General features: G+C 43.4%; 1 protein-coding gene across 4 annotated transcripts; it reads right to left on the reverse strand.

The window, feature by feature from the left end:
* Positions 1-22,207: 22,207 nt before the first annotated feature.
* On the reverse strand, positions 22,208-60,284 carry LOC309718647 (formin-binding protein 1-like). Of its 4 annotated transcripts, none has more exons than XM_082554093.1 (18): positions 60,018-60,281; positions 56,608-56,723; positions 56,240-56,290; positions 55,462-55,609; positions 45,845-45,907; positions 45,628-45,723; positions 45,416-45,430; positions 45,204-45,332; positions 44,980-45,126; positions 40,870-41,046; positions 40,574-40,780; positions 39,763-39,777; positions 39,570-39,679; positions 29,702-29,834; positions 27,219-27,364; positions 26,975-27,111; positions 26,281-26,439; positions 22,208-23,186 (listed from the first exon to the last, which is right to left on the reverse strand). In XM_082554093.1, the coding sequence occupies exons 1-18, from the start codon at positions 60,045-60,047 to the stop codon at positions 23,158-23,160; spliced, it is 1,908 nt and encodes a 635-aa protein (XP_082410219.1). In that variant the 5' UTR covers positions 60,048-60,281; the 3' UTR covers positions 22,208-23,157. The 4 variants fall into 4 exon arrangements, with proteins under 4 accessions (XP_082410219.1, XP_082410220.1, XP_082410221.1 ...); XM_082554094.1 differs by having other exon boundaries at positions 40,583-40,780; positions 60,018-60,280; XM_082554095.1 differs by lacking the exon at positions 39,763-39,777 and having other exon boundaries at positions 40,583-40,780; positions 60,018-60,280.
* Positions 60,285-60,948: the final 664 nt, after the last annotated feature.

The raw sequence follows: 60,948 nt of genomic DNA on the forward strand, positions 1-60,948 counted from the left end.
AGAGACTCATCCTGAGACATCTGCGTCTGCTGGTGGAGCCTTGGCTGGACCCCCTGCAGTTTGCTTATCAACCTCGTATCGGTGTGGAGGATGCCATAATCTACCTGCTGGACCAGGCTTATTCTCACCTGGACATTGTTGGGAGCACTGTGAGGGTCATGTTCTTTGACTTCTCCAGTGCTTTTAACACAATCAGACCATCACCGCTGGGGAATAAGCTCACGGAAATGCAAGTGGATGCCCCACTGGTTGGTTGGATTACGGACTATTTAACAAGTTGACCACAGCATGTCCGACTGAAGAGCTGCTGCTCAGATAACATCCTGAGCAGCACGGGGGCACCACAGGGGACGGTCCTATCACCCTTCCTCTTCACTCTCTACACATCTGACTTCAGGTACAAGTCTCAGTCATGTCATCTGCAGAAATTCTTGGATGACTCTGCCATTGTGGGCTGTATCAGGGATGGACAGGAGGAGGAGTACAGGAGTGCGGTGGTGTGAGCTAAACCACCTACAACTTAACATCACAAAGACAAAGGAACTGATTATGGGCTTTAGGAACCAGGCTCCTCCTCCTACCCCTGTCACCATCAGAGGGGCTGATGTGGAGATAATTGAGGACTACCGGTACCTGGGGGTACACTTGGACTGTAAACTGGACTGGACCAAGAACACCAATGCTATCTTCAAAAAAGGGTCAGCTTTTCCTACTGAGGCGACTCAGGTCCTTCAATGTTGGTAGGAAAATGCTGACCATGTTCTATCACTCGGTGTTGGAGAGCGTCGTGTTCTTTGCAGCTGTGTGCTGGGGAAGTGGGGTGAAGACAGCTGATGCCAACAGGCTGAACAAACTGATTAGAAAGGCTGGTTCTGTCCTGGGTGTCAGACTTGAGAACCTGGAGGAGGTGTCTGAAAGGAGAATGCTAAAAAAGCTTGTTTCTATCATGGACAACCCCTCCCACCCCATGCACGCCCCCATGATGGACCATCGGAGCAAACGCAGCAAAAGACTCATTGCCCCAAAATGCAGAACTGACCGCCACAGTAAATCCTTTGTGCCGGTGGCAATAAGACTGTATAACTCTTCCTCACTCTGTAGGTGATTTTCCTGAGACGATTACCAATGTTATTCTGTTCCCTTCCAGAGCGTGCAATATTACCCAACAGTACCTTATTGAATATTTGTTTCATCCCCCCATCATACGCTGCTACTCCCTTTATTCTATTGCACAATATTATGTCACTTTCTAGAATCGCCTGCACTGATAGTTAAGTTATTTATTCACCAGGATATAGTTATATATATATTACTTCATTAGAGTTATCCGATACTATCTCTTGCACTATCCTACTGTATATTACTGTACACTACTATTCTTATTGTATACATTTTATATCTTATATCTTATTCATCTGTTCCTCTGTCTCTCCTCCTGCTTTGAGCATGTACATGACAAAAAAATTTCCCTCGGGATAAATAAAGTTATTCTTATTCTTATATTACATTTGTAAACAATAAACAAAAATATTCTGCCATTGCTCACAAACAGTTTACAATCGTCCACAAGCAGTATACATCAGACTAAATTCAAATTCAAATTCAAATTTTATTTGTCACACACACACAACCATACACAGTATGACATGGGGGTGAAATGCTTGTAGCTGTACAATGCCCGACCATTAAATGACAGAAGAAAAGTTTTACAATATTTACAATTTACTACAAAAATTTACAAATTAACTTAGGAATTTACAGTAAAGAATGTGCAAATAGCAGAAGAGATTATAAAGATAAGGATTATAAATTACAGGAATTATAGGATTATAGGAAATGTGTGGTGGTGCATGTGGTGACGTGTGTGAGAGTCCAGTCTTATAGTGACGTGTTTGGGAGAGTCTAGTCCTACACCTGGTTCAGGGCCCGAATAGCCTGGGGGAAGAAGCTCCTCCTCATTCTCTCTGTTTTGGCCTTAAGGGAGCGGAAGCGCTTCCCAGACCTCAACAGTGAGAAGAGTCCATTGTTGGGATGGGAGAGGTCCATCATAATCTTCCTAGCTTTGGACTTGCACCGCTTGGTGTAGATGGACAGCAGGTCAGGGAGCTCTGATTGAATGATGCGTTCTGCCGAGCGCACCACCCTTTGCAGATCTCGTCTGTCCTGCTTGGTGCTGTTCCCAAACCAGGTGCAGATGTTTGACGTCAGGACGCTCTCGATGGTGCAGGAGTAGAAGTTCTTGAGCACCTTCAGTGGCAGATGGAAGTCTCTAAGTCTTCTGAGGAAGAAGAGACGCTGACGGGCTTTCTTAACCAGGGTGTTGATGTGACAGGACCATGACAGGTCCTGAGTGATGTGGACACCCAGATATCGGAAACTGTCCACTCTCTCCACTGGCGTGCCACTGATGATGAGGGGTTTGTAATTCCTCGCCTGCTTTGTAGTGAAGTCCACGATCAGCTCCTTAGTCTTGCTGATGTTTAGGAGGAAGTTATTCTCCTGGCACCAGGTCTCCAGGTTCCTAATCTCCTCCAGGTAGGCCGTCTCGATGTTGTCGGAGATCAGGCCCACAACAGCAGTGTCGTCAGCAAACTTGACAATGGAGGTGGTGTCGGATGTGGCTACACAGTCATAAGTGTACAGTGAGTACAGCAGGGGGCTTAAAACACAGCCCTGAGGCACTCCAGTGCTGAGTGAGATGGAGGGGGAGACTTGTTTTCCCACCCTCACTGATTGGGGTCTGTCTGTGAGGAAGTTGAGGATCCACTGACACAGTGATGAGCTGAGTCCTAGATCCGTCAACTTGGTGAAAAGCTTAGAGGGAATTATTGTGTTGAATGCTGAACTGTAGTCCACGAACAGCATCCTAACATAATTCCCTCTGCCAGTGTCCAGGTGACTCAGGGATGTGTGGAGCAGGTGAGATATGGCATCGTCTGTGGAACGATTAGTCCGGTAAGCAAACTGAAGTGAGTCGATGGTGGCAGGAAGTGAAGAAGTGATGTGATCTCTCATCAGTCTTTCAAAACACTTCATCACAATTGAAGTCAGTGCTACTGGACAGTAGTCATTGTGGCAAGCGGGCTGTTGTTTCTTTGGAACAGGGACAGTAATGGACTGTTTGAAGCATGTGGGAACCACAGCTTGGGCCAGGGAGAGGTTGAAGATCTCCATGAACACCGGTGCTAGTTGATCAGCGCAGGCTCTAAGGACCCGGCCAGGGATTGCATCTGGTCCTGCTGCCTTCCTGGTGTTCACCCTCCTGAAGGTGTTCCTCACGGCATGCTCTGTGATGACGAATGCATTTTCTTCACTGGTGCACTCCGAGCGCGCGCAGCCGTTTGTTGTTTTAATTGCTGCGGCGTCGAAGCGAGCATAAAACGTGTTCAGCTCATCAGCCAGTGAAGCTTCTGCATTCATCATTGAAGAAGCTGGTCGTTTATAGTCCGTTATAGTCCGCAGTCCTTTCCACAGGCTCCTAGAGTCGCACTGTCGTAGCTGTGACTCTAGTTTTTCCCCGTAGCTCCGCTTTGCCTTTCGGACCGCGCTGCGCACGTTGTAGGACGCAGCCTTGTATAGGTCCATATTACCGGAGACAAGCCCTTCATTGTAGGCAGCGGTGCGTGATCTCAGAGCGTCGCGGATGTTTTTATCCACCCACGGCTACTATTTACATTTGACACACAAGAACTGGGTAGGTCCTCATCAACTGTAACTTTCAATAATGTCAGAATAAAAGAAGTGTCTAAGAGCTGCATTTGTCACAAAATAAAACAGGTAATAAGACCAGCTACCTATTTAAGCTAACAGTGGAATCGCGGCTTCCATTACAAATGGCGGTATAGTTAGCTTTCTCTCAATCTGTGAAAACACACTCTCTCACAACATTCGTGATCTTTAAACTAAGACAGAAAAAGGTTTCTTGCCTTTATATGTGCATTGCAGTTAGCAACTTGAACTACTAACCTAACACAATCAGTTGTGTTGGGTCTGCAGGCTCTTCCTCGTCTGAGGCAGAGAAACGTTGCACGGCCTATCACACTCACCACTATCTCCCCCTTGTGACAATGCCACGCAATTACATTCTCCATAACTCTAAATGACAGTGCAATACAACCATAAAATCAGGTCTTTTACATCAATATACGTTTTTTTTTTTTTTAATTACAATTGTGGGTGTCACATCAACGTAAATGACATTTCTTGGGAAAGAGTGATTTTAACAGAAACATGTTTTATTTCAACATCTATTGGTGAACTAAGTAAGAGCAATCCAGGTGTTTTTTTACATACACAAGTACTGTATTCCTCCTCCTCTTGTTCCAATTCTATCCCTTCTGAATACTGTGTACTCTGGAAAGACAACCACAGACTCAGGAGAAGAACTTCTGAGCCAAGATTCAGAGATATCCAAAATAGAAATATTGGAATTGCTTAGAATATGTTCCAGTTGCTCATGCTTTGGTAACATACTGCGAATGTTAATGTGTCCACATAGAAGCCCCTTTGGTTTATTTTTAGTGTCCCTGATTACTTTAGCCTGATTAAATGTCTTGCAGATCTTTGTTCCTCTGTAACTTTTAATAGCAGGATATCTTGTCCTTTTGTTGACAATGCTATGAGCATTTAATGATGAGAAACCTTTTACCGGAGACTGTAGTTGGGGTACAGCAGGTGGGGGCCCAGGCAGCTGAGATGGAGGCCCAGGCAGCCAAGGTGGAGACCCAGGCAGCCGAGGTGGAAGCCCAAGCAGCTGAGGTGGTAAGCCAAACAGCAGAAGCGGAGGCCCGGACAACAGGGGCGTAAACACTATTAGTTGCATATGTAGCCTTACTAACTGGGACGGTGGTTGGAGCACAGTTAGTTGAGGTGGAAAGCAATGCAGAGATAGCTGTGCCCATAGGCTAACTAGGCTAATTAGTTGTAGCCAGTCCAAATCACTGATGTTTGAATTAGGTCCAGGATTTAGTTCTATATCACCAGCCAAAAGTAGCATCAGTATAAGTTTCAGAATCTCCAGGGACAATTGTAGTGTATTTAATTGTTCATGTTTACCTGGGGGTGGTCTAGCATGACCAAAATCCAAGAATCTTGTGAACAAAAGATGTTGACTCCATTTGGCTGGAAAAATGGTATAATTATCCAGCTTTCTTGGACATGTCGAACTCCACAGAAGATAAAAATGTATAAAAACAAAAAGACAAGTTGATGTCAAGATCCAGGGGTTTTTAGATGTTTTTTTAGGTGTGTTTTTTGGCAAAAGTACAGGACCTGCCAAGCTGTGTGTCTGCACCCTAGCAGCCATCTTGAATCATTTTTGCCCTCCGATTGGAATTGAAATCTGCTCGATATTGATTTCTCTTGTTCTGTTTTGCTATATCCATTATTGGGTCTTGTTAAGCACTTTGTGATTTTACAGCTTGAAAGGTGCCATATAAATAAAGTTTTAACTTACTTACTTACAAACAGGGTGAATATCTGGTCCAGTGGTCCACAGCCAGGACATGAGTCCACGTGAATCGAGAGTGCATTAAGGAGTGACTGTGTCTGTTTTTTGTTCCTGCGTTTGTACCGAGGAGTGTTTGGACTGTGACATTCAAGAGCTGGTGTTCTCTCTTGGTGAGGTGAACAACATCTTCAGATTAAATTATAAACTACATCCAAAAGGAAACATTTTCAACCTACCATAGCAGAGTTAGAATTAACCTGTGTTTAGTGTTTGGTTAAACTGTATTGGGGTTTGTTAAGGCTTTGGTTGACATTTGGTAAAAGTGAAAAAGCTAAGTGAGACCGTTCCTTTAAAATAAACACGATGTGTGAAACGCATAAGCTGCTTCACAGGACACATTCACACTTACAGTTACATAAAAATGTTTAATTCAGCTGCAGAAAAATGTTTCTTATCAGATTTTAATCCTTAAAATATGTATGAGAACTGCACGAGTTACAGACGGACGGGTTAAGGCACAAACACTATTTCATGATCTTCAGACTGAGGGAAAACCATCAGCAGGAGAAGAACAGATGGAGGAGGAGGAGGAGGAGGAGGAAATGTATTTAAATTAATAATCATCTTCCTCATTGGGTTGTCATGGAAACAACATATCTATCTGCGGGCTCCTGTGTGTTGAAACCTGCTGAGTACCATCTGACACACACGCACGTTGGACAAAGACCAACATTTCTGTGAGAGGGGAGGAAACGAGGCGTTTTTGTGAAACCAGAATCAGAATTTTCATCATATCATTATATCAGCAGTCTTAAGCAGCAGTAATTAATTTGGGAATACCTTGAGATTAAAATCTCTTTTTCAATCTGACCATTAGAGCACACGGTTACAAAATGAAAATTCAATTTGAATTCAATCGAGGATGAAAATTTCTACTGTGAACAGACAAAAAAATAAAACCAATCATAACGAGCAAAGAATCCAAAAATATTTCACTTTTTCTTTTTCAGAACTTACTGAATGATCTTGGAGGAAAGGAGAAAAACATAGCAGATATTTCCCCGACAGGGATGACACAGGTCGACCACCATCACACTGCCCGCTGCATCGGCGTGTCTGAACTGGCTGACTGTCACTTGCTGTTTGATCGAGGTGATGACCTTTGGTTCATTTTCAGAGCAGACGGTTTTCACCCAGCAGTCTCGACTCTCTTAGAGATATTTTCACTCACTGTTTGAAGGCATTAGGATTCTTTCTTGGAGAAGACTGGCGGTGAGTCGTTTAGTTTACTAAAGAAATATCACACATTGGAAGTCATCTGTGGAGAAAATTTCCCCTTCGTTATCCTGTTTTTTGTTTTTTGTTTTTTCACCAGGAAAGCACAAACATCACTCCACTTCCTTCACTTTTCCCTGAATTAAAACCAAACACTCCATAGCCTGTGACATGTAAACTCTGGGCTAGAAATACAGATGGCACCTCTGAAAGCCTGCCAGTTTACAGCACTGACCCATAATGCACTGCACACATCATGATGGCACTCTGCTAGTGGACTTTCGCAGGCATAAACATCCTCCACCTACACCTGAACATGGTGGTTTCTTAGCAGCTGTCTGACCGTAAAGGCCTGATTCACACAGTCTCCTCTGAACATGTAGAGATGTGTCTGCTACTGGAGCTCTGTGTGGCATCTATCTGGGCTCTGATCTGAGCTGCTGTTAACTTGTGATTTCTGAGGCTGGTGATGAATGTATCCTCAGCAGCAGAGGGGACTCTTGGTCTTCCTTTCCTGGGGCATCCGCATGTGAGACAGTTTCATTGTAGAGCTTGATGGTTTCTGCGACTGCACTTCGGGACACATTCGGAGTTTTAGCAGTTTTCCAGACTGACTGACCTTCAGTTCTTAAAGTAATGATGGGCTGTTGTTTCTCTTTACTTAGCTGATTGGTTCTTGCCATAATATGAATTCTAACAGTTGTCAAATAGGGCTGTCAGCTGTGCACCAACCTGACTTCTGCACAACACAACAGATGGACCCATTAAGAAGGCAAGAAACTCCACCAATGGACCCCGACAGGCACACCTGTGAGGTGAAACCATCTCAGGTGACTATCATGAAGCTCACTGAGAGAAGGCCGAGGATTTGCAGCACTGTCAACAAAGAAAAAGGTGTAATCTAAAATGTAAGACATGTTTAGAGTTATCAATGCTTTCTTTGCTACATAGTTCCATATATCTTGCTTCATATATTTGATGTCTTCAATTTGTATCTACAATGTAGAAAGTAGCAAAAATAAAGAAAAGAAATCAAATGAGAAGGTGTGTCCAAAACTTTGACTTGTAGTGTATACATATACATACTCACATATATTTATATCTAAGCTATCTAAATAATATTTCTTCTACCTTGTGTATGTTTTGTGTATGTGTATGTTAATCACAACAACAGTTGCTCCAAGGTGCTTTATATTGTAAGGTAGACCCTACCTTGGCTGTAGCTCAGGTGGCAGAGCAGATCAGCTACTAATCAGAAGGTCGGTGGTTCGATCCCAGGCTGTCTCCTGGCTGCATGCCAAATAACCTTGGGCAAGATACTAACCCCGTGTTTGCCTACTGGTGGTGGTCAGAGGGCCCGGTGGCGCCAGTGTCTGGCAGCCTCGCCTCTGTCAGTGCGCCCCAGGGCAGCTGTGGCTACAATGTAGCTTGCCATTGCCAGTGTGTGAATGTGAATGGGTGAATGACTGAATGTAGTGTGAAGTGCTTTGGGGTCCTTAGGGACTGAGTAAAGTGCTATACAAATACAGGCCATTTACAATAATACATACAGAGAAAAACCCAACAACACTGATGTAAGAGCCAATTAAAGGTTAATTTTATTGGTACTGGTAAAATGATTAGAGGACAAATATATATGTTTGATGTTAAGAGTATAATTCTAGTTGATTTTAAAATACTGTTTGTTAAATGTATAGAATAGAGAAGTGCAACATTCTAAAGCGCTTTTTAGTATTTTGGGCTTCCGGCGCACTGTAGTTACGTAGTTGAGGAGTTGGATAAGCTGGAAGCGACACAGTTTTTTGACTGAGTCTTGCCATGTAAACTAAAAGTGTCAATAAACATATTGTTTGCAAGAAGGATACTTGGACTTGCTCGCGTTTCAATGCATGTTGCCGGACTGACTCCTAACGGCGGTACAGAAGAGTGAAATAGAGACGGAGTGCCGCCGCTACATAAGTCAAAAAACTAGCTTCACCGACATGTGGAGGATCGGCTGCACGGCGCTCGGACGGAAGGGAGCAGCCTAACGGAAAGTAAGAGGCACTGCTTAAGGATGCTGGCACCAAACCGGATAATTCTTTGGATTATTCTGTAGAAGAAGGTAACAAACTCTCTTATTACTTCGTGCAGTAAGAAGAAAAATACGTTTTTCGGAGGCTTGTTAAGTCTGGTGGAAAACGAAAGTGAAACTTAACTGCGTGCTATCGTCAAACCCGATCTCTTTTTTCTTTCTTTGTCTGTGGGACTGCATGTTGTAAAACAAGATTTGATGCGGTCTATGCGGAGTTTTTGGCATGTTATGAAGATGGTTTACACTATGTCTATTAAAGATTCTAAGCAGAAGACAAATAGTGCATGCTACTTGAGCCAATAAACCCCTGCAACTTATAAGATGGCGGAGGAAAGAGCGGTGGGAAGAACATGCAAGTTAACAGAGAAAGCTTTGGAAGAAAAAGTACACAGATGGATTGCCTTAAGAAGACGAACATTAGGAACAATCACAGGCAAAATAAAGGAGATAAAGATAATGATGAGTGATGCTCAGAACCTTCAAAATGTGAATGAAGTAATGGAAAGTGACTTTGCATTGGCTCTGAATGAGTTTCACGGTCACAATAACCAGGTTAAGAGCCTTTTGTCTGAAGAAGAAAAAATATTTGACCAGGACAATTGGTTTGAGCCCAAAATGACATCTATAAGAGAGTTTATGCAAACAACAAAGAAATGGATCGCAGAGGATCATAAGCATATGATTCCAAATGAAGCTGAGCAGCAGGAGCACATTACAGATGACTTGGAAGAAGCTGTTAACCCAGATGACAGCGCATCACAGGTTGGAGCTAGAAAGGATGCACTTCACAGCTCGCGTGGGTCTCAAGTCAGCCGAGCATCTACAACATCTAGAGTTTCCTCCACTCGTGCTAAACAGGAGGCAGAACACGCAGCCTTGCTGGAACGAGCCGCAGCATTGAAGAAAAGGCAAGAACTTGAGTTGGAGTTGGCCAGGATTAGGCAACATCTTGAGCTGGAAACAGCAAGAGTCAAAGCGGAAAAGGAAGAGTTAGAGTTGGAGACTGCATTAGCGGAAAGTCAAGCAAAATTAAAGGTGCTCAAAGAATATGAAAGATCTGAAGATGGTCTGAGCAGTTATGTGTCAATACAAAGATCGCAAGGTCGAGGAGTTAAAAAGGAAAGAGTTGGCATAATGCTCCCACAACAAGCTGATGTGAGTAGTCACGCTAATTCACAAGTGCAAAACTCACAGGTACCACTACTGTCTCATTCAGTCTCCACTCATGGGCTTAATGCTCACGTTGACAGAAGTGATGATCTATTGTCAGTCATGCAGAAACAGAATGTAATCACTGAGTTACTTGTGAAACAGCAGCAGTTGGCTCAGTTGCCATCAAAGGACATTCCTGTTTTTAAAGGTGATGCACTACAGTATAAGGCCTTCATAAGAGCCTTCGAACATGCAATAGAGCAAAAGACTGATAACGATCAAGATAAGCTGTATTTTTTGGAACAGTTCACTGCTGGCGAACCACAGGAGCTAATTCGCAGTTGTGTACACATGACTCCTAGCAAAGGTTACCGTGAGGCCAGACGGTTGCTACATAAGCACTATGGAGATGAGCTAAGGATCGCAAGCGCATTCATTGAGAAAGCACTCAAATGGCCGCAAGTGAAAAATGACGATGCAAAGGCATTAAATGCCTATGCTATGTTCCTGACTGGCTGTCGCAACACCATGGAGGATGTTGAATTTTTGGAAGAGATGGATAATCCAACCAATCTACGCACAGTGATATCCAAGCTGCCCTACAAAACCAGAGAACGTTGGCGCGTAGAAGCATTTGAACTCCAAGAAAAGAGGGGCAAAAGAGCAAGATTTGCAGATTTGGTGAACTTTATAGACCGCCAGGCTAAAATAGCTATGGATCCACTCTTTGGTAATATCCCAGACAACCGTGCAGCGACAAGTGGAAAGACTGACCAAAAGGAAAAATATCCAGCAAAGAAGGAGTTTCGAGGAAGCAGTTTTGCCACCAACATTTCCGCTGAGAACAAAAGACTGCAAAAAACAAACGTTAAAACTGAAAATTCAATCAAGACAGTGAGTGCCTTTGAGAAGCCATGTTTGTATTGTCAGCAGCCTCACACTCTTGCTTCTTGTGGCAAGATTAAGAATCAACCAATCCAATCCAATCCAATTTTATTTATAAAGCACTTTAAAATACCCAGCACAGGAACAAAGTGCTGTACAGAAAATAAGTTAAAACAATAGAATAACAAAAAACAGCAAATTAAATAAATAAAACACATAAGACATAAAATTAAAACAGCCCTATGTTAAAGCAAAAACAAGATAAAACAGCATCGAATCACCTAAAAACAACTAAAATAAAAATAAAAAACCAACATCTCACGTGGTGTCAAAGGCCAAGGTAAAGAGGTGGGTTTTCAAGAGTGACTTAAAAACAGATAAAGAAGTGGCCTGTCTAATCTCTAAAGGAAGCTCGTTCCACCGTTTGGGAGCTGCTACAGCAAAAGCACGATCTCCTCTAAGTTTACGCCCAGTCCTGGGTATCTTCAGGAGCAGCTGATCAGCTGACCTGAGAGAGCGGGTGGGTGTATAAGGCTGTAGCAGCTCAGAGAGATAAGATGGAGCTAGGCCATGGAGAGCTTTAAAAGTAAATAAAAGAATTTTAAAATGAATCCTAAAAGAAATGGGCAGCCAGTGAAGTGAAGCTAAAACAGGGGAAATGTGCTCAAACTTTCGAGTGCCAGTTAAAAGACGAGCTGCGGCATTTTGCACCCTCTGTAGATGACTAATATATAATGCACTGACCCCTATATAAAGTGCATTACAGTAATCCAGCCGAGTGCTAACAAAGGCGTGGATCACTGTCTCAAAGTGCTGCCGTGAAAGAATTGGCTTTATTTTTGCCAGCTGCCTGAGGTGAAAGAAGCTAGATTTTACCACGGCCTTAATTTGATTATCAAACTTTAGATCACAGTCCACTTTGACCCCCAGGTTTGTGACAGTTGGCTTAACATACTGTGCCAGGGAATCTACATACACATTGGGGGTCTCAGTGGGGCTGCCAAAAACCATCACCTCTGTCTTTTTATCATTGAATTTTAAAAAGTTAACAGACATCCAAGCCTTAATGTCATCGAGACACTGAAGTAATGGCTGTGTAAGGTATCTGCCTTTTTTCTTTAGAGGGACATAGATCTGACAGTCATCAGCATAAAAGTGGAAAGCAATGCCGTGCTTTCTCAGTACAGAACCAAGAGGAAGCAGATATAAAGAGAAGAGGAGGGGGCCTAGAACTGAGCCCTGTGGGACACCACACAAGAGGGGAGCGGAGGACGACGCATAGTCACCAAGGCTGACACAAAAAGTTCGCCCCGTCAAGTAGGACCTGAACCACTCCAGTGCTGTGCCCCTAATGCCCACCCAGTGCTCCAAACGAGAGAATAAAATGGCATGATCCACGGTATCAAACGCAGCTGTCAAATCTAAAAGCACAAGAACAACACAGTCCCCAGCATCAGTCGCTAAAAATATGTCATTAAAAACTTTTAAAAGGGCTGATTCAGTGCTATGAAAGGGTTTAAAACCAGATTGGAAAACCTCTAAAACATTTTGCTTTTCCAGGAAGGCCATTATTTGGCTGTAAACTACCTTTTCAAGAATTTTGGAAAGAAAAGGTAGTTTGGAGATAGGCCTGTAATTTGCAAGAACCATAGGATCAAGAGCAGGTTTTTTAATCAGGGGTTTGACTACTGCATGTTTAAAATCTTTAGGGACAACACCTGACATCAGACTATGGTTTACCAGCTCAAGCACCAAAGGACCAACTGTAGGTAACACCTCTTTTAAAAGTCGAGGAGGGACAGCATCATTTGGAGACCCTGCAGGCTTAAGATGACCAACAGTCTCCACACAAAGAACGTGTGGATTTCTTAAAGTCAAAGGGACTCTGTTTTGGATGTTTGGTTTATGGGCATCTCAGCAAGTTCTGCAAGCGCAGAATGGAATGTAAAGAGTGTTCACTAAAGCACCCAGACATTCTGCACATGGGGAAAAAAGAAAGTTCTGTGGAAGCAGAAAGGAAGGATGTTACTGATGGTAATGAGGCACCTTGTGCTCAAGTTCCTGTCAGTCAAGAGACTTGTGGGCTTACAGGGGCCGGAGAAGAGGAGTGTGTGCTCTCTATAGTACCAGTCAAGATTAAATCTAAAATGAGTGATAAATATATAGAGACATATGCCTTTTTGGACCCGGGAAGCACGGCAACATTCTGCACGGAAGATCTACAAAGGAAACTGAATGTTAAAGGAAAGCCTACACGGATACTTCTAAGTACCATGAGTCAAGAAAAACCAGGAGAACAGAAACTCATGAGCAGTTTTGTTATATCAGACCTGGAAGTGTGTGGGTTGGAAGATTCCAAGTTCGTTGACTTACCCAAGGTGTTCACTCACACTAGTATACCTGTGAGTAGTGGAAACATACCCAAGCAGTCAGACATCCAGAAGTGGCCTTATCTACATGAAGTGAGGCTACCAGAGATAGAGGCTAATGTAGACCTGCTTATAGGAGCCAACTGTGCAAAAGCAATGGAGCCATGGCGTGTCATTAATGGACAAAATGGAGGTCCTTATGCAGTGAAGACCACCATTGGTTGGGTTGTGAATGGACCCATAAGAAAAGAACTAAATGACTCAGAAAACAAAGAACCACATTTCTCAGTGAGCCGAATCTCCTTAGTAGAAGTTGAGAAGCTACTGGTCCAACAGTATAACATCGATTTTTCAGAACGTAATTATGATGACAAAGAGGAAATGTCACAAGAAGACAAACAGTTTCTACGAGCAGTAGAAAAGACAACGACCTTCGAAAATGGACACTATAACATTGGATTGCCACTTAAGAATGAGAATCTTCAAATGCCAAACAACCATTGTGTTGCGGAGCAGCGGATAGCATGTTTGTTCAGGAAGTTTAAGAAGAATCCTCAGTTTTTTGAAGATTATAAGTGCTTCATGGAAAACATCATCACCAGGGGCTATGCAGTTCCAGTGCCAGACCACCAGTTGAGCCGTGACGACAACAGAGTGTTCTATATACCACACCATGGGGTGTATCACCCGAAGAAGAGAAAGTTACGGGTCGTGTTCGACTGTACGGCTTCATACCAGGATATGTCTCTAAACAAGGAGTTACTGCAGGGACCGGATCTGACTAACACACTGGTGGGTGTTCTTTTAAGATTCCGTGAAGAGCCAGTAGCGCTGATGGCAGACATTGAATCAATGTTTTTACCAAGTCAATGTACCAGAAAGGGATGCTGATCTTCTTCGTTTTCTCTGGTGGCCAGATGGCAAGCTGGATGAGCCCATGAAGGAATATAGGATGATGGTGCACCTCTTTGGAGCTACTTCCTCACCAAGTGTCGCCTCATATGCGCTAAGAAGAACGGCAGAAGATCACAAGGAAGAAGCATCTCCAGAAGCTGTTCAGACAGTCCTGTGCAACTTCTACGTAGATGACTGTCTTAAAAGTGTAGCTACAGAAGAGGCTGCAGTGAAATTAGTCAGTGATCTTTGTGCTCTGTGTACCAGTGGAGGGTTTACATCAGGGGTGCCCAATCCCAGTCCTCGAGAGCTACCGTCCTGCAGCTTTTAGATGCATCCTTGTTCCCACACACCTGAATCAAATGAATGGCTTGTTATCAGGCCTTTGCCAAACATGATGGCATGCTGAAGAGATCAAACCATTTGATTCAGCTGTGTTGGAGTAGGGATGCATCTAAAAGCTGCAGGATAGTAGCTCTCGAGGACCGGGATTGGGCACCCCTGGTTTACATTAACAAAATGGACAAGTAACAGTAGGAAAGTGTTGATGTCAATTCCTGAAGAACACAGAGCCAACGAGGTGAAAGATCTGGATCTTAGGCATGACACTTTGCCAGTTGAGAGAACTCTAGGTGTACAGTGGAACACAGAAACAGATAACTTCACTTACACTATAAGGTTGCAAGACAAGCCAATGACACGAAGAGGCATTTTGTCAGTCATTAATTCAATTTATGACCCTCTTGGCTTTCTAGCACCAGTCATCTTGCCTGCAAAGCTTTTGTTGAAAGATCTCTGTAAAGAGCAGCATGGTTGGGACAAGGAGATCAATGAAAAGCATGCAAAAATTTGGAAAAAATGGAAAGAAGACATTGTACTCCTCTCCAACTTCCATGTGAGTAGATGCCTAAAGCCTACAGGTTTCGGATGCACTGTTGTTGCGCAGTTGCACCATTTTTCCGATGCTTCAGATTACGCATATGGAACTGTCTCTTACCTGTTGATGGAAAATAGACAAGGCAAGAGACATTGTGCCTTTCTCATTGGGAAATCCAGAGTTTCTCCGCTCAAGCAAGTCACAATTCCTAGGCTTGAGCTGACTGCAGCAGTGATTTCAGTGAGGATGGACAGATTACTGCGACAAGAACTTCAAGTTCCTCTGCAACAATCAGTCTTTTGGACGGACAGCACAACTGTGCTTAGATACATTGATAGCGAAACATCTCGCTTCAAAACATTTGTTGCAAATAGAGTTTCACTGATTCGAGAAGCAACCAAGCCATCGCAATGGAAGTATGTGACATCGGCAGAAAATCCTGCAGATCAAGCAAGCAGAGGCTTAAAAGCAAAAGATCTGTTGGAAGGAGGTTCATGGATTCATGGGCCGAACTATCTTCTAGATGAAAACGAATGGCCAGAACAGCCAGTGAGAAAGAAGGAAAACCTTCAAAATGATCCAGAAGTCAAGACTTCAGCAACGGTTAATAATACTGACAGTTGAGGAAGGCATGGAACCAATGAAACGTGTGATAGACTACTATTCGGACTGGAATAAACTGAAAAGAGCAGTAGCCTGGATAGTGAAGCTAAGGAAGGTGCTGTGGATGTTAAAAGAAGAAAGAAAACAGTACTCAAAAATAGTCCAGAAAAACGAAAATGATCCTGAAAAGCAAAAGTTAAAGTTGCAAGGGCACATGAGGACATTTAAATCTGCAATGGGACAGAAAGCGCTTGCTTTGGAGGATCTTGAGGCTGCCGAATCAGTAATTGTTCGTTTCAGCCAGAAACAACATCATGGAGAGGAGATCAAAATCCTACAGAAGGGAGGACAGCTCAGTTGTAGCAGCCAGCTGTTCAAATTAGACCCAGTTCTTCGGGATGGGATGCTGAGAGTTGGCGGCAGACTCAATAAATCAGGCTTGCCAGAAAATGCTAAACAACCAGCAATTCTTTCTAAACACAGCAAAATCTCTGAAATCATTTTGAGAGACATCCATCAACGAACTGGTCACTGCGGTCGCAATTATGTGCTGGCACAATTGCGATGCAGATATTGGATTCCTCAAGCCAATTCGGCAATTAGAAAGATAATCAACAAATGTCAAACTTGCCGTAGGATTTCTGGAAGGGTTGGTGAGCAGAAGATGGCAGACTTACCTGAAGACCGTCTTCTACCAGACAAACCTCCGTTTACAAACACTGGTGTCGACTACTTTGGCCCATTTGATGTCAAGCGGGGCCGGGGTACTGTCAAAAGATATGGTGTCATGTTTACCTGCCTCACTCTCAGAGCTGTGCATATTGAAGTTGCAGACAGTCTTGACGCAGACTCCTGTATCAACGCGATTCGACGTTTCATCTGCAGAAGAGGTCAAGTTACCATCATGAGGTCAGATAACGGCACAAACTTTGTGGCAGCGGAAAGGGAGTTGAGGGAAGCCATTCAAAGACTGGATAACGACAAAATAGAAAGAGTCCTACAACCAAAAGGTATAAAGTGGATTTTTAACAGCCCGGCTGCTTCACATCAAGGTGGAGTTTGGGAGAGACAAATTCGAACAGTGCGTCGAATTCTCAGCGCTCTCTTGAAGGAACAAGTGCCAAATGAAGATTGTCTTCATACAATAATGTGTGAGATTGAAAGCATCATTAATGGCAGACCTCTCACAAGCGTCTCAGAAGACATAAATGACGTTGAAGCTTTAACGCCGAGCCATCTGTTGCTGCTTAAGTCACAGCCCCTCATGCCTCCAGGTGTCTTCAACAAAAATGATGCATACACCAGAAAAAGATGGAGACAGGTTCAATATCTAGCAGATTTGTTTTGGACCAGATGGACTCGTGAATATCTTCCACTTCTGCAGGAGCGCCAGAAGTGGCTGAAACCAAGAAGAAACTTCGTGGTCGGAGATCTTGTGCTGCTGGTGGACAGTTCTTCTCCACGCAACTCCTGGCTCATGGGGAGAGTGGTTGAGACGCTGCCAGACTCAAGTGGAACAGTCCGAAGATTGAAAGTAAAAACTAAAAGCAACATCCTGGAAAGACCTGTTAACAAGTTGTGTCTTCTGGAGGAGGCTTCATCCGAGCGATGAAGAGAAAGAATGTTTGTTCATGGACATTACAATTAGGTTGGCTCTTAATGATTAATGTGTAAGTTAGTAATTGTTTAGTTCTCTCGCCTAACCAATTAGGGGCCGGATGATGTAAGAGCCAATTAAAGGTTAATTTTATTGGTACTGGTAAAATGATTAGAGGACAAATATATATGTTTGATGTTAAGAGTATAATTCTAGTTGATTTTAAAATACTGTTTGTTAAATGTATAGAATAGAGAAGTGCAACATTCTAAAGCGCTTTTTAGTATTTTGGGCTTCCGGCGCACTGTAGTTACGTAGTTGAGGAGTTGGATAAGCTGGAAGCGACACAGTTTTTTGACCGAGTCTTGCCATGTAAACTAAAAGTGTCAATAAACATATTGTTTGCAAGAAGGATACTTGGACTTGCTCGCGTTTCAATGCATGTTGCCGGACTGACTCCTAATGGCGGTACAGAAGAGTGAAATAGGGACGGAGTGCCGCCGCTACAACTGGGAAGGAGAAACTCCCTTTAAACAGGAGAGCCAGAGATTAATAACAAGAGTGATTCAGTGCAGAGAGGTCTATTAACACATAGTGACTGAAGAAGAAACACCCAGTGCATCATGGGAATCCCCCAGCAGCCTACACCTATTGCAGCATAACTAAGGGAGGATCCAGGGTAACCTGGTCCAGCCCTAACTACATGCTTTAGCAAAAAGGAAAGTTTGAAGCCTAATCTTGAAAGTAGAGATAGTGTCTGTCTCCTGAATCCAAACTGGAAGCTGGTTCCACAGAAGAGGGGCCTGAAAACTGAAGGCTCTGCCTCCCATTCTACTTTTAAATACTCGAGGAACAACAAGTAGGCCTGCAGAGTGAGAGTGAAGTGCTCTAATAGGGTGATATGGTTCTACAAGGTCATTAAGATAAGATGGGGCCTGATTAAGGGAAGCATGTATAATGTAAACAGAATTGGTCCTAGCACTGAACCCTGTGGAACTCCATAATTAACCTCAGTGTGTGAAGAGGACTCTCCATTTACATGCACAAACTGGAGTCTATTAGATAGATATGATACAAACCACTGCAGCACAGTACCTGTAATACCTACAGCATGTTCTAATCGCTCTAATAGGATATTATGGTCGACAGTATCGAACGCTGCACTGAGGTCTAGCAGGACAAGCACAGAGATGAGTCCACTGTCAGAGGCCATAAGAAGATCATTTGTAACCTTCACTAAAGCTGTTTCTGTGCTGTGATGAGCTCTGAAACCTGACTGAAACTCTTCAAATAAGCCATTCCTCTGCAGATGATCTGTTGGCTGTTTGACAACTACTCTTTCAAGGATGTTTGATATAAATGAAGGTTGGAGATTGGCCTATAATTAGCTAAGACTGCTGGGTCTAGAGATGCTTTTTGAGTAAAGGTTTAACTACAGCCAGCTTTCTGGGTATGAGAACCATGCCTGAACTATGTGGGACCCGATGTCTCTAATATTATGCTACAAGGATTTTCTTGAGTGTTCAAACTACATATTATCACTGGGACCGCAGGTATTGTATTGTTTCGATGGATCTGAGCTTTTGTTCTGTGTTTGGTTTTTGATTTGTTTCTTTGTTTTTTGTTTTGTCTTTTAGTGCCATGAACTGTACACCATATTATATTATGTAATTATGGGTTGTTTGTAAAAATGAAAACTAATAAAAATATTGTTAAAAAAAAAAATACAGCCAGCTTGAAGGCCTGTGGTACATAGCCAATTATTAGAGATAGGACTTCTTTGAGCAGTCTTGCATAGTATTGTTTGTAGGTATGCTGCGTGTATTTATTTACTCCTGCCCTGCCATCTACTTTGCTACTGTACAGTGTGAATTTCACATATCTGGGAATAATAAAGACTATCTTATTGTATCAATCATCAGCTGTTGTTGTAATTATTTTATTGATATTGTTTCAGTGAGTCTCTTATGATGGCTGAGTGAAAATACTTCCCCCTGCTGGTTAAAGTCAAGTACTAGACACGAATAAAGACAGTTTTATTCTGATTAATTCTAAAATGATTCTTTTTCAACTCATATTTAAACTCTGAGAAACCCTGATATCAGCATTATTAGTCATTATTCATCATCACTAAGACATGATTGATACTTCTGATTCATCTGATCTGTTTCTTTTTTTAATTTCACCTTAATTTTACTGACCTCTTAACTTGCTGACTTTCATATTGAATAGATAACTAATGGGTTATAGGTTTTTGTGAAGGTGTTCTATTATTGTGTTTCCTGGAAATAAAAATAAACAACTGGCAGTCTGATTGGAAAGCTCTTTTTTTATTGATCATTTCAGTTTGCTGTGTCTGTGCTTCATACCATGGATAGTCAATAACTGATCAGATTTGATTGGCATTTGTTTTATCAGGTCAGCAGATTATTTACTTGCTGCTTCCACCATTCTTGCTCCTCTGGTCTCCATAATGATACAAGTAATGGAAGTTGGCTCGCATGTGCTGGGTTTCCATGGAAACCATCACTCTGCTCCTGTCTACAGATGTGTTAAAACCATGATGGCGAAACATCCCGCTCTGCAGCATTAGCTCCAAAATCTGACGGGATGTCGCTGCAAAGCAAGTCTGGAACACAGAGACGTTTAAATAACCTCAAAACAACAGTCGCCTCAAGGTGCTTTATATTGTAAGGTCGACCCTACAATAATAGACACAGAGAAAAACCCAACAATCATATGACCCCCTATGAGCAAGCACTTTGGTGACAGTGGGAAGGAAAAAAACCTCAGGCAGAACCAGGCTCAGGGAGGGGCGGGGCCATCTGCTGTGATTGGTTGGGGTGAGAGAAGGAAGACAGGATAAAGACATGCTGTGGAAGAGAGACAGAGCAGGGAGTGCAATGCAGAGAGGTCTATTAACACATAGTGACTGAAGAAGAAACACCCAGTGCATCATGGGAATCCCCCAGCAGCCTCCGTCTATTGCAGCATAACTAAGGGAGGATTCAGGGTCACGTGGTCCAGCCCTAACTATATGCTTTAGCAAAAAGGAAAGTTTGAAGCCTAATCTTGAAAGTAGAGATAGTGTCTGTCTCCTGAATCCAAACTGGAAGCTGGTTCCACAGAAGAGGGGCCTGAAAACTGAAGGCTCTCCCTCCCATTCTACTTAAATCAGACGGCTCGATCATGACTTTAGCATCTTCAGTGTATCAATGATTTCATTTTAGATTTTATTCACATTGCCTTCTCATCAGTTACCAAAAACATACCATAATTTTTCCAGGTGAACATTTAAAATGTATTATATAGGGGCTTTATTTCTTTCTGTCTCTGTCTGTTAAACTCAGTATATTTCAGGTTAGATTCTTGGTGTGAAAGTGTAAATAATGTAAGTAGAAGCATATCTAACTGTATCTGCAGCTCACCACGTTAGATAAAAGAAAAACAAAAAAATCAATCAATCAAAATTTATTTATATAGCACATTTTAAAGACCGAAGTACACCAAAGTGCTTTCCAGTAAAATCATGATACAGATTTAAAAAAATCACAATATAAAATATAAATTACAGATATAAATAAAATAAATAAAATATAAAATAATTACATAATCTAAATGCAAAGCCAGATGTAAATTACCCTAGTTAGCCTTGAATGCCAGGTTAAACAAATACGTTTTTAGATGTGATTTAAAAGACTGAATGGAATCTGATACGCGAATATGAAGAGGAAGAATATTCCATAACCTGGGTGCGGCAACGGCAAAGGCACGGCCTCCTCTGGTCTTCAGCCGAGACCTAGGTTGCACTAAGAGCAGTTGGCCCGATGATCTTAGTGCCCTCTGAGGGCTATACAGACAGAGGAGATCAGCTAGGTAGTCAGGTGCCATATTGTTTAGGATTTTATAAGTAAACAATAAAATTTTAAAATCAATTCGATATTTAATAGGAAGGTTGCCGGAGGTTTCTTCCTGTTAAAAGGGAGTTTTTCCTTCCCACTGTCGCCAGAGTGCTTGCTCATAGGGGCTCATATGATTGTTGGGTTTTTCTCTGTATCTACTGTACAATATAAAGCACCTTGAGACGACTTTTGTTGTGATTTGGCACTGTATAAATAAAACTGAATTGAATTGAATCAAGTTTTAGCGTTATTTTGAAACGAGTATTGTTTATACAGAGTTTGTAATTGCAGAAAAATACTCCATCCGTTTTGGGCAAGTCATTTTTGAGGAGGAAGCTCAGAAAACCCTTTGGTGCTCAACAGGTAAAGAGATGATTCCTTTGAAACTGATCAGTCTTGTTAGTGGGTTTGAATGGAAAGGCTCTGCCTGAAATGGAACAGCATACATTTATCCATCCTTTTGCCACTGACTGTCTATATTTTAAAGCACGGACATGCGATATTGCAAACACAACATGTTTTCACATAAGTTAGATCCAACTTCAGTTCAAAGCAGATTATTACAGCTTCAGTGATTTAAGCTGACAATCCCAGCGCTCCTGTCTGGCTCTCTGAAGGTCCTGACAGCAGCAATCCCACCACAGTTTCTCCAAACTTCCACACTACTCACTGTTTTACTTTGTTAGGTCACGGTCTCCTGTTTAAGGTCAGGTCTTTCCCTGATTACACTCACACATAATTACTGTCCTTTTACATTTCCTGAAGGAAACATTGGATTATAATCTCCTCCTGCACTTTGTATTTGGCTTTAAGGAATCTTCTATAGAACATCTAAAGTCTGTGTCTTTACCTGAGGAACATCGACAGGTTCCAGAGGAAGAAGTGCTGTTAATCAGCTGATTAAAGTACCTGCTGATGTCATTAGATGTAAATCTGTTGATCTGTTGGGTGGTCATGTCACTTACGACTGAGCATACCACAGACGAGTTTTTCCTCTTTTTCCTCTTCTGTCTGATTTAAAAACTTTGCAGGAGAGTCTCAGTGTCCAGGTCAGAGTTTACAGTGGTCAGAGGTCATACACCTCAGAAGCTGACAAGTGTGAGCAGTCTGAATGAAGACAAGTGGCACACTGATTCTGAGTGTACTTTATTTTGAAAGTTTAACATACGGGAAATTGAAAAGAGCATGATCAGCAGACTCACATCTCAATAAAAAAAGAAAAACTAAAACAATAAATAACTGATCAGTATTTCACTATAAAATAAAAAAAAAGGTTCACATTTTACACAGTCAATAACATCATCATCAATGGGTGGGCTAATAGGAGGGGCTGGGTTGTTACTGCCTGTGGTGGGGCTAATATTGGCAGGGCGATAGGGGGCAGGGCTACTCCTGCAGCTACAATTTGTATTTACATGCAGTCGACTTGTCTGTTTAAATGTCACTTTAGAGACCACGCCCACAGTGATTTCACAATAACCGTGGTGACCACAACATAGTCGATCATTCAGCTGATCAATAAAGTCCTCACATGAAGAGTTTGAAGAACAAAGTTCAAATATCAGAAATACATCTTCATCTTTTCCACAAACACAAGTCAGCGTTCAGTTATACATCAGAAATGTTTGGAACGGTGAATCATTTCTTACTACAATCATCTCCTCTGATTTATTAACTGATTGGTTTCTCCTTGATCTCCGATTTGTTTGTGATTGGGTTCTAATTGGTCTCTGACTGGGTTTTCATTGATGTGACTGGTTTCACATGGATCTCAGATGGTTTCTAATTGATCTGACTGGGTTGCATTGGCTCTCCAAATGGTTCTGGATCTGACTGGCTACTCATGGATCTGTGATCCGATTTCCCATTGATCTCTGATTGGTTTCTCATGGATCTTTGATTAGGTTCTGAGGTTTTTGTCTCTCAAAAAAAAAAGAAGAAGAAGAAAGCAGTCTTCCAGCTGACTGGTTGGTTGAGATCCTGAAAAACAACACTGTTCAATGAAAAATTGTTACCAGACCTCCTCTGAGCTCTTACATCACTTCCTGTGGAGAGACGTCTTCACTGGTCGAGTAACTCGCTAGACTAGCCGACTATTCTGCACAAAGCCTATAGGACAGACAGAGAGGGAGAGTGGAGAGAGAGAGAGACAGGTGGACAGGCAGGCAGATACGTTAGAACAGACAGAGTGAGACAGACTGCTGCTGAGAACGTCAGCTAACCCTAACACCACCATTTTATAGCAATAGTAATTAAAGCTGCAAGCAGTGATGGGAGGGCCCTCGCACCCCGCCCCGCTGAGCCATGCTGAAAACCTCCTATACCCACCAGGTGAAAACAGAGAATCCGACATAACCATATGTCACACTGTATATAGCATGCGTGGGAAACACAGACTAAACTTTCACCCAGATTGGATGATGGTTCTATCCTACTGCGTATTTCCTGTTCCCAGTAGCCGAAACTCTAAATATAGCTGACAAATAGCATATCACTGTGTTCAAGCCTAGACTATCATCATGCCTGTGAAGGTTGGGAGAAACTGGAAAACGTATCCTGGAGTTACAGCAGCGTTGTGCTTTGTGGTGAATGATAAAAACCCGGTGTGCTGCCATGACTGCAGCACTTCACAACAACTAAAAAGCTTCACAGTTTAACATCACCAGATCTTTTGATTCCACTCACCAAAGATCCCGTTGATCTGATCAGGGCCCTAGAAGGAGTTTGTTAAAGTACGAGGCCTGAAAATGGCAAACTTCCTGTTTGATTTAGAGTTGTATATATTGATGTTGCACATGAGGCTGCCAAATTTCAGACTCATACATTAAAAATAGTGCAGAGACTGCGTGTTTGAAATTTTGCAGGGGGCGCTGCGGAGCCATTTTCCAACAAGTGTTTAGAGCTACAGACCTGGAAAGCGGACTCACATGGACGTGTGTGCCAAATATCACGAGTGTTCAAGCTTTCCAAGGCCCTCAAAAGCTGCTTCCTGTTTCATAGTGAATCGCGATGGCACCAGATCGCTCGGCTCAATGAAACTCACAATTTTCACAGTGAAACATCTTGAAACATGTCTGTAAGTGATAGCAAGTCTGTGCTTCATGGCGAAACACAAAAATTCACCATGCCGCCAGGGTCATGCCCACTGATGAAAGCTCACAGTTTTCAATGTATCCCAAGATCAACTCCTTAACCCAAAGTGCAGAACATGCAGTTTCCTGTTCCCTGTAGATGGCACTGTGACCAGTTTCAAATATGGCAGCTGAAATATGTTCATTTCAACAAACGAAATAGGCCCAGGTCTGTAGTTTAGACTGACCAAATATTAAGGTGAACCGATAAAATCCCCAGGAGGAGTTGGCAAAAGTGCCAGGAAATTGCCAAAATGGCATCTTCAATTCAAAGTTCCTGTTGGGTTTGGGTTTAATTGGCCCGCAGACTTCTTCGATCATCTCAACATGTTACACGTGTGTACCAAATTTCATTCATGCAGCTCAAACCATGTGCTGGTAGTACTATCCAAGGTGAGCCATTCCCGACTCTCTGTATGTCAAACCAATGAACCATGAACATTTTCGCCAGACCTGACGAACATGCAGAATTTCATTTGTTCTTGAGCAAAGACGTGAAATAATAATAAAGGGAGCAGACACTCGGGCCCTGACAGGAGGTGAACTGAAGTTCCTCTGCTGTTTTTATTCGTCTGAAAATAATCATGTTGATTTAAAAAACAGATTACAGTTTGAACTAAGTTTTTTTTTTTTCAGATCATCGATCAAGTGAGAAAATAATCAGCACATGAACCAATAAAGGTGAACTCTGGCAAGTTTATCAACGATAACATGAACATAAAACGCGAAACATAAAAAACGACAAACAGAACGCACTGAATGAATTGTGTAAACTTCAGCTGACTTCTGGTTTAAGGCATCATCTCAATTCATTAATTACTGTTTCAGCCCAACCCTGGATATCAATATAGTAGACGTATAGCACGATAACATCCTCGCCAGTGCTAACTGGCTAACAGTCCTCTCTGATTGGACGTATCACAAAGATCTGTTTACTCGTTAACAGAGAAGCTGCTGGATTCGAACAGAAAAAGGCAAAACATCTCATCCCCTTTTAAATGAGGTAACTATGACAACTGTGCCGGCGTTTGAGCGCAGTCTTCTCAAAGCCACAACAACCCCACAGTCCTCCCTGGAAAAGCTGCAGTCTGATGATCGCTTTCAGTCTGGCTGAATGAGAAAACGACAGTTCGGCCTCCAGCTGCGTCCACACTCGACGCAATTCGCTCATTGTGAATTACAGACACTTCGGGGCCCCGGGTGACTCCTTAGTCACTTAGTATCAATCAGTCGTGTTCTTCACTCACACTGGTAGTCACTTTATTTCCTGACTGGGAGGTAGGAAAAGTTTATCTTGGGTTTAACTCAAGATTCCAGTCGCTTATTTTGCCTGTAGTCGCTTGAAGTCGTGGAACGTCATTTGCTTTCTGCAGCCTGTTTGCCACGCCACTGCGATCGCTTCTAGTGTGGACGTAGTCTAAGCTAAAGGTGTTGTTAAGAGATCCGCTTTCAGATTATTTGTCACGGCAGTAATAACGTAATATAGACAAACTTTAATAATTCATTCTCACTGACATGCCTCCCTGAGCATCCTCAGGAAATCAACTATTGCAGCAGCTGCCAAGGCTATGCTAAAAGCTAAGGCCTGAGGTTATGGTATGCTAGCAGCTAACTTAGCAGAGAGTTGCAAACTTTAATCCTTAAACATGTCATCGTCTGGAATATTAAAACCGAAGTAACCAAACATTTGAAAAAGTCAACGTAAAAACTGAAATCTACAAATGACACTAATCCAGATTACCGATCCTTTTGTTTTTCTCCGTTTCAGACATTACTGTTCAGACTAAATATCTTTCCAAGTTAGCATTAAATTAGCATTACACAAAGAAAACTGATCATCATCGGTGTCTGATGTGAGCCTCAGAGACACACCTGCCCTGGAGTTGTACAGGTGTGTCACACAGCTCAAGTTTGGCACACAGACAGGCAAAGCACAGCAAGGCAGGCTGCTGTTACCATAGGAACTAGCACGGTGACATTCATGAGTCAAAGGTCTGAGGTCATGTGACCCGACCTGGTGTCAGGTGAGGTAATTTAAAGGTCATTGAGAGGTCATATGTAGGTCATGGCACCTTTGGCGCTGCTGTCCAGGAAGACTTTGATGTAAGAGGTTGGCACATATCCCTCCTCCTCCAGGTTCCTGCGCACTCGGGTCCAGCCGTCACCCTTGTCTTCTTCCACCACAGAAAGTAGCTCCCCCTCCAGCATCGACAGAGTGCCCTCATTCTGACCTGAGGATGATCAACAACATGCTGATACCACAGAGAAACAGAAGTGTTTCACCTGGACCACACCAGAGTGGCTCGCCAATCTCACAACCAATCAGAATGGATCATTGCTTGAAAATTAGATCTGCAAAATACACTTTGACTCTAACGTGGAAATCTGAGTCTATCTGAGGAGATTCATCTATCAACGAAGCTTGTTACAGGGAGATAAATGAACTTTTCTGGAGTTTTGGCGCTGGGCTGTTGGATTTCGGTGATTTATATGAAAACATGTTAACTATGTATTAATTGCATTGCATGTATAACTTGTGTGTATCTGGCTGAGGACGAAGCATGGGCTTTATCCTCAGCCCATTTACCTGTCTGCAGGTGTTTCTGCTGCTCAGTGTTTGTTGCTTCTCTCCCAGCCTGCTTCAGCTGCAACTTTCTTTGTTCTAAGAGGTTTCTAACATCCCAAAGGACTGATTGGGTTTATAGTTTGTGACATTTATGAGATTTTACATGACATTGTAAAGTGGAACGGCTGATGTTTAAATACCTTGAAATGGGTACAGAGACTTGCAGGTTCCAATACTTGGCAATGGTTCCTCATCGTCGAAGTCATCATCAAACTCTGAACTACGAGACTTAAAGTGAAGCTCAGCGCTGTGATCCTCAGTGTAACTGCCATCGGGACTGAGGAGCGTCAGGCAGAGACACAGAGAGGTGAGGAGAGAGACAGGTATGAAAAAAGGAAATCCCAGTAATGATGTCATTAATGGTCAATCATCGTCAGAAACTACCTCTCTCTGCTGGCTGGGCTGCGGTTGTCCAGCTGTTTGAGGCTGGTGCTGCCTGGTGTAGTTGCCTGGGAATTTAACCCACAGCCTCCGCTCTGTCTCCTGGTGCTGTGATCAGACAGCTTGCTGTCGGCCTCTGACAGCCACACCTGTGCGCACACACAGAAACACAATTTACAAAATGCACACGACATTACTGAAGTGCATTTTGGTGTTTTGCACTCAAGCCACTTTGTAACAGCTTCATTACTTTCCCCACAGTAATCGGGTGGGGCTTCCACAGTTTTGTTGTATATGTACAAGGACAGTTAAGGTCTGTTCTACAAAGCAAACAGACACATTGACACACACTGTGACAGGAAGTTGATCAAACTCAGCCCAGGGTGTGTGCTCAGTACAGAATGGATACGCTTTTCTCTCTTCATTTGTTGTTTCATTTCAAATGAATGAAAGCTCTCCGCCACAGCAATATTTTGATACTCAAGAGTTCAGCTTTGGTTGTTTTCACAGTGATCGACACTATCTGGGAGACTGTCAGTGTGGAAAAAGGAAATCTCTTCAGCAGATGGAAACCAAGTCAGAAGGAGGAAAATCATCTTGAGGAAGGAGGAATCCAGCAAACTGTTATGGAAATATAATTAACAAAGCCTACAGACAACAATGAGCTAACACCTTCTAATAAACATGAGCATGGTTGGGAGAGAGACGCCATGGCGTCCATGCTGACGGCAGTCTCTCTGAGGAGCCAGCCCTGGTTCACATACAGGCAGAAAAAAAGCAATCCACACTGCTTACACCCCTCGACCCTCTCCTCTTACAGGGTCACATAAAGACTCCTCTCAACCAGTCATGGGTTTGAAAAAAGAAGGTGGCTGGAGTCTGTGGTAGCCAGTGCAATCCTCTACACCGTTGCATGCTGGGGGAGCAGGCTGAGGGCCGCAGATGCCAACAGACTCAATAAACTGATTTGTAAGGCCAGTAATGTTTGTGGGGATGGAGCTGGACTCCCTTAAGGTGGTATCAGAGAGGCGAATGTTGTCCAAAATAAAGACAATGTTGGATAATCCGTCCCACCCACTCCATGACATGCTGGTCAGTCACAGGAGCTCGTTCAATGAGAGACTGAGATTACCCATGATGCACCACTGAACGACACAGGAAATCATTCCTGCCTGTGGCCATCTCCCTGTACAACTCCTCCATCTAACACACTGTATATAGCTACACCGTTTTTGCACACACTCCTCTTCTTCTTCTCATTCAGCTATTTATCAATATGTGATTGATATATATATATATATATATATATATACACATATGCATGTATATACATTGTATATATTGTGTCTATTTCTTACTTAGTGTAGTGTCTGTCTTTGTTACTGTTAAGCTGGAGCACTGTAACCAAAATCATTTCCCCTAGGAATCAATAAAGTATTCTGATTCTAATTCTGATTCTTTAAGTTTGTGAAGATCATCAAGGTGGGTTCTTCATCTTCTTCCTCCCAGGTCCCCTTTTGGGTTGCTTCTTCTTCAAATATTGATCATCATATGATGTGAAATAGAGTGCTGACGTCACAAGGACCAACCTACAGGACTAAGCCTAGAGCAAGTGGAACAATGTTTTGGATTCACTGTTGACGGCGTGTTTTATTCTTTTTTCAAACCATCAGTCTTCTCTTCCCAAAATCAGTAACATCCCCAAAGAGTGTCCCATCATCACTGATTTGATAAAGGCCCAGCTGGAATGTTTTAGAGCTTCCTTTACAAATCTGTGTTCCTTTGCTTTCCCTCCTCCGGTGCGACTCCCCTTGTCGGACATGATGGCCTGTGTGGCGGGGCGTGGTCTCATCCTGGGGGCTGGCACGGGTGCTGGAGCTGCCTGGACGTCAGCCACTCCCACGCGGTCGAGGGTGGTGGGTGTGGGTGGTGGCGGTGGCCAGGACCCATGCACGAGATGCTGCCACCAGCTCCCTCCATGTGGCCGCCATTTCAGCCACCATTTGGCCCAGCTCCTCCGCCCGGTACCGCGTCTGCCAAGCCCCCATCCCAGGTTCTAGCACCACTGTGAAATATTCACAGTTTCACGCTCTTCAGCATCTTCAGTAATACCGGCCGAAGCTTTCCCGTCACACACACTAACAACAACAGACCGACAGGACCCAGTTCAGACTTTAAGCCGGCGAGGCGTGATTGCTCAGGTGCGTCCCCCTCCCTTGCTGCTGCCCGTCACAGCCTGATTTTGGAAAGAGGTATTTCGCACTGGAGAAGGCCCCTGAAACCCACATCCTGATTTGCTCTGCTTCAGGTTGTGTTACTTTTGTAATGCTTATTGCTGTTTCTGTTGCTGTCGTGGCAAAACTGAGCCTTTTAACTAGCACATCCTCCTCTGGCTTAGTGAGCTTCCTATCGATAGGTTCTTCACCCACTAATCCAATTTCTAAGTCATAAAATAATGTGTGTACGTGCTATGTGTTTACAGAGACCTGGTTCCTCCTCAGCTCCTCCTCCAGCCTTTGCAGGTTCTGCTTCACTTCATCCAGTCGAGGCTCCAAACTGCTGGCATCGCCCATCTGAGGACTTCGTTCATAAACCTCCCTCATCTTCAACAAAGCGTCCCTGAAATGACACAGAACCATTAACACACATGCACACACACGCACAGAGTCCCCCACCAGGACCAACACCCGTCTCACTAATGAGACAGCACTTTGGATCAGCTCCAGACCCAGTTCTTCCTTTGAGCTAGCTCCACCTCTGGCGCCACTAAAAACATGAAACTCTGCTGAGGTTCGCTGATCCAGGGAACAGGTTCAGTTGAAACTGTGATATCAAACTCCAAAGAGAGCGTTAACTTACCATCAGTTACCATTGTAACAGACTCTGTGAACTTGACCTGCTCACTGAATCGGATCCACCCAATCATAGGCTGCCATGAACCAGATCAGAGTCCAGTTAAAGATTGGGACAGATACAAAACATAACAGGATCATGGATTCACATGGGATCGGGCTGGATCCAGTTCAGCTCTGGTCATTTCCAGGTCATCCTGTCCAGCTCAGTTCTGTTTCTGGTCACAGCGGATTATTTCGATCTGTGTTCCTGATTTAAACGTCTGACACTGAAGCAGCAAAAGTGTGAGCACTAGAAAGTTTGCTCTACAAAACCTGCGCTGGCAAACAGTAGAGGGGCTGTAATCAATTTCAGATCACATTAATGATTAATTGCACTACTGAACAATTAAAAACTATCTCTTAGGTTTATCTTAGATCTCAGGTTTAAATATCTATCCTTTAAATTAAGGGAGGAGACTACGGAGCGCACACATTCCCAGACCTCTGATGTTGAACTTCTACAACTGTGCCATCAGCAGCGTCCTGACGCATGGATTTCTAGTGTGGTTCCCCAGCTGCACCAAGGCCGACCAGCAAGCACTCCAGCGGGTGGTGAAAGAAGCTGGCAGAATTATTGGAACAATTCTGCCAGAGATTAGTAATATCTTCCCCACTCGCTGTCTGAGGAGGGTGCACAGTATCCTGCGGGACCAACATCACCCTGCACGCCACCTTTTCCACCTGCTGCCCTCAGGGAGAAGGTACAGGTCTATACAGGCCAGAACATCCAGACTGGCCAACAGCCTGTATCCACAGGCTGTGAGGCTCCTGAATTCTGCCCCCCTCCCCTCTCTGCCCCCCTCTCACGGACAATAACCATATCCAACTTCTTAAATAGCACTGAACTGGTTTGCATTGGTGCATTATATCTTTATTCTCTCTCCCCCCTCTTTCTTAAATAGACAACCATCATATCTCACAGTACAATAATATTGAACGGGTTGCATTGTTGCATTTTGTCATGTTTCTCAGGTCTTTGTCTGAATGTCCTATGAACATTACCTGTCTTGTTCTCGTGTTGTTGCTAAGGATTGTCTCATTGCACTGAAGCCACACTGGGTTAAATATTTACACTTGGGTTTTAAGGGGTATTTGTTTTTTTTTTAACGGGTTGTACGGAAGCCCCAAACGCAATTTCATTGTTCTTTGACAATGACAATAAATAAATAAATACTTGAAATACTTGAAATACTTCTGTTTACAGAAAAAAATTAAAACCCACAGATTCCATTAAAGTGTATCTGATCAATTCATGCAGAAAGTTTGTTCTAAGAACATGACAAGACAATTACTCATGAGCACGCAACATTCAACATTTATTGTGCCATCTTAGTCATCTGAGAAACAGAAAAATCAGTGACATAGCTCATCAGGCTCACAATCCATCAAAACTCATAGGTTGCTCCCTGTGAAACAATAAATTTGAACTTGGTCTTGAGCCCAGTTTGGGTGAAGACAGATTGGGTGATTAAGTTTGAATAAATTCTGACCAATACTCTAGAAGCAGTAGCGATTCTTGTGAATTGTGGACAGCTGGTCAACAGAATCCTCACCATGGCATGAACTCATCAGACTTTCAACAGGATGAGATAAAAACTGTTAAAATTAACAACATAAAGTCTGCATTATTGTAATGTATCAACGGGACACTTGCTATATTAGAAAAATTATTCTTTACATTTGCAAAATGTTTAAACTTCATTGTGCTCAGGCACACCTGTTAGCATAAAACATGAAATATTAAAATAGTACAAAACCTTTACTGTTAAGTGACAGTAAAGATCAGTTTATAACATGTAGACATCAAACTCTTGTATTTGTCTTCATTTACAACTGCAACAAATTCTACAGAACCAATTGCTCTGAAAATGAGTACATGCTTCTGAAACATTTGATAATATGAATATTTCAGAAACATCGTTTGAGTCTGCTCAATTGCAAAACAAAGGAAAAACTACTGACTTGCATGAGATAAGCATGTGCAGAGTCCACCATTGTATTGTTGTTCACATAAGTTTCTTAAACCATGAACAATGGAGTGATTGTCTAATCTGGAATGCAAAGTCTGGTCATTTATTGATATACAAAAGTGAAAATGGGAGCTTGCAAGTATAAAAAAAACAAACAGTAAAATAAAAACTGTCCTTAACACTAAGGCAATTGTATGCTGTGAGCATACAATTACAGTTCTGCATGGCTTTCCGCAAGAGTCTGTTTCTTAGACCATGCACAAGTGAGGAGCACTGCCTTCCACCAATGTTCAATAGGATGTTCTGAATGACTTCAAAGGTGTCCTTAAGTTCCGTTGAATAGTCTATGTTGAGGGCAAAAAGAAGGCCCATCGGCATGGAAATGACACTCGAGACATCCCTCAGATTAGACAGGATTACTGCCGCCTCAATGACAACCAACACATCGATGATGTCTTCTTCTTTCACCATCACAATGCCAACCTTCATCCTCTTAGTAAATGTGTCTTCAATACCCGTCAGCTATGAAAGGGTTCAAAGACAAAAAAATAATATACACAATTACAAATACACAATAGAAGAAGAGCCATACTGATGCTTTGGATGATGCTGATTGGCTTTGGGTAACACTTATTAGTTGTTAAAAAATTTTCAGAATGAGATATGCACCACCATGTTACAAATCCATTTCTTGCTTTAAACAAAGACCATGTTCATAAATAACAGAGCATGTCTTCAATTGCAGAATGCAAACAAAAATGTAAATTTAAATTTACTTATTCGAAATATTGGCTGTGCTCTGAGCCAAATGTGACTGAGAATACATGAAATGTGCAAACTGGAGCTAAACTACAGGATCAGAATGTGGCTCCACAGACAATGCTTCTTTAATCAGTAAGAGTTTATTTTTTCCCCTTATATTAACAGCATGAAAAAAGAGCATATAGACATGGATGGACAGGTTGCATAACTGGCACTGAATATCAGCATCCACCTTTACCCAGCTGTCCAATGACTTTGACTCTCAGTAACCTTTAATTGCTTACCCAGTTTACACAGTCTCTTTTCCAGGGTCCAGGACATTTCACCAAAGTATTGCCCCCCACAGCTGTAGCAGCCACTGCAACCCCTTAAATATCCTAATATCTCTGGCATTACAATATACAATGTGAGAAATCAAACACAAAGCAGAACAGTACAGCAGCGAAATGTCAAAGACCCTGGTGAAGACATGAATAAACACAAGAAACTAAGAATATAAATGCTAGTTTGTCAGTTAGTTTCTCTGAAATCCAGACCAAATCCAATGTCACAGATCTCATAATAACACATTTGGTGAGGAAAAGCATACATGTAAAAATTAATCGCTAGATTCATCAATTAGGAAAATCACCGCTTTGCCCAGCCCTAGTGGGGAGTACAGGCAGAATTTTTTTTAAATGCTTTGAGACTCAAATTTAAGCAAACCATCATCTGAGGCCCATTAGAGAAAACACAAACACACAAAAGCAAATAAACAAAAAGATGCACTTTACCTGCCGTTCAGTGAACAATAAGCTCTGTCTTGAAATATTTTAAAGTAGAATGAGTGTAAAAACAACTCTTATGTGATGTAAAACTTTAGTAAATGTGGGATGTAAAAGAACACTGATTAAAAGTAACAATTTTCTTATTCCTCAGATGTTTACCTTGATGAGCAATATACTGCCTCAAAGTTACACAACAGGCTTTTTACATTAAAGCCAGCAAGTCCATTACATACTCCTTCTGTGACCACATGATCTCTTAAATTAACCTGTAAGGCTTTTTTAGATCTGAAATACTGTCCACATTCTGTGTATGTGCAGGGAAGTGGACAGCAATTTCCACAGAAAAGTGCAAAGTTTGCAAGTCCACCTCATTTAAATGACAAAAACAGATGTGATCATCTAGACCTGTGAAAATAAAGTACCCTGACACTAAAATCGTTATATCATTTGTTCTACAGAGCTATTAAATTACAATATAATCTGTGGTGTTTCCAGTATGAAAAAACCCCCACAAAAGGTAACTTACCATTTGACTCCATTGGCAAGAACAAATGCCCGGCATCAAGTTTGGCTTCACAGATCTAAAATAAGTAAAATAAAAATATATGTTATAATTGTATTGTTGTTGCCATTTATGCTGTTTGCTAATTTTCTGACATATAAACAATGTTAGTTTTGTTACAATACGGGGAATGCAGTTAAATTAAAAGTTAAATTATGCAAACAAACAAAAAATCAGAAACAACCCAAGGGACTTCCAAAAATCAGTGTCTCTGATGCCAATTATTTTATCACTACAACTCTTTTAGTATGGAAACTCACACAATTTGGTCAAACTGATCACAAGAGTTCAAAAATAAGTTAAAATGGAGCTGTTGTTAAGCATTAAGCATTTCAGGGTAAGAAATAACTGCACAATATAATTACTGCAAGAAATAAACACACTGGAGGACTATCTGATAAAAAACTAATATAATGCTGGTCTGTAGATCATATTGTAACGATGGTTAAGTGTTATTGTACAGTGACATGTTGGTGATCTCTGCACACTGTTGTTGTTCCTTTAAGATTCATGTTTGGTTGTGGTGTACAGGAAGGGGTGGGTGGGACCTGGTTGTTCTGTGTGTGTGCCAGGCTGAAGAGAGGTGGAGTTCGAGAGCGCTTCCCCCTGAGTTAACAACCCGCTGGCTTATGTGCCAAATAAACGGACAAACTGAGACCCCAACCGTCTGGTTCTTGTGAACGTTACAATATTTTGTCTCAGTCCTCAATGCACTTTCACAGCTTAGCATGCAGCAGTAAATAACAACTTAAGTGATTACATAGGAGTAAACAGATAACAACAAGCACAGGAGTCCTGCCAAATAGTTCTTTTTGAACCCAGCCAGTTATTGGAAATATTGCCAAAATGAACTTCCACCAAAATACAACAGCCTGTGAACTTCAAAGAAATTTACAAGTACAGAGACAATGTGAAATAAGCTATATTAATTAGCTGAGTTAGCTTGCTAATATCGCAACAGTGGTTGAGTGTACAACCTTAAAGCTAGCGGCACAATACTTTTGATTTGGTCAGTGCTACCCATAAAAAGGCCATATTTCAGTTTATTAGGTTAAGTTTGGTCATGACACACAAGCTGGACCTTGTCGGCTAAAGTTATATTAGCTAAAGCAAAGATTTTGGTAAAAGAAAAAAAACACACATCATGCCATAAATTCAAAACATGTTCCAACTTTTGTAGCTCTCTTTCCTTGTAATTATAACCAATGTTACTCACCTTGAAAGCAGATTCCAAAGAAGACGATTAGAAAATGTCCAAGTAAAGTGAGCATGTCGTTAACCGCCAATTCTCCATGATGCACCTCGATAGCAGTCACATGAGGCAGTTTTGAATCCTGCTGTGCTCAACTTCCCCATATTGTCAAGTTCACATAAGTTGCTGATTTAGCTGGACATGAGTTTTCGAGTCAGCTTTTTTTGGTGTAATTGGGACATTTTTAACTTGTAATTTTGTGCTATAACAACAACTTCAGTCATCTATCATCAAACTGATATAGAATAATATGTTACAATAACAAACATCTAGAATTACATTTTACAGTGTAATCAAACCTCTGTAACTTTTCTCTGCTTCACTTCAGCAGCATCAGGTCATGTTCACATGTTGATTCATGGTTTTCTGCTGTTTTTGTTCTACTGCAGAATATTGGTTATATGCTATAAAAAGCCAGGCCAGGAAAATCTGCTTCACGTTTTTCTGTTTTATCCTCAGTGACACAAAGAGATCTGCTGTGATGTTCACACCTCTGATAAAGTCTCACAAGTTTTTTTTATAGATCTAAAAAATATGGAGGTGTGGCACCCCGAGTATTTTGAGCATCAAGAACAAGTCTGAGATGCGTTCCTTGTGTGTTCATGTACACCGCCCCCCCCATATCATCTTTTTTGCTATTTGTTGTGACACTAGTTTGCATCATAGCACAGAGGGAAAAGCTCATTTGCTCCCACCTGATGTGATGTTTAGGTGGGAGCAAATGGGGCGATATTTAGGTTCGCCAGTAGGTGGCAGTGGCGGTTCAAACGGGTGACTGGCAAAATTATCCCTCACAAAAGTAACGCAGGCCAGTTTTTGTAATGGAAGCCGTCAATAACACTGAACTGTTTTGCTGTGTTTCAGGTGATAGCAATATACAAGCACTACATATATTTATGTAAAGTTTGGAGTGTAATTCTTGTTTTATATGGTAAGTGAATAAGAGAGTTGTTTCAAGTTATTCGTGGGTAACGCAAATAACGTTTGTGCGCTAGCTAAGTCACCACCTCATACTGTGACTTGTACTGTAAGAGTGCTGCTGTGATGTGGTGCTGTGTAAATAACACTGAGTTGAACAGAAAATGGAATCAGATCAGTGTGTGTGTCTGTGTGTGCGCGGTGTCTGTGTGTGTGTCCGTGTCTGTGTGTGCGGTGTCTGTGTGTGTGTGTGTGTGTGTCCGTGTCTGTGTGCGCGGTGTCTGTGTGGGTGTCCGTGTCTGTGTGTGTGTGTGTGTGTCCGTGTCTGTGTGCGCGGTGTCTGTGTGTGGGTGTGGGTGTCTGTGTGCGTGTCTGTCCGTGTGTGTGGGTGTCTGTGTGCGTGTCTGTCCGTGTGTGTGGGTGTCTGTGTGTGTGTCTGTGTGTGCGCAGTGTCTGTCCGTGTGTGGGTGTCTGTCCGTGTGTGTGTCTGTGTGTGTGTCTGTGTGTGTGTCTGTGTGTGCGCAGTGTCTGTCCGTGTGTGTGGGTGTCTGTGTGTCTGTGTGTGCGCGGTGTGTGTGTGTGTGTGTGTGTGTCTCTGTGTGCGCGGTGTCTGTGTGTGTGTGTCTGTGTGTGCGCGGTGTCTGTCCATGTGTGTGTGTCTGTGTGTGTGTGTGTCTGTGTGTGCGCGGTGTCTGTCCATGTGTGTGTGTCTGTGTGTGTGTGTGTCTGTGTGTGCGTGTCTGTCCGTGTGTGTGGGTGTCTGTGTCTATCCGTGTGTATGGGTGTCTGTGTGTGTGTGTCTGTGTGCGTGTCTGTCTGTGTGCGTGTCTGTCTGTGTGTGAGTGTGAGTCTGTGTGTGTGTCTGTGTGTGCGCAGTGTCTGTCCGTCTGTGTGGGTGTCTGTCTGTGTGTGTGTGTGTGTGTGTCGGTGTGTGTGTGTCTGTGTGTATCTGTGTGTGCGTGTCTGTGTATGTCTGTGTGTGTGTGTCTGTGTGTGTGTCGGTGTGTGTGTGTCTGTGTGTGTGTGTCTGTGTGTGTGTCGGTGTGTGTATGTCTGTGTGTGTGTGTCTGTGTATGTCTGTGTGTGCGTGTCTGTGTCTGTGTGTGTCTGTGTGTGTGTGTTCAATTCAATTCAATTCAATTTTATTTATATAGCGCCAAATCACAACAAAAGTCGCCTCAAGGCGCTTCATAGATACAGAGAAAAACCCAACAATCATATGACCCCCTATGAGCAAGCACTTTGGCGACAGTGGGAAGGAAAAACTCCCTTTTAACAGGAAGAAACCTCCGGCAGAACCAGGCTCAGGGAGGGGCGGCCATCTGCTGCGACCGGTTGGGGTGAGAGAAGGAAGACAGGATAAAGACATGCTGTGGAAGAGAGACAGAGGTTAATAACAGATATGATTCAATGCAGAGAGGTCTATTAATACATAGTGAGTGAGAAAGGTGACTGGAAAGGAAAAACTCAATGCATCATGGGAATCCCCCGGCAGCCTACGTCTATTGCAGCATAACAAAGGGAGGATTCAGGGTCACCTGGTCCAGCCCTAACTATATGCTTTAGAAAAAAGGAAAGTTTTAAGCCTAATCTTAAAAGTAGAGATAGTGTCTGTCTCCCGAATCCAAACTGGAAGCTGGTTCCACAGAAGAGGGGCCTGAAAACTGAAGGCTCTCCCTCCCATTCTACTTTTAAATACTCTAGGAACAACAAGTAGGCCTGCAGAGCGAGAGCGAAGTGCTCTAATAGGGTGATATGGTACTACAAGGTCATTAAGATAAGATGGGGCCTGATTATTTAAGACCTTGTATGTGAGGAGCAGGATTTTGAATTCAATTCTGGATTTAACAGGAAGCCAATGAAGGGAAGCCAAAACAGGAGAAATATGCTCTCTCTTTCTAGTCCCTGTCAGGACTCTTGCTGCAGCATTTTGGATTAGCTGAAGGCTTTTCAGTGAGTTTTTTGGACATCCTGATAATAATGAATTACAGTAGTCCAGCCTGGAAGTAATAAATGCATGAACTAGTTTTTCAGCGTCACTCTGAGACAGGATATTTCTAATTTTAGAGATGTTGCGCAAATGGAAGAAAGCAGTCTTACATATTTGTTTAATATGTGCGTTGAAGGACATGTCCTGGTCAAAAATGACTCCAAGGTTCCTCACCGCGTTACTGGAGGCCAAGGTAATGCCATCCAGAGTAAGAATCTGATTAGATACCATATTTCTAAGCTTTTCAGGGCCGAGTACAATAACCTCAGTTTTATCTGAATTAAGAAGCAGAAAGTTAGCGGCCATCCAGGTCTTTATGTCTTTAAGACATTCCTGCAGTTTAACTAATTGGTGTGTGTTATCTGGCTTCATGGACAGATAGAGCTGGGTGTCATCTGCATAGCAGTGTAAATGTATGCTATGTCTTCTAATGATACTGCCTAAGGGAAGCATGTATAATGTAAACAGAATTGGTCCTAGCACTGAACCCTGTGGAACTCCATAATGTGTCTGTGTGTATCTGTGTGTGCGTGTCTGTGTATGTCTGTGTGTGTGTGTCTGTGTGTGTGTCGGTGTGTGTGTGTCTGTGTGTGTGTGTCTGTGTGTGTGTCTGTGTGTGTCGGTGTGTGTATGTCTGTGTGTGTGTGTGTCTGTGTGTGTGTGTCTGTGTGTGTGTGTCTGTGTGTGTGTCGGTGTGTGTATGTCTGTGTGTGTGTGTCTGTGTGTCTGTGTGTGCGTGTCTGTGTGTGTCTGTGTGTGCGTGTCTGTGTGTGTCTGTGTGTGTGTGTCTGTGTGTCTGTGTGTGTGTCTGTGTGTGCGTGTCTGTGTGTGTCTGTGTGTGTGTGTCTGTGTGTGTGTGTCTGTGTGTGCGTGTCTGTGTGTGTGTCTGTGTGTGTGTGTCTGTGTGTGCGTGTCTGTGTGTGTCTGTGTGTGTGTGTCTGTGTGTGTGTCTGTGTGTGCGTGTCTGTGTGTGTGTGTCGGTGTGTGTGTGTCTGTGTGTGCGTGTCTGTGTGTGTGTCTGTGTGTGCGTGTCTGTGTATGTCTGTGTGTGCGTGTCTGTGTGTGTGTGTGTGTGTGTGTGTGTGTGTGTGTGTGTCTGTGTGTGCGTGTCTGTGTGTGTGTCTGTGTGTGCGTGTCTGTGTGTGTCTGTGTGTGTGTGTCTGTGTGTGTGTCTGTGTGTGCGTGTCTGTGTGTGTGTGTCTGTGTGTGTCTGTGTGTGCGTGTCTGTGTGTGTGTCACCTCTGCTCGCGCTCTCTCTGTATCTCCTGGTTGATGTTAATGATGCGGCCCTGAAGTTTCTTGCGTCTCTGTTCAGGAGGAAGATGGCTGCAGTCGGCCGGACTCGAGCCCTGCAGCATCAACACACTCGTTAAACATCAGTAAGTCGAAGGCTCAAACACACCTGGACGTCTCTGACAGGTGAGATACTGACCAGTTTGAGTGACAGCTGTCCGGTCAAAGAGGCGAGCAGAAAGAAAGACAACAGATGTCATCATGAATGTGCCAGGCGACTATGTGTGCGTGCACAACAGCTTGCACTGCAGCAGTTAGTGTAGGAAACAGTATGTAGTAGACAGTGCCTAACACAATTATTAGTCATAAAAACTCAAACAATTTAGAAATTTGTGATCAATGTGTTTGAAACTATTTTTTATTTTTTTAGAGAAATTGAATCAGTGTTTTAAAGCTGCTAGGGGCGACCGTGGCTCAGGGGGTTGGGAAGCGCATCTGTAACCGGAAGGTTGCCGGTTCGATCCCCGGGCTCTCTGTCCTGGTCGCTGTGTCCTTGGGCAAGACATGTTACCCTACCGCCTACTGGAGTTGGCCAGAGGGGCCGATGGCGCGATATGGCAGCCTCGCTTCTGTCAGCCTGCCCCAGGGCAGCTGTGGCTACAACCGTAGCTGCCTCCACCAGTGAGTGAATGAATAGTGGCATTGTAAAGCGCTTTGGGTGCCTTGAAAAGCGCTATATAAATCCAATCCATTATTATTATTTGGCAATCAAATAAACATCTGAGTGTCATTTGGTTTCTTCATCAATTATAAACATAATAATGATGATGATTATAATATTGTAGCATTAAAATATCACGTAGATTAAAGTGCATGCTGCTGGATTAACCATCACAGAGACATAAATATGACTTTAGTTTGTGGTGTAAACCTCACAGCAGCTGGACTCCAATATGTGTTATAGTATTTAAGATATAACGTAGTATTTCATGTAGTACAGTATGCAGTACATCTTGTACCCCTCTCTTGAGGCTGCGCAGACACTGCTTCCTGGTTCTGTAGCCAGAGGTCATGAGGTCATTCAGCCGCTGTGTGATTGGTTCTCGGGTGGCTGTGGCTGTGGGTGGGGACTGGGGACTGTTGGCCATGCCCCCGGGTGAAGGAGAGGTTGGGGGTGGGGGTGGAGGCTGGCGGGGGGAGGACAGGAGGGTCAGCAACTGAAAGGAGAGAAAAGGACCTGAGTACAGCCAGGTGATTCCTCCAGGTGTGTCTCATCTGCACCTTGTGTGTGTGTGTGCGCGTATACCTTGGTTTTTCGGATGAAGGGCCACAGCTTTCTGCTTTGTCTCCGCTCCTCTGTCCGGTTGTCGAGGTAACTGGATTCAGAGATGCTCCGCCTCATGGTGGCGCTGTAGTCTTCAAATTCGACATCACCCGGGGGGTCGAATCCTGATTTATACACCTCCACCACCTGACGGGTGTCCTGAAAGGACATTCACCACATAACATCAGCTAACCTTTGACCTTTACATCCCATATTGGCGTGTTTATGAAGGCACATTTTGGAGTTCCTTCATTAGAAACATATCTGCAGATGCACACCCTCCCGCACCTCAGTTAGAAGGTTAAAGGTCAAAGTTCATGACAGCAGAGTAAGAAAGCTGGACTTTTGTCAAAGCCGGGAAGGCTCCTAAAGACCGCTGCCTAAGCAAAACCCTGTAGTGATCCCGTACATGTCAGGAGTATCGGAGCAGCTGAGACACACTTTTTCTAAACACGACGTCTCTGTGATTTAAACACTCAAAACACGCTGCGCCAAAACCTGGTCGACCCCAAGGATCATGGTGCACGCTGTTAAGTGCAGGAGGATTGCCAGGATTTATACATCGGGGAAACCAAACAACCTCTGGTGGAGAGGATGGCACAACACCGAGGAGCCACCTCGTCAGGCCTGGACTCTGCAGTCTGTTTACACCTACAGGCCAGTGGACACTCTTTCAAGGATGAGGATGTAACATCCTGGACAGGGAGGAACGCTGGTTTGAGGGCAGAGTCAAGGAGGCCATTTACGTGAAAAGGGAAAGACCAGGGCTAATGCGCACGCAGCGACCGGCAGTGAGTGAGAGCTTGGCATCCTAAGTTTTTACGTTTTTAAGTTCTTATCGTTTCTTTTTGTTTCTATCGCTGGCATGTGTTTTGGTTGAAGGAAGTGACAGTTTTCTTACAAAGTGACGCTCCACAACAGTGAGAACGTCATGGATTCTTTTTTCTTCATTGTGGTTGGATTTCTACTGTGCTGGCTTGTTTCCGATGATGTGGGCGAGGCCGTGAGTCAGCTGAGGATTGTTTGCTCCCGCGACGAGCTGTTACAACTTAACTTACCGTATGATGGTAAGGACCTCACCTCATGTATGCCGGATTTTATACATAGAGACTCTAACAGAACGAGTGAGAAGAGGAAAAGAGGGAGACGTGGAGGTGTTAAATTGCGTCTGAGGAGACAACAGGTCAGTCTGTTTCCCCTGCCGTCTGTTATCCTTGGAAATGTTCAGTCTCTTAGGAACAAGCTGGATGAACTCCAGGGAAACGTCAGGTTCCAGAAAGACTTCAGGGACAGCTGAGTGATGTTTTTTTCCGAGACATGGCCGACGGAGCTGGAGCTGGACCAGGACCAGGACGCCGATTTTTCAGTTGACGGTTTTGGAGCTCCCTTTCGCCGGGATCGGGATGCACGGGTAACAAGGAAATCTCAAGGAGGGGGAGTATGCTTGTATGTGAACAAACGTTACTGTAGCGCTGTGACTGTTAGAGAGTGTATTTGTACACCAGATGTTGAACTTTTATCCGTGTCGCTGCGCCCTTTTTATCTCCCTCGTGAGTTTCCACAACTTTTTATTACCATAGCTTACATTCAGGGCTCACCCCGCCTCCACCTGCAGCATCATCTCAGACGTAGTGCAGAAGCTGCAGGCGCTCTCTCCTGACGCCCAAACTTTATAATGGGGGACTTTAACCATGTCTCTCTTGAATCAACTTTGGGCAATCTGTATCAATATGTATCCTGTCCTACCAGACGGGATAAAATGTTGGACCTTTGTTACGGATCGGTGAAGAATGCTTATAAATCCCTCCCGCTTCCTCCTCTGGGATCTTCTGACCATAACTGTGTGCATCTCAGTCTTAAAACGAGAGAAGACAAAGACTAAGGATGTTGACATATGGTCAGAAGAATCTGTGCTTACAGATTGGGAAGTTTTTATTCAGTCTTGTGGAGATGATCTCGACGCTTTGGTGGATGTTACTAGCTCTTATGCAATATTTTGTAAAGACATGATTATACCCCGTAAGCGCGTTAAAGTCTACGCTAACAATAAGCCGTGGGTCACTAAAAGCGTCAAATCCTGTTTAAGGAAAAAGAGACAGGCCTTTAAAGAGGGGGCTGTTACTGATTTTCAGACAGCCACCAAGGACCTGAAAATCGAGCTCTTGAAAGCAAAACAGAACTACAAAAACCTTCTTGAAAGCAAATGTGCTGCAAAAAATTTTGGGTCTGCCTGGACTTGTATGAAAACCATAGCAGGGTTCCAAAATCCCCAGAGCAGCAGTCAGATCATCTTAGATGGTTTTAATTCAGACAGAGATTTTCAAATGCTTTAAACATGTTTTATGCTCGTTTTAGTTCTTTTGATTTTAGCGAGGATATTTCTGAACTGAAACAGAAACTGAGAGATACTCAGCACTTTATCATTGAACTCAGCGATGTTAAAAAGGCCTTTCATACTGTCAATGTGAACAAGAGCCAGGGTCCTGATAATATTAGTGGCCGCCTAATTAAATCTTGTGCTGATAAACTCAGTCCTATATTTCAGGTTATTTTGAATAAATCCTTGCAAACACAACATGTGCCCTCTCTTTGGAAAGAAGCAGTCGTGGTTCCTGTCCCTAAATCTAGTCGTCCAACAATTCTAAACGACTTCAGGCCTGTTGCCCTCACTTCAGTTGTCATGAAAGTCTTTGAAAAAATCATCAGAAATGTGATTATGAAAGAGACTGAACATCAGCTGGATCCAATGCAGTTTGCATATAGGCCCAACAGAGGAGTGGAGGACGCACTTTTGACTTCACTAAATCTGATTCTTAAACATGTACAGAGTAAAGGGACTTTTGCAAGACTTCTTTTCATTGACTTTTCTTCGGCTTTTAATACAAAACAGCCCCATATTTTAATTAAAAGACTTTTAGATCAGTTTCGTTCTTTTATTTTGTCCTTTTGTTTGGTGGCATGGTTCAGTCAGACCTCTGTCACAGAGAAAAACTCTCTGAATCAGATAGTGAGATGGTCCAGTCGTCTGATAGGTGAGCCACAGTCTTGTTTAGCCTCCCTGTACTCCAAGCAGGTACAGAGGATGGCTTTATCAATCCTTAAAAATGGTTCCCATCCTCTAAGGGGTGAATTTCAGCTTCTTTCCTCAGGACGGAGGTTTCTATTTCCGAGATGCAGGACAAAGCGTTATAAAAATAGCTTTGTCCCCGTTGCTGTCACTGAATTAAATAAGAACTGTTTTTGATTCGAAATATTAAATTACTATATATGTGCTACAGGGAGGTTTATATCTTTATTAGGTATGTTTGTTTTTGAAGGGATGCCAAATGCTATCATTTTGTCTGTAAAGCAAATTTACCTTGCCTATGGGTATAAATAAAGTTACCTTGACCTTGATCTCTGTATCCAGGAGGGGGCCTAAGGGTACATCTGTCACCATCTTACAATGCTGTGATTGCAGCCATTCCCCAACTCTCTGTGAATGGTAAATGATCATAAACTGACCTCACAGCCCATTGTTCATTCAGTGCTGCTAGTGTCAGTCATTGTGCAAATGTCCTGTTTATAAGGTTGAAACCTGCAGTCAGCTGAGACTGAAGACGTCATCTGATGATGATGAAACATTTCTCTCACTGAACAGAACCAGATGGACAGAATCAGCCTTTTGAGATTGAACAAGTGTGGCTGTTTGGAAGGAGAAAGCCTCTCCTCTAAGAAGAGCGTGGCAGAATTGGGTTAGGATTGCAAAGCTGCATCAGAACAAAGCACAGGACTTCTGGAACAGACAAAACCAGAGTGGAAGTCGGAGAACCCAGAGACACGTGCAAACTCAGCACACAACCTGGCCAGATGGTGGCGTTAGATATTCCCTTTCCACCCGCCATGCTCGCTGGCGTGTTTCTTGTGAGTTTACTCATCTAACCAAATTCAGTCTGAAGGGTCGATGGACTCAAGGACATCAACACGGTCACATCGGAACTTCTAGGGAGAAAACTAGATATCCAGATGTGCACATAGAAATAACCTTCAGGGCAAATTAGCCTAATCTAAATCAGGTGTTTGGTTCTGTGGGCAAAGTCCCGGGACTCTCACCTTTCTTGGCTGTATGCTTTCAGCAGCTTCCATCATGGCGTCCAGACAGCGGCTCACAACAGGAAGAACTTTTCTCTCAGCCTCGGCCAACGAACGCATCGCCTCCCCAATCCTCTCGATCCGCCGCTCCTCCATGTCCTGGATACGCTGCAGGGCAGAGGCACATGCCTGAGTACACATCGCCACACTCACTGATGACATCACTGCATAACAGGAAGTCCTACCTGGTAAATTACTGGTACCAGTGTGTGGTAGTGCTGGTGCTGATCCTGGTTAAACTGGTTTAAACTTGTCACGTAGTCTTTCCTGGACTCCTCAGCAGCTTGTTGTTTCTGCTGAGCTGTCTGACGAGCCTGAAAACAGAGAAAACTTTCACACCGACGATTGCCAACGGGAGACGACTCAAAATATGCTTATCAGTGAAGAAGAGACGCACCTTCAGCGAGCAGCGCTGTGATGGACGGACAGACAGAGAGAGACACAGGCAGACAGACAGGACTAAGTATGATGTTAGGGATTAAAATGGACCACAATCAGCTGTTTTATTCAACCCCTGGGTCATAGTTGATAAATAACGTCCAATCATATCACTGCAGGGGTGCTCAAGCTTCGCCCACACTCCCCCTGACAAGAGCTTAGTGTTCTGACCTTCTCTCCATCCGTTTTATTGTCCAGGTCGATTTTGTCGGAGACGTGCTGAGCTCGCTCCGCCTCCTTACAGTCACGTTCGAACCGCCGCTTACTCTGAAAAATAAGTAAAAAAAACCAACAAACAAACAAAAATAAACAGTCCAAACAAGTTTCCGCTTCTACAGAGTTTGGGGTGGGGACAGTGTGTTGGTGGGCAGGGGCAAAGGTCACTTACAGACTCCAGCTGTTTCCAGGAGCTCTCAATGTGCTGCTGTGCACGGCGGCCATCTTGGAAATGCTGCGACAATAAAACAGACTGGTCAGACTGGTCGAACCGGTTGAACTGACGAAATCACACTGAGAATAACTGGGTCTGCACTACAAAGCAAATTAAGCACACCCAGTTTGTTTCTCTGTGGCCTGTAGTGATGGAATTTCCGGCTCTTTTTAGAGAACTGGCTGTTTCGGTTCGACTCACTAAAAAGAGCCGGCTCTTTCAGCTCCGAACCAGCTCTTCAGGTTGTTTTGTTGCTTTAATTAATTTATTATTAACAATAATATTTATATATGTTTATATATAAATATATGCGGTGGCCCCTAGAGACAAAACATGCACAAACTCCAAAACACATTTCTAGCATGAACTGAACTTCCAAAACAGAGCTACTAGATCAGTTAAATTACACAATTGAAAGCACGAAAGCATATGTGTATTGTTTATGTATTTATACACAAGCATTCATATATAGTCAAATAATTTAAAAAAAAAAAAGTTCATTTACCTGTTACTACCACACACCAAATCCGGTCGTTGGTACTTGCTGGCTTGTGTAGCCACTAGGTAACAAAAGCTCAACACTGCCCCCTAGCATCCTGGAGCACTTCTGTTGTCTTTTGTACGTGCTTCAGAGTTTGTATGTGTTTTTACGTGTTTTGGAGTTTTTAAGTGTTTTTACGTGTTTTGGAGTTCGTACGTGATTTGAAGTTTGTATGTGCTTTGTCTGTAGGGGCCACCGTAAATCTCCATCCATCCTCATCCGCTTTATCCGAGGCCGGGTCGCGGGGGCAGCAGCCTAAGCCAAGAGGCCCAGACCTCCCTCTCCCCAGCCACCTCCTCCAGCTTATCCGGGGGAACACCAAGACGTTCCCAGGCCAGCCGAGAGATATAATCTCTCCAGCGTGTCCTGGGTCTGCCCCGGGGCCTCCTCCCGGTGGGACATGCCTGGAACACCTCACCCAGGAGGCGCCCAGGGGGCATCCTTGTCAGATGCCCGAACCACCTCAGCTGGCTCCTTTCGATGTGGAGCAGCAGCTGCTCTACTCTGAGCCCCTCCCGGATGGCTGAACTTCTCACCCTATCTCTAAGGGAGAGGCCAGCCACCCTTCGGAGGAAGCTCATTTCTGCCACTTGTATCCGCGATCTCGTTCTTTCGGTCACTACCCACAGCTTGTGGCCATAGGTGAGGGTAGGGACGTAGATGGACCGGTAAATTGAGAGCTTCGCTTTTACACTCAGCTCCCTCTTCACCACGCGAACAAGACCCTGAGATACTTGAACTCCTCCACTTGGGGCAGGAACTCATCCCCGACCCGGAGTGGGCACTCCACCCTTTTCCGGCTGAGAACCATGGCCTCAGATTTGGAGGTGCTGATCCTCATTCCCGCTGCTTCACACTCGGCTGCGAACTGTTCCAGTGCGAGCTTTTATACTTTTATTTATTCACTCCACATAAAATGTAATAAATAAATCATATAATACAAAAAACAACTATTCACAGTTCAACTTTTAACTATTTAAATTTTCAGCTTTTTCCTTTTACAAATTTAAAGTGAAACAACACAAAACACCGCAAACCACAACACAATTAAATATAAATTAAAATATGAAAACAAAAAGAAGATGCACATTCTCTGTCATATGGACCTGCATGAATAAACTTTCTGAATCCTTTATCATCTGCAACTGAAAATAGTTGTGGATGATTACTATACCTTTCTAATGTGACGTTGTTGTCCCTGGTAGTGATGTGCGGATCGATCCTGAAATATCGATTCCTCCGATACCAAACATTTATCTTCTAGAATCGATTCTCACATTAAAATATCGATATTTTAGTAATTTAGGGTAAATTTGTAGTTTATCATTAACAGAAACACAGTGGAAAGAAATTATAAAATTCAGATTGTCTACATTCAAAGGAACTACTTCCTCTTCCGCCTTTCATAGTCATGTGCGAAATACGGCTGTATAAAAGTCTCGCAGCCCCTTGGCGTGCGCACTCACAACAATGGCTGAGCGTAATTGGAGTCATGTGCGGACGTATTTTACCTCCACAAACAGCTGAGACGTGGTTTGCAATACATGTGGCAAAAAAGTGAGGTGTTGTGGCCATACTTGCCAACCTTGAGACCTTAGAATTAGGGAGACATTCAAAATGCATTTACAGGGTTTATTTATCGGGTAAAATATGTTAAATGTCACCGTTATTATTGGCCGGCCCGGAAACAGCGGGGGTGTCCAAATTCAGAGGCTGCTTCCACCTGAGGACCGGCTTTCGCGGTCTAAAGAAAGCCGGGTAGTACGTCACGAGCTCCCTTGGTGGAGTGAAACTGCCGTCTGCTCCTTGCTATCTAAAATATAACCGGGCGCTGGCATAAACTCTCGACCATCTCACACTTTGTTTAATTAATTTTCTGTTTGACGTTTATTCAGCTGTGTGAAAACCCCGGAGGAACCCTCCCAAGGGATTAATAAAGTTTAATTTAATTTAATCTAATCTAATAACTTTAATCTCAGCCAAACCGATTTACTCACGAACAAATAAAACACTGAAAAAGCCAAACAATAACATTTTGAAGTTATCAAAGTGACTTATATATCATGTTTAACCCGAGTAATGAAAGACCGCGGGGGTTTGTAAACGATGTGTAGGTCGGCTCAGATATTTGAAGTTTACACAGCTACATTCTCACCTGAAAATATGTTAAAAGTTTTCTTGCGACCCAGAAAGAGAAATAAGAGTGATATTAAAACTAAGTCGCTGCCGCCATTGTTGGAAACTGGAATTGGCTGGGCCGCGCTATGAATTCTGCGATATGGTTTTTCAATTTTGTTGTCCGGGTGGAAAATCGGCAGGGTTGGCATGTATGTTGTGGCAACATCACTAACCCTGTCAAACACCTCAGAGTAAATCATATCACAGAATATGACGAGCGTATGTTGAGGTGAACTGAAGAGGAGGAGAGGGACAGGTGCTGCCAGGGCGAGACAGACGTCTCTCACGGAGTCCTTTACTGCTGCAGGCAGGCAAGGTGTTCAAAATGCGCACAACTTCAGTTTTTTTATTTCTATGTGATGAACTCTGCATTATTAAGTGATAAGAACAAGTAATCTGATGTCCTGTAATCATTATGATGCTATAATTTGAGATACAATAAATAAAATAAGCTTTTGTACAAAGTATCGGTATCGGATCAGTATTGTCGATACCACCCTGAATATTACTTGGTATCGGATCGGAAAGGAAATCAGTGGTATCGCACATCACTAGTCCCTGGCTCTCTTTCTCTCTCTCTCCCTCCCGCTCTGTTCCTGTGCTACTGAGTGTAACTACCGCCCCTCCCCCCTCTACCCAGCGTAAAGCACAAGGCTTGCGTGTGGAGTGAAGCGGAAAAAAGTGCGAGAGAGAGGGTAAGAGAAAGGAAAAAAAAAAAACCCACGGCTCGCGATAAGGAGCCGGCTCGCGCCGTTCACGTCAAAGACCCGGCTCTAAGAGCCATTTCGTTTGCGACCGACCCATCACTAGTGGCCTGGACTCAGGCTGGCAGTGGGATAAACAGTGACACGAAGCGGTCTGCTGCTAAGTTAACCACGGTTTGTTGATCTAGCTACTAGGGGTGCAACGATACTCGTATCGATATTGAACCGTTCGATACAGTGCTTTCGGTTCGGTACGCAATCGAACAATACAATTTTTTTAATTTATTAAATCAACTTTTTTTCTGACGATGCTGTCTGTGTTGAGTGCTCAGTGGATCTGCGTTCGACTACTCCGCCTAGGCTGTACTGTCGAGCGCAGATCCACTGAGCACAGCGCAAGCTAGCAAGACAGAAGCTAAGCTCGTTGCAACATGGCAAATTGAACCTCCCCCACCCTCATTCAGATCTGGCCTTTGGAACTATTTTGGTCTTCATGTGAAGTATGACCCCGTCCAGCCCCACGCACGGGGCGATCAGCGGTAGCTCGTTAACGGAGATTTGCCGTGTTGTGGCGTTAACGTCATTTCAGATTTACGCTGACAGCACTAGTGGGAACACAACGAATATGACTGCACATTTACACCGACATCATCCTAGTGCAAAGACAAGTGGAAGCAGACAAAAACAACAAGCACGCACGCTACAAACTTTACCCGAGTCATTTAGACAGCCGTTAGCACATGATTCTCCTTATGGGGACCTGATATGTTTAATATGCTGCTGAGAATATAGCCCAGAAGAAGCGCGTAGTATAGCTTTTATTTTGAAAGAGCCATTTCTCTGTAATAAACTCTCTTTTCCAAAGATGAGTGATTTCTCCATCAGATAGATTTATTATTTTATCCCTTTGTTGTTTCAGCAACATTAAATTTAAAAACTGAACGCTTGAGTTAAAATATATATTTATAATTTTAATAAATAGCAAATTAAAAAAGCATGAACATTTTTTTGTATCGAAAAAATATCGAACCGTGAATTTTGTGTATCGTTGCACCCCTACTAGCTACAGGAGTGTTCACTTGAAAGGGGCGGTGTTTGTAGCATCTGACCAATCACAAACATCGAACATGTTTACACAGCAGCGCATAAAACACAATATAAACTGCAGTAAATCAGGTGTGTGTGTGTGTGTGGAGGTGCTGCCACTTGGCGTTGACTCTCTGTGTCTCTGTTCCAACACACAGTGGTGTTTTTGTGTCACCAATTTAATTAAAAACTTATAGATAACTCCTTATTTCACAGTGTAATCTTCACGTCCTTGATCTGAAGCACACTCTTTGTTGATTAACTCGCTAAATGCATCCACAGCATTCCCTCACTGTGTCTGCAGGGTTTTGCTAGCTTAGCTCAGTGGTTCCCAAACTTTTTTTGCTAGGCCTCCCTTCGTTTTACAAGAAAAATGTTCGCGCCCCCTCTTTGCTTCAATGCTTTGTTTTAATGCATGCCTCTGTAGTGCTCACCCACATTTGCGTCTAAAAACAAACAACGTATTTAGGAGCACGTGTGAGAATAAAAACTAAGACAGCATTAAGCCTACACAGCCTCCAATTTTAAACAAGAACACTGATAATACAGCAGTAGTGAAGATGACGCTGTCATAGTTTAACATGGAGCCGTGGCCCATCTGCAAAAAGCAAAGAGTGAGCTCAGGTGGAGTGAAAGTTTTGTTTCCTAGCGTCCAAAACAGCAGCTGTTCCTGTAATCACCATTAAAACCTTTACTGGGAAAAAGCTGACAGAAGTCCTTCATCAGCACCTGATCAACAAACTTCAAACATGAAAAAGAAAAATCTCTGTAGCTGCTCCATCCACCACCATTTGCTTTGTTTAAATCGAATAGCACCAAATCACAACAGTTGTCTCAAGGCGCTCAAAGCAGTCTTAGGATGGTCTATAAGACACATTGATGGTTTGGAGAAAGTACTGAAGTTAAATTGGAAAGATCAATTGGCAAAGAAGAGTCTAAATAAAAATGGAGAGTCCTCTTCACACACTGAGGTCAGTTATGGTGTTCCACAGGGTTCAGTGCTAGGACCAATTCTGTTTACATTATACATGCTTCCTTTAGGCAGTATCATTAGAAGACATAGCATACATTTACACTGCTATGCTGATGACACCCAGCTCTATCTATCCATGGTGGGGCGATCGTGGCTCAAGAGTTTGGCGTTCGTCTTGTAATCGGAGGGTTGCCGGTTCGAGCCCCAGCTTGGACAGTCTCGGTCGTTGTGTCCTTGGGCAAGACGCTTCACCCGTTGCCTACTGGTGGTGGTCGGAGGGCCCGGTGGCGCCAGTGTCTGGCAGCCTCGCCTCTGTCAGTGCGCCCCAGGGTGGCTGTGGCTACAATGTAGCTGCCATCACCAGTGTGTGAATGTGTGGATGACTGGATGTGTAAAGCGCTTTACTAGTCCCTAAGGACCCCAAAGCGCTTTATACAAATACAGGCCATTTACCATTTACCATGAAGCCAGATAACACAAAGCAATGAGTTAAACTGCAGGAATGTCTTAAAGACCTGGGGTCTGTTCTTCGTACCGCGCTAAGTGAGTTAGCTGGATTTGATTGTTGACGATTTCGCGTGATCTTGGATCGTTCGGTTCTCCGAAGCTCATCCGGGACTTGCTGCCATAGCAACAGAGCCGTAAGCGTAAACCTGCTCGGGAGCAGGCTTACTTTATGTAAACAAGATTAGATCGCGGCCACTCAGGTATGTCCGCTTCATTTATACGAAAACAACAGCGATATTTTACCACTGTTTTACCATAAATAAATATTATCAATGTAACTAAAGATAATGCAGCACTTGATCCTTTTATTGATGTCACACAGATACATACAGGTCATTTCGTAAAAAAAGGGAAATGTACTATTAATCATTCTATTACATGTATTTGATTATTTCAGATGTAATTCATATTTTAGAGTAGTAATAGTAAATTACTTCATGTAATCAAGATGAGAGACCACGGCTATAAAAGCGAAGGTGGATTTGGGAAGTCTGTCGCAGCCATGTCCTGTCCGTATATGCGAGCCACCCATTGCGGAAGGTGCAAGATTGATAAGGAGAGTTCTCAGGATTCAGCGTATATTGCGGGATAGACAGGATCCTTTAGCTCAGCGCGACAGTGTGCTCATAGAGAGATATCGATATTCCCGTGAGGATATTATTTACTTAACCAACTTGTTGACGAGGGGGTGCAGGACCACCACCTGTCTTTGTTTGCTCTGCCCTTTTCTTGGTTGCTGTTATAAACAAACAAACAGATTATTTCAGGCTCTCTTTTCAAGAGACTAAAAGCAATATAAGTGATAAATATTACCATTCTGTAGAATATTCTTATATTTCACTTTTACTTGTTCCCATGTTCTAGTGGGTCCTGTCGTGGCTCTAATGTGAAAGAGGATATAATGTAATATAATATAATAAATTTACCCTACCGCCTACTGGTGTTGGCCAGAGGGGCCGATGGCGCGATATGGCAGCCTGGCTTCTGTCAGTCTGTCCCAGGGCAGCTGTGGCTACACCTGTAGCTGCCTCCACCAGTGTGTGAATGTGAGAGTGAATGAATAGTGGTATTGTAAGGCGCTTTGGGTGCCTTGAAAAGCGCTATATAAATCCAATCCATTATTATTATTATTATTAAATTACTTACGAGTTTAATTTGTCAGCAACTTTCTGCCAGCCCTCGCTCCTTGCTTTTGCAGCCTTTGCAGTGTTCCCTTGCGTTTTAATTAAACTCTGAAACTCCTGAAATCCCTCAATCAAGAGTTCTTGCTCTGCTGCGGAAAAATACTTTTTGCCGACCAATCAAAGGGTTGCCGATCAATGTTTCTACTATCGATGCGTAGCCCCTGTTAAGCCACCCAGTGATCTCACATTACTTCATCCAGCTATACTAATCGTCAACAACAGGTGTGTTCGGAGAACCGGGATAGTGAGCTCAAAGTTAGCGCGATGATTTGATCTTGGATGTAGTAAGCGAGGTATGAAGAACGGACCCCTGGATGGCCGCTAACTTTCTGCTTCTTAATTCAGATCAAACTGAGGTTATTGTACTCGGCCCTGAATAACGCTAGAAATGTGTTTTGGGGTTTGTACGTGCTTTGTCTCTAGGGGCCACCACATATATTTATATATAAGCATATATAGATAAAACCACTTTTTTTACATTAGTAATTCCTTTTGTGCATAATTTTATATTATTGTTAATAATAAATTAATTAAAGCAACAAAACAACCTGAAGAGCCAGTTTGGAGCCGAAAGAGCTGGTTCTCTAAAAAGAGCCAGAAATCCCATGACTATTGTACTCGGCCCTGAAAACCTTAGAAATATGGTATCTAAGCAGATTCTTACTCTGGATGGCATTACCTCAGCCTCCAGTAACGCTGTGAGGAACCTTGGAGTCATTTTTGACCAGGACATGTCCTTCAATGCACATATTAAACAAATATGTAAGACTGCTTTCTTCCATTTGCAGTTAATCCAAAATGCTGCTGTGTGTTGTTTATTCGTGATCTCTGAATTTGCATATGCCAATTCACCTGTCCAGGGGCTCGGATGTGATTGGTGGACGGAAGGATCAGCCTGGTGTAACTGGCTCCTGCTGCAGACGTATCCAATAAAGGACAATGGGGTTGGGGGGTGGAAAGTGTTACGTGCACTTTCCCCAGGAAGAGGAAGTCCAGCTTATTAGTCTGTGCCTAATGTCTTTTATTTTAAAGAGAACTTCATAAATCAGCTATGTTAGTGTGACTAAGTTACTATGGTAACTTCATCTTTAATTTAGGGGTGAGAATTTAACGCGTTAATTGCGATTAATTAATTTGAAAAAAATAAGACATTTAATTGCACTTTGCCTTCCAAGGGGAACTTTTGTCAATGCACGATTTGCTGGTATACCGATTACACTGATGCACACAGAAGAAGGAAGTGCGTTGCTAGGACTGACATGCAGTTTAAATGTTTTTTTCCATAAATTAAAAGAGCTTGACTTTATAATATTCATGTCCATATCTATTAATTCATTCTGTCGCCCATTAAAACCCTTTAAATAAAAAAAAAACATTTGTGTTTTGGGTCAAATGTTCTTGTGCAATTAAATGTGATTAATCGAGATTAATTAATTACAAAGCCTCTAATTAATTAGATAATTTTTTTTAATCGAGTCCCACTCCTACATCTGTGTTATTGGCATTGTCGCACATTTAAGTGCCATCAGGGTGAGAGAGGGTTAAGGACGAGTTTCTGACCAGGAAGTGACATAAGTTTGGCCCACATGTGGCACATCTGCAGCTCTCGGAATGACGGGACTATGTCAGAGCATGCCTCAGCCATGCTCACCACACGTTGCCAAATGTGGGGTGATGTGTGGGCTCCATGTGGCAGAGCAGCTGGGAGCTGGGTAACTGAGCAGATGTGTCTGATGTTCAGCTTTGGGCAGCACGCTTCCTTCAAACCGCCACATTCTGCTGAGCAGCAGAGAGGGCGGGCTTATGACACGATACCTGGAACTTGGATGTCAGAACTCACAATGTCACTAGCAATGCATCGCAATAACTTTGGTGCATAAAAACACGGTCGGGCACGTTCACGGACAGAGCATCATCACTGCTCTGTGTACGGCTTAGGAGGCAACATACATCCTGCAGAGCCACAGTGTGGACGTGGCCAACCCTGGTGACCATGGGCCTGATTCCAGTCCAGACTGCAATAATCAAACAGTAAATCAGTCACTGAATACCAGTGTCAATATTTCCCTCAGACACATTGTTGGTTTGAAGAAATCATCCTCATCATCAGCTCTCACTTTGACTTAAAGTAAATCAAAGTGAATCAAATTTTACTTCCTAGATTTTATTTCTATTTTAGTTTGTTTGAACCTTCTGATGAAAATCACAGACACAGGTCACATGATCATCAACATGTATACACACGCTGCAGTGGGTAGAGTGATGTGGAAGCTGCTTCACTGTGTACTGTACCACTGTGACAATAAACCCACTGGACTTGACGAGTGTGTGTGTGTGTGTGTGTGTGTGTGTGTGTGTGTGTGTGTGTGTGTGTGTGTGTGTGTGTGTGCGTGCGCACTCACAGACTTCCTCTCAGTCTTCAGCTCCTGAGTGTATCGTGTCAGCTCGCAGACAATTTGTGCGTTCAGGTTTTCAGCAAGATCTTCTCTCTGGATGGCGAGTTCGTTCAGCTGCTGCAGAGTCGCCGCAAACGCCACAAACCAGGTGTACCTGAAACAACCAGTCGGCTGGCCAGCTCAGCTCACACACACTTCACAGGAAGCACATTTTCACCTCACGGTCAAAGCGCGCGGCCGTAGTTTGATGGTGCATGCGCGTCACTCTCCACCGGAACTCAAACCTGACCCAGACCGAGCACTGCACCCGTGTCCAGCTGACAACCATTTCCTCAGAGTTGCAGGTGCCGACTTTAACCTCGAGTCTGTCAATGTGAGGTGGAGGTCGGTGCCTGATGATGCCAGCAGGACTAACAAGCAGAGATGCGGCGACCACAGAACCCTCCAATCTATGGCTACCACCCTCTGCAGGCAGGGGACACCTCCGCCCCTTGCCTGTGCCTACAAATTTCTGAAGAGGTTCTGAAGAGACTCCGGGAGTGAGTCCATTTACTGTAGACAGTATGGGCCGATCGACCACTCCTCAGGGAGCACGCTCAGCAAAGTGCAAGTGTTTTCATTGCAAGCAGAAACATCTGAACCAGCATTTTCTGATCAAAACTGCGATTTCACACAACGCGATCGTGTATTTGCCAAAGCTGCTGTTTTCTGCAGCGTTCCTGACTGACCCGTACTACGAAGTTTGACTCGTGGGTGAACTCGGTACAAACAGGTAAAGACTCACCTGCTCTCATCTTCTCTGTTCCTCTTGGGGTGGTACTTCTTCGACAAACTTCTGGAGACACACAGGTGACACACACAGGTGAGACACACAGGTAGTACAGACTTTTGGGGTTTCGGGTTTTATTGAAATGAGACATTAAGGTAACACTCAGGTAATCAGTTTTACACACACATCATCTGCACTGTGAGTAAATCCAGGTACTAATGATAAACTGACTGATCAGGTATTGTTATTTATTTGAAGGAGTTTAAAGAGTTGTCTCCAAACCTCCTCACAGTTTGACTTTAACAAATGTGACAAACTAAATTCAGGTTTTCCAGGAGTTTTACATGGTCGTGATGGTTCAGGTCTTGGTTTAAGGACTATACCTGATCTGTTTGGCGTAGCTCAGCTCAATGTCGGCGCGCTCTTTTACAAACTTAGTGTATCTCTCCAGGAAGTCGATCCCCCAGCTCGTGTGTTTCTCCAAGTTATCAAACTGATCCTGAAACAGCAGACTGATGTTAGTGTGACCTTTGACCTCTGACACTCACCTGAAGCACAGCATAAATAACAATTTACTCGCTGGACCCACGTCCTCATTTTATGTTTGACAGCGTTTTAGTAGGTAAAGGTGATGCTTGGGCATGAGCTGAGCTGCGGTTTGGGGAAGGCTTTGAGGCGGACTGGCGACGGCTCCCGGGCCCAGCAGATCCCCACGTACTGAACAGAAGTGAAGAAGTTACAGAATTGAAAAGGGGAGGAGCACGTAAACGAGAATGACAGCTTGCAGAACTGGGGGAACCTGTACAGATGAGGACCGGAAGGAGCATATTTGGAGGCGTGGTCCCACTCCTGAAATTTCGATACATAATCTCCAACAAGTAGTGTTGTGAGTTTGGTCTCACAGGCCCTCAAAGAAATGGGAAAAACAAACATGGACCATCAAATCTGAACTTCCTGATCCTGTGAGCTCACACACAACGGTCATGTCCAAATTCATGGGCTGCATCCTCCCGAGGCCGCATTTGTAGGCCGATTACGTCACAGCGACGCGCCGAAGGCTGTCCAAATTCGTAGACTCCTCCGAATGCAGCCGACTAATGCGTCCTCCTTTTCCCCGAATTTGAAGGATGGGTCGGGTGTAGGGGTGGGTTTTTATAATCGATTCATCGATTAAAATCGATTCTGGCTTGGATAACGTAAAATCGATTCATTAAAATCCTGAATCGATTTTTTAATATAAATTTATTTTGCCCAAAATGCCAGAATCTCAGGTGACATCTCACAAAATTTCAAGAACCACCAAACAGTTAAGACAGTAAATGAGAGAAGGTACACGAATTCTGCACATAGCCTTAAACACACAGCGCGACCCGCGGATCAGAATCAGTTAGATGTCGCCTTTCTCACGGTCGGGGCTGAAAGCCGACAGCTCGCTGACTCTGATCTGTCGGCGGGTCGGCGCTTTGTGTTCACGCCCTTTATGCGCTGATTCTAAAGCTGTTAGTTTGATGTCTCTCCAAACAATATTGACCGAACCAGCAGCAAAAGAAGATCCAAACGCTTCACATAAACATCGTCATGAATTCACTCTGACTTTTACTGTTTTGCTTCCACCGTGATGCACAGCTCTCTCTCTCTCTCTGTACTTCAAGATCAGTTTCGCTTTCTTCATTATTCGCTTGCTTGTTACGCACCAGTCTACTGTTGTTTACAGGCTGTCGGCTGCTGTTTTTTTCCCTTTTACATTTTCCGAAAAGAAAACCTCATTTCTGCTGTTCAATACTGAACAAATTTAAACTTTTTAAAATTATTCAAAATGCAAAACGCCGTGTCTCTAATAAAACCGCTGTAACTTCAGAGGTAATGTTCATATGTTGATTAATAATTTTCTTTCGTTTTTGATATATTTTTATAAAATCCCAGGCCAGGAAAACCACTTTCATGTTTTTCTGCGTTTTATCTTCAGCTACTTTGACACAAAAGCATCTGCTGTGACGCTCACACCTGTGATAAAGTCTTGCGTGTGTCAGCTTCCTTTTTATTGATACAAAAATATGTAAATGTACTGATCTGAATTATATTTCTGACTGTCAAAATTTCCCAGATTTAAATCGAATCGATTTGGGACCTTGTGAATTGGAATTGAATCGATTCTAGAAATCAGTGACGATACCCAGCCCTAGTCGGGTGTGTCCTTTGTGACCTACCATATCCCAGAATTCATAGCGCGGCCCAGCCAAAGTTTCCAACAATGGCGGCCGCTACTAAGTTTTAAAATTACTCTTATTAATCTTTCTGGGTCACAAAATAAACTTTTAACATATTTTCAGGCGAGAAAGTAGCTGTGTAAACATCAAATATCTGCTCGGTTTATCAAGATATCGCATATTTGCAAAAGCGCTTCGACGTTTTCGGAGACGTCTGTTACCCACCAGCTCCATAGCGAGCCGGGAGCTCGAGGGTCACTGAAGCCGCCGAGAACGTCACAACTCCCGGCACATCATTTTCAGATCACCGCGGACCTTCGCTACTCAGGTTAAACGTAATATATAAGTCACTTAGACAACCTAAAAATGTTATTGTTGGTCTTTTTTCAGTGTTTTATTTGTTCATGAGTAAATCAGTTTGGCTGAGATTAAAGTTATTAGATTAGATTAGATAAAACTTTATTAATCCCCCGGGTGGGTTCCTCCTTGGTTTTTACACAGCTGACTAAACGTCAAAAAGAAATCTGATTAAACAGAAGTATGAGATGGTCGAGAATTTACACCAGTGTCCTGTTATATTTTAGATAGCAAGGAGCAGTCGGCCGAGTTTATTAAACTCCACAGAGACAGCGGTGACGCTAATCAGAAGGCTAGACCGTCCAATTTCCCCAGCCGTTTACTTCCGGCCTACCCGACCTTCTGAGGACCCGGCCCACGTAGACCGCGAAGGCCGGGTCCTCAGGAGGATGCAGCCCATGAATTTGGACACGACCAACGCCTTTATCCTGTCTTCCTTCTCTCACCCCAACCAATCACAGCAGATGGCCCCGCCCCTCTCTGAGCCTGGTTCTGCCAGAGGTTTCTTCCTGTTAAAAGGGAGGCTTTTCTTCCCACTGTCGCCAAAGTGCTGCTCATAGGGGGTCATATGATTGTTGGGCTTTTCTCTGTATGTATTATTGTAGGGTCTACTGTACAATATAAAGCACCTTGAGGCGACTGCTGTTGTGATTTGTTGCTGTGTAAATAAAACTGAACTGAACTGAGGCCACTTTATAAAACAGAAGGTCAGTCGGCTGCTTCTGGTGCAGCAGGAGGGGAGGCAGAACACCTGTCAGCAGGTTAGGTTCACAGATGCTGTTACCATGGTAACTCACTAGCAGAATCTGCTCCAAGGATCAGGACCGGACCCTCTCTAGAGTCTAGACTGTGTGTGTGTGTACTATGTTTACATATCTTTGTGAGGGCCAACAGTCACGGGGACAAAGCACCCGTCCCCACGAGTTTGAAGACATTTTTGAGACTGAAGATGTGGTTTTAGCGTCAGAGTTATGTTTAGGGTGGGAAGCAGCTGGGAAAGCATTATGTCAATTAGATGTCCTCACTATGATATAAAAACGTGTGTGTAAGAGTCGCGTGCTGCACCATCATGGAGGTTGTAGCTCGCGCTTCTGTCGTCATTCATCGTGTTGCTATGGCAGAGCAGACAGAAGAACGAGGCTGCGCGCGCGCGCACACACACGCAAACACACACACACACGGTTACAGGTTACCGGTGCGAAGCTCTCAGGTGCGGCTCGTGCACATACCCACAGCTCGGTGCCCCAGTTGCAGCTCATGGTTCTTCCTCTGGTCCTTCCTCGCGCTCTTCGTCTCGGTACCGGTGATCAGCTGCTGCAGCCCACGGCACGCATCCTCCACCTCACCGACCTACACACACGGAGCTCCGTCAGTCTCACCTCCACCTGTATGTCTCTGCTGCATCTGAGCAAGCAAAGAACGCGGTCACGCGCAGCACGTCCCCGGAGCACCCTTTGTCATCAGTGAGGAGATGCTCAGATTGCGAGAGTTGTGCGCATGCGTAGTAGCAGGCCCACCCTGCCTCTGCACAAAGCAAAGCGTGACGAAATTACCTGCAGCTGACGTTACATGTTCATGGTGATATTTGATCAGCAGGGGCGCTCTTCTTACAATAACTAAACTATACTTCCTGTTTGATGACGTCATGTCTTCCTTTTAGAGAAGAGGTTATTTTTTGCAACACATGATGAGGTCAGACTGCAGGATTTCCAAAATAAGTTTATAACTCTCAAAACCCAATGGAAACAACACACACACACATGATCAAATCACATGCTGGGTTTGCAGAATGAAGAATTATTTAATACAGTTTTATTTATATAGCGCCAAATCACAACAACAATCCCTCAAGGCACTTTATATTGTAAGGTAGACCCTACAATAATACATAGAGAGAAAAACCCAACAATCATATGACCCCCTATGAGCAGCACTTTGGCGAAAGCGGGAAGGAAAAACTTCCTTTTAACAGGAAGAAACCTCCGGCAGAACCAGGCTAAGGGAGGGGCGGGGCCATCTGCTGTGATTGGTTGGGGTGAGAGAAGGAAGACAGGATAAAGACATGCTGTGGAAGAGAGCAGAGAGATCTATTAAACAGTGTTGGGAAGGTTACTTTTAACATGTACTCCACTATAAATTGCAGATTACATGGCCCAAAAT

This window comes from Aulonocara stuartgranti, assembly GCF_965226115.1.
Source record: "Aulonocara stuartgranti genome assembly, chromosome: 12".
NCBI classification, from domain to species: Eukaryota; Metazoa; Chordata; class Actinopteri; order Cichliformes; family Cichlidae; genus Aulonocara; species Aulonocara stuartgranti.

Excerpts from the sequence above, each read along its gene's own strand:
- LOC309718647 (XM_082554093.1), bottom strand. The coding sequence starts at position 60,047 with ATGAGCTGCAACTGGGGCACCGAGCTGTGG. Across the intron at positions 26,440-26,974 it reads GTCTCTGTACCCATTTCAAG|GTCAGAATGAGGGCACTCTG; the intron begins GTATTTAAACAT and ends GATCATCCTCAG. Across the intron at positions 23,187-26,280 it reads CCTGGACAGCAGCGCCAAAG|GCTTTGTGCAGAATAGTCGG; the intron begins GTGCCATGACCT and ends TCTGTCCTATAG.